The sequence below is a fragment of the Anser cygnoides genome, chromosome 2, assembly GCF_040182565.1.
Source record: "Anser cygnoides isolate HZ-2024a breed goose chromosome 2, Taihu_goose_T2T_genome, whole genome shotgun sequence".
NCBI classification, from domain to species: Eukaryota; Metazoa; Chordata; class Aves; order Anseriformes; family Anatidae; genus Anser; species Anser cygnoides.
Window position 1 is genome coordinate 39773715 of NC_089874.1, and position 68713 is coordinate 39842427.

The window sequence follows — 68713 nt, forward strand, 5'->3', positions numbered from 1 at the left end:
TTTTTTCTTATCATCTGAAAGAGTACTGATGAGATATCCAAAACCAAATTCAACTTTAAAAAAAAAGTTAATGTTTAAAAGCCATCAAATTAAATCCAGTTTTGGTATTTCTAAATTTAAATGTCCTATAATTTGATACCAATGATTTTGGGTAGCTATTTCAAAATAGATATTATTTGAAAATGTAAAAATGAAGACTTACAACTAAATAATACATTTCACAATGCTTCATTGTAGCAGAACATTTAAATTGTCCCAGCTTGAAATTTTGTTTTTTTGACATTGCAAATAATGTTTGGATCTCAGAAAATCACCCAGGATAGAAAAACTGCTTCCCATAATTTGACTACCAATGCCTCCATTCAGTCATTAAAACAATTGTATACAAAGTGTTCAGAAAAAGAGAGCAAACTCTTCCAAAAAACTGCCTAGCAAGCCCTGATAAAAGATGTCAGCTCACGCTCTTTAACCATGTGGTTACCATATGTGCTGACATTCCCAGATCATAATATTACCATTTTTTCCTGAGTCAGTTCTGAGTTGACAGAGGCACAGTTGTTGAGTATTACCTTGATTTGGTTCCCCTCCCACCCATAAACATAAATCACATCAATGATTCAAATATAAGATTAATGCAACTCCTCCAGAATTGTATGTACGTGTTCTGTTAACAGTGGCATTTTTTCTTTCTGTCTGTGATCATGTGCCTACAGAAAAAGTACAGCTAGCCATATGTTTTCTGTGTTATGTGAAATCTATTGACATAATAAAAAAGTACCAAAGAAACATCACAATCACAGCTTTAAAGAACATTTTTCTTTACTAAGATTAGTACACCCTTTGAACTTCATAATTACATGCAAAATTGCAGAAAATAGATTGAATTAATATGAAAACCATAGAAATATTGCAACAGAGTGCTTTGTCGGCTGTAAATGTGCTTACAGGGCTGACAAGGTGGCAGAACAGGTAAAGCAAATCCACTTTCAAGATCCATGCATGCTGCCTTAGTGACAAGCTGGGACACATCTAATTCCTGAGAAGTGAGTATAAAAATTAGGCTAATGGTTTAGTGGTGCCTCTGTGTCCTATTTTATTTTTTAACAGAAATTATGGACAATGATCTGATTTATGAGCATCAAGAAATAACTCAATATTTACCAATAGAATAACAGATCAAAGCTAAACGCACGAACAATTCTAGTGATTGCCTGAGTGATTCTTTACAGTTTTCATAAGAGTAAAGGCATCTCCATAACAAAGACATGTGATCCTAAAACAAACCCTTGCTTTCCAAATACCTTAGGAATTAAAAAAAAAAAAAAAAAACAGGGGAGAACAGTCTTCACAAATACAGTTTGAATTAAAGAGAAGAATGTGCAGAGTTTAGAAGATTTTTCAAGTATTTCCATAGGTACAGTCACTCAAGACATATTGAAAAGGCAGCATCAGTAAATCTGTGAGGCATTATGCGAGTAAATTAGCAGGACTTCTGACAAACATAGAAATACTGTCAATAGTACACTGACAAGCACTGTAACTGAAAGGGGATCAGATTGAATTACTGTAGCGTGGAATAAATTAAATTGTGGAGCTTGAAGGAGATCTACCCATGTGTATATACAGTACATTTAACAGAAGAATCTCTTACCAAGCTGTTATCTAGACAGTATGGTCTCGCTATAAACAAGATGGCAGCAGATGACTGGTTTTTATTTAAATTAAAAATCACAGAGAGTGAAATCCAAATGCCTGAAGTCAAGGCCATCAAGGTACCTGTGTGAGAACAGCAGCTGCTGGTAGAAAGTTTTCATGGAAAATCCTTTTTTTCCTATTGCATACCATTCTATGAACACCCTGTGCCATTTATAAGGGTTAATACTGTTAGTTCAATACAATATTCCAAATATTTAAGATTATGTGTTAGCTAAAATTGTTCAGTTAAACTCTGAAGGGAGCAGGGCTTCCCAAGTATGTCTCGACTGAAATACAGGCACCGTGGCATCAGAAAGTGGTGAATGTGTTATACTAGTTGTACCATGATGGGTGACCATCTGTCTTTGCCAAAAATCTTGCCCATCTCATACATTTCTGGGCAAAAGATAAACATAATGCCCCTTATATTCTTCTCATCTAAGACTTGAAAATGGCTCTGTAATCTGTATCTGGTGGGATAGTCAACCCTAGATATGCATGAGACACATTTTGCAACACCTCTGCTGTTTGTAAACCGTGTTTACTATCATAGATAGGTGTTGCATCATTTTGTGGAGGTGATGGTAGCACTTGAGACATCAAAGCACACTGATTTTCTTTCCTTTTTTAAAAATTATTTGTTATTATTATTATTATTTTCTGTCAGAGATTCCTGATGATAAAAACATCAGTGCCCATGAGTTCAGGAGTTCCTGTTTTAATTTTTAGCTGAAACTAAATGTCATAGGTACGTGTCATCCAGGCTGCAGTACAACTATTTTGTACTGTAACTGCATGTTGCATTAGACTCTGGATTGAAAGCCTTTGCCACTAGTCATTTTATAAGGTTGAAATAACTTAAATATGTACTTCACTGCAAACTGCTTATACCTGCTGAATAATTTTCAATATTGTGTAAAGTCTATCACCCTAGGAAAAGTTAATATGATACACATAAGCAGTGTTAAGATATATTATCTTTTAGTAAGATCATGTAATAAAAGTAAGTATCAATGTACAGGACAATTTTTCCCAAGCAAAATAAATTAGTCTATTCCCAATTTACTATGGAAATGTGCCTTTTTTCTTGATTTGACTTGTAGTTTGGCATATGAAAGAATTGAGAAGTTTCCCCAATGTTCCTCTGAGGACACTCGAAAATATCTCTGCACCTTCTCTTACATTCTTTTTACCTCCATCTAAGTTTCATGTAATATTTTATTCAAATATTTTACATTAAATCCTCAGATGTTCCTACACAAAATCTCACCTAGTTCTAAGAACAATCTCTTAACCTGATAATAAGCTTGAGTGATTAAGTGATAATGCACTATCCCTGACATGTTGGGCTTGCAACTTCAGCTGTTTTCTGTAGTGTCTGTCATTCAACTTCGCCTCTAGAAATCATTATCCAGATCTCACCTAAGATCAAACAAGATTGTTTTTCTGGACTGATATTGATACTCTGTCTTTCAGCTTTGCTTCCCTGCCCATGCACTAGAGTTCATATTTGAAGTCTGCAAATCTCTTCCAGAAGTCTATTTTCAAATGTTACATTTTTATCTGAAAAAAAATACATATATATTTTTTCAAATATGTTCTGTGCCTGAATAAATATTTCTTTAGAGCAGATTAGTTTCCTTTTCCAGTGTTCCCCATTGTTTCCCTTCCAGTGTTAGGGCCCCATTTTGTGAATCATCCTAGTTTACTTGGTCTACGGTTGCAGATACATGAGTTTTTCCAGGTTGAAAACTCAGTCATCACTTGTTGCAACAATAGTCTCTGTGGGCAGTTCGTCTGAGGTATCAATGCCAGTCCCAATGTCTTTGTCTCAATTAGGCTGCTTTCTTGTTCCAGCAAAGTGGTGTCATTTTGTTTACTTCCCCAAATTTAGATATTGTCTTGGTTGTTTGGATGTGATTTTTGGGATTGCATCTTTGAACTTAGATCTTTCTGCCTCTGTTCTATTGTGTTATTTTGAATTTGTCATACTGTGCAGTGTATCAGAGCACTATTTATCCTCTTTAAAGTCAGTATGTGCTGACATGCATATTAAAAAATGTTAATTACTTCATCAAAATCTAGCTTTTACTCACTAAGTCTTTACAGAAGGTTTGGTTTCAGATCCTGCTTAGATCAGAGATTCAATTTCTTAAATAGTAAGATGTTTTTCTTTGTTCCAGTTCTTCTACTTATTCACATCTTCCTGAAGTCTCTGATTAAAACATAGTGCTCGTGTTTCTCTTCTGTGTGTGCTTCAGTTTTCTTCCAGGGTCTGCAACAGCTGCTTTGTGTCTCTTGCTTAAGTTTAACTGAAAACAATGAAAGAACCTGCTATCATGAGAAATACATTTGTTTCATTTTCTTCTTTGCTGGAAAAATTTCTTCATCATTACAGCTAATGTTGTCTTTTCCTTAGTTTTAATTTGTGCTTCTGGAGAATTTAAGTCACAGTGGGGCTTTTAACTGTCAGCTTTGCACCAAAAATATTGTTTGCTTGATGTTTATTTAGTTCAGTAATCACTCAAAGCCCAGTCTTCTAATGAAGCTTCACTCCAGCTTTGCTTGGCATGAGCTTTGTGCAAGGTGGTTTGACCTGACTCATACTAAAGCCTTCTGAAAGGAGAAGCTCCTTCCTGGCTGGAAACTTTGGCTGCGTTGCTTGGGATGAGAGAAAGCATATAGAGTATCACCTCTGTACATATCATTACACCTCTTTACCCATATGTGTCCAGCTGTTCACAGCATTCAATGGTTAAACTTAAATCCTGGTATTGTCTCATTTCAGCCACTCACACCAAGAGGTGCTGAGCTGAGTCAAGGGATGCTGTACCAATTGCCTTGGAAGGCAATGCAATGGGAGGTTTGCACACGCACTTGATCTGCACTGAACACAGGCTATATTAACACGCATGGGGGGAAGAGCATAATCAAGAAATAGAATTTATTAGACTAGTGTTCACTTGGAAAAAAAAAATGTTTAGCAATACTTGTCATTCCTTGATTGTTTCTATTCAGCTATTCTGAAAGAAAGGAAAAAAACCTGCATAGTTTCTTGGATACTGCACATGGCAGCTTTTTGGCAAATGCTGATGTTCTACAGTGTAGCACTCTGTATATCCTGAAGACTGGTCTGATTTTCATGATCACTAAGTACATCAGGGTCTTATTTTTGAAAATCATCTCACTTAGAAATAAAATAAAGATGTAAAGAGCTTCTGTCTTTAAGTGTACAATGCTACAGATCCAGGCTCCAGCTTATCACCTATAAGTCACCTTATTACCCATAGTTCCCTATGACATCAGTGTCATTTTAAAAAGCAAAAGCTGTGAATTTCAATACCTGGAAATCACCTGCTCAGGGTAGTCAAATTATGTTTCTTTCTCCTCCTGAGATGAAAACAAAAAATAACTATGTTCCTGCTAAAGGATCATTTAAATACATATGTTCATTGCTTCACATTCAACCTAAAGCCACATACGTTTGCCAAGGAGTTGCCAGCAAGGCACTTCCTAGAAATTTTTTGAATGTTCTCAAATCCTTAGTTATAACAGTGTATTGAATGTCAAGATATGCTGTGAGAGCTTTTTCTATTTCTATAGCCATGAGGGAGCAGTGGAATATTTTAGGTATGGTTTTTCCTGCTGGGTTTCTCAGCATATATGCTGATTAGTATCAAGTAGGAGAGGCAGTTTAGAAGAATGATCTGTTTTATGGGTCTGTATAGTCAAGGAACACCAAGACAGAGAGACAGAAATGCCAATACAAAAGATAAATCCAAACATATTTATTCCACAGCTTCCTACCTCTTTTGTCATAAAGCAAGACTGAAAGTCTGTTTCTGCATATGTTTCTCGTTGAATTCAAGACCTGGTAATGCATAAACTACAGAGTAATTTTTTTTAAGTTGCTATTGCTTATCAAAAATTAATGAGAACAACTGTGTGTATTTGCCACATTTTATTTGATGTATAAACAGAGCAATGGGGTTAATTGTGAAAACTGTTTACTTTTGAGGTAGAATGAAACCCACTCAGATGCTGCCTTTTTTCAGGCTAAGTTTTTTTCCTCCATAGCACATATGCCTTGCTAAAAATAAACAATAATCATAATATCATGAGCCACGATAATATTTTTTTTCAATAGCTTGCAGTAGAAACTAAGAATTCATGTCTATTACATACAGCTTCCTCTCTCTATAAAAGTATCAAAACAACACATTAAATATTGGCCCCCATGACTGTTCTGGCATATGAACCTAAAGCTAATCATGAGTAAGGAAAGGAAGCATGCTCAGTTTGAACAGTTTTCTGAACAGACTTTACAGTCCAATAAAACAGAAATCCAGTTTAATAATATATCACTTATGTTAGAAGTAGTGTGCAGGGCCAATAGCCTAAAACATACATTTCTCAACTGAAAGCATTGTTATTAAATATAACACCTGCCAAGAACTGTCCCAGTTGTATGCACAGTGTTTCTTGCCACTGTTTTCTTTGCAATAATGGCCTCTCATTTTGATTTACACACTTTTACCTAGCTCCCCAAGGGTCTTCATACTTTTGAACATAAAATAAGATTGTGTTTTGGCAAACTTCAAGTGTTCAAGTGAGCCAACTTTTTTTTTTCTTTTTTGTATATTTCTTGGCTTAATTGGTAAAAAGGCCAAATATTAAAATACATATTTTATAGAACATTACTTACATAAATTTTTAGTTTGTCCTGCAAATATTTCCTCAGTAGTGTTTAACTGGACTGTTCTGGACTGAAATGGCAGTATAGGGCATAAAGTAGAGTTGGACCACTCCTGAGAATGATACTGTTTTCTAGGACTTCTGGTTTATGGTACTGAGAATAAGGAGACAACAAAGCTCTTCTCAGAAGTCAACTGTGGAAAATGCAATGAAAGACTAGAATTAGACAGAGCCAAAACTCCATCCTGCCCTAGTGAGGTGTTTTGCCAATGTGACTGAGGTAGCGCAGCAACAGTCTGGCCAGCTGGTCTACCTCCAGCCTCCCACCACTCATTACAAATGAATCAACCATTCTCCTGGGACAGCAGATGTACATGATAGTCCACACAGGCATGTGCGTGTGGAATCACAACAACTACATTGCTACATCCTTTGCAAAAGCAACTTATGTAGCCAGAGTTATTGGGTTCAGTGGAAATGATCATGTAAGGTTTTTTATTTATCATTTTTTTTTCCCAAAATACAGACCTGAGTGAGCATTCTCAGTAGGACTGACAGAATAATGTTAAGGACAGAAAATGACAAATGTAGAAATACTTGGAGCAAAGTATTGACTGTGATCCTGAAAGGTGATGAATATGTGCTGTGATTTCAAAAAACTTTTTTCCTCCTATTCTCCTTCTGCATCTAGGGTCTCCCTACCCAGGAGGAAGGGCAATGACAATACTTATGTGACCCATGGTGATGTTTCTACAATGCTTACTTTGTAATGCAATTTCAGGTCCCCAGAGCTACATCAGCATATAGAGAAAGGCAGTCTGTCTTCTTGCTTTTTCTGTCTTCTACATCCTTTTCTAAAAGTCACGTCCTGCTCTGTATCTGAGGTTCATAGCAAAAACCTTCAACCTACATGGAGCTCAGCATCTGAACCCTTCCTTCACTAGCAGAATTTCCTGAGGACTCACAGCTTTTTGCAGTGGCATCAAGTTGTTCATGTGCTAACAGCTTCTTGCTCTTCTTCATAGTCACATTTCTCAGTCAGTGGCTGCACATCTTCAGATTTAGATACACCATGTTACCCAGCAGGGAGAAGTCACACGCCTGACTTCATCAGGAATATTTAATGAAACTGCAACTGAAGCTTCTTCAGTTGTTGCTTTTACAGCAATTATATTATCTGCTTAGTGGTCCAGTGGATAAGGTAATGAATGGGGAGTCACAATGAAAACCTACATGTCTCAATCCTATTATTTCAAATTACCTTGTGTTTATTGTGGAGCTGTGGACACATGGTGTGGAATTCATCAGCTGTAATTAAGTCATCTAGAATTAGGTATCTAAGTCTGAATCAGACTGTAGGTTTCTTTTGCAAGTAATGGAAACATATAAGCACCTATAGAGCAATTCAATTCCAAGTAAAATGTCTACAATGGTTGGTATAAACTGTTCTTTCCATTAACCAAAGGACATCACTGTGCCTAGCCCAGATGTAGACATCTAATATTTAGATATTTCAGTTTGCTCAGGGAGACTCTAATATTTGGTAATTCAAAATGAAAGAATTTGTAAAAGTGACAGAGCTTTGTTTCTATTTCTTCACTGTCCTTCTTTGAAAATATATGTGTATTGTTCAGATTCCACGTTATCACTCTTACTACTTCTCTTTCTACAGTAACACAAAAATTTTCATTGTATTGGTTGATATACAGTGCTTTATATTTTTAAAAGAAACATTTTTAATCTGCAAAATTATTTGCATAGACATGAAGTCAAAAGCTGGTGGTGACAAACTAAACTGAGAAAACTCAGGAAGAACTGCTTCATAGAAAGGGCTCTGAACATATGGAATAAATAACTGAAGGGAGGGTTGAGCCTGAGATGTGTAAATGAGTTCAAGAGAGCCTCAGATTTCCTTCTTGAGCACGAAAGGGGTCAAGTCATAGAATGAAAAGACAGAGAAGTGGGATTAAGGTAAACCAAAAAAAGCAGACGTGCTGGGCTAGATGACTTTTCCTGTTTGTAGGTTTCATGTTTTCAACAACAACAACAACAAAGTGACTACACAGATGGTTTGTGTTATTCCCACATCCTTTGAAATTCAGTTTCCAAAAATGTCACCTTGTTCTATATTCTCTTGTGAAGCATAAAGTGCATACACTGTTTTCCAACATGTTCACATGCATTCTTGCTGTCAAGACCAGTCTACTTCATTAGCCATCACCATACAGAAATATGTGTAAGAAGGGGATTATAAACATTAATAGCATCAGATTCTCCTTATGAGATCTGCATGAGAGAAAGCTGCTGGTGGCTCACTCACACGGTGTCCACATTAGCAAGCAATTTGGCCCCTAAAAAGATGAATCAGTTCGTGCTGTAGTCTCTGTATTTGTGGTCATTGCAATTCTGGGTTTTTATTTTGGAGTAGAACAAAAAGACATCCCACCACTTGTGTCATTGAAGCTGTCTGAAGGTCCTTTAGTTTGGACATTAATTAACATGTTAAAAGTTTGTAAGCATTTGACACAGAACAAAGCATCTAGTTTGGGTTAATTTAGAAGAAACCTACCTAGTATGTACAAAAGCTGGACCGCAAAGGGAGCTAAGATGGAGGATTTGCATGCTGCTGCTCCAGATCAAAACATGAATGAAAATGTCTTTGTTACCTAAATTCACACTTGACTAGCCCTCTTGCATTTTGTGATTCATTCCATCTTACCAGACACTGCTTCACTATGGAAACTGCCTTCTGGATACTGTCTGATTTTTATAACATCATTAAATGAAAGGAATAGAAAGCATTTGGAGAGTTCAAGTAATCCTATAAAGCAGTCCCACATTTGGGTTGGGTTGTGCTGCTGATATTCTCTGACTGATTACTGGCAATGGGACCAGTCTCACTGCTGCCAGAGCTTAGAGAGAGCTGTGGTTAATTCATCCAGGATTTCTTCTGTGAGACCTGAGCAAGCAGCCACCACACATCCCTTTGTGTGTCCATTCTGATGGGATAGGTGAGAAGGAAGAATGTTCCTTTCTGGTAGCACAGAACAAAGGATGTATGGAAAATTAATAACTGGCAGGAAATAAACAAAAAACAAAAACAACGAAAACAAACACCTAAATATTAGGCTCTCAGATCAAACCATATATAATGTGATTTTTCCTTCTGATAAGACTGCTTGAAACTGCTTCTTTTTCTCACAGTCCCATCTTTTCCTTTAGCTTTTACTTCTAAATCATGGACAGAGGAACACCTTGTTTTCCACTGTTCCACAAGACATACACACGCACCACTACCAGATGCTTATATGCAGTTTATAAAAGAACTTTTACAAATTACGCACCTGGGCAAATCCAGTCCTATGTTGAGTCTCCATTTGTACCCATTGCCTCCCAGCAACTGCAAAACACCCACTCTTGCAGCCTGCAACCATCCCCTTTCCAATAGCACACTCCTTCCTTAAGTGGGGAAATCTTGACAATAGGAAAGATTTCCCGCTATCATTATGACACCAAAGAGTTTTGGTGAAGTACAGATCCCAATTTCAGCTAGCTATGGGCAAAGGATCAAAGTTCCAGCAATGCCCTGTGGAGAATGAGGGCATGGCTTTACCCGTGTTCCTTTCAGACCTAATGTGGGTGGCACATGTTCAGAGATGAAAAGAGCCTGGAGAAGTTGATCACCAAATTTCCTCCAAAACATTCCTTCTTCTGTTTCCCTTTTGTGAAGAGGAGATACCAAAACATGTTTGCTGTGCTGGATCATGATCATGTTCAAAGGCGGTGTATGAACTGAACACCAGGGAATCTCAGAACCTTTTGAAGAGTCTCATTTCCGTAACAGAACGACTTTGGAGTCAGAGGGGTTGTTCCCCAGCAGAGCTTGTATAATGTGAAAGGAGAGTCAACTCCTGGTCATATTACTCTTTTTCACAAAAATTCTAAAAAATAATAAAGTATTTGAGAGTAAAGGCAGTTACATCAGTCTATAAACACTAGCCTAGTAAAGTTTATAAAAGAGGCCAAATACTGCTTAAAAAAAAAAAAGAAAAAGAAAAGAAAAAAGAAAGAAAAAAAGGAAAAACAGATTGAAGTCCATAAAATAAGCTTTTACCTTCATTGTAATCCAGACTCTTTTTTGTATAACCACCAGAGGTATATGAATACTTTTCTTTTTTTTTTTTTTTTTTAAGTTTAGAGCAGTTCATATTCCTTATGTTGACACTATACTCATACTGCATTTGTATGTTTATTTTGGAAAGGAAAATTGCTAACAAACAAAAACTCTGTACAATAAAGAAAATCAAATATGACCGACTAAAAAAGTATATAAATCAGTGCAAAGAGGCATGATACCTTCTCCTCTTCCCCTGCAAAAATGAATGTCAATCTGAGCAGAACATTAAGCTACATCAGATTGCTCTAAGGTGACTAAATAGTTAAATTTGTTCTTTTCCTAATACAATGTCTCCACCAGGGTGACTGCTCAGTGTTTGCTGGTGCACCACATGGTGCTCCAGCAGATGCTGGTCTGTCAGACAGAGAGGGTCACGGTGGCATTATGAATATTTTCATATCTAATGTTATACTTTTCTTCTATCCAGACACCCGTACTGGCAAGAGCTGTTCTTGTAACTGTTCCCATGGCTTTTTGTTCCCTGCATGTGAGTGCAGCTGGGAATGTAAGGGGTTAAGTGACACTGCTCCACCACGTCTGTCTCAGTGGTGGGGCAGGAGGTTATGCAGCAGGGATCTCATAGGAAGGTGAATGCTTCTCCTAATGAGGTGAAGCTGATGGCTCTAATGCAGTGGAACAGCTGCAGCGGGCTCTTTCCCAGCCTCAAGTCACACTGAGATCAGATTCAGCATATAGCAGCTCTGTTTTCTTCACACACTATAATTATGATTGATTTGCAAAAGATGTAAAACTCTACCTTTTTTTAAAGAGAGCTTTTAGTTGGTGAGGCAAAGGAGTATTTTGGTACTTTTCCAGTGAGGACTAGCTCCCTTCCGCCTCCTCAATCTTCTCCGTGGCTGACAAGGTTAGATTCCCCTTCTGCTGCAGTCTTTTAAAGTGCTGGGATATCTGGGTGCTGGGAGGGACCAGGAACTCGAGCTTCAGGATTTTGCTATAGTTAAACACAGCAGCCTGCTTTCTTCCAAATGCAGATGATACACAAAACACAGATATGAGAGACTCATAACTTTTCTGCTTCACCATTAACAATTCTACCATTTCCATAAGTGGGGCTATACCATAATTACACTTCATGTCAGAGAAACATGCATGATTTGGCTGCCAGTGAAGTTCTCAAATTGCTTCCCTCAAAGCTAAAACTTGAACACAAAATGCCTAATTTCCCAAATTCATCAGCTCGCTCTGTCCTGGTGGTGTACCTCACTGCCCAGACACACAGGTAACCTCCTTCTCATGGATTCACAAAGGTCAGAAACTACCCAGGAGGCGCGATGTTGCACTGGTGTGTTCTGGAGGCTTTTGAACTGGTCGGGACAGCCAAGCAGAAGGGGGCTTAGCAGTACTCCCACACAGCTGTAGGGTTGCTGGAGGAAAGCAAGCTGGATTTTGGTCAGCCTGCAGACTCAACGGAAGTACTGAGGACTCTGTACCAGTCCACAGAGACCCACTCATTGAAAGTAGTCAGCCCCTACTATTATTAACTAGTCTTTCAGTTCAGTGGGTTATTACATCAGTTGTGGGCCTAAGAAGCACATGAAGTCTTTTTCCTAAAAAGAAAATGAATCAGTTTTGGCAAGTAACACAAAAGTTTGGAAGTAACAGATTAAAAAACTGTTATTATGAGCAAAATTCTTTCCCTGAATATTGAATTATTATTCAGTCTTTAACAATGTGATCATAAAAAGTGGCCAGGGTGCAGAGGAAGCAGAGCAGAAAGCTGCAAGAAAAGAAATGATCATTTTCTTTCAGGTGTGTAAGCATCAGACTAGACCAGGAGACAGGAACCTTCTCTGCCAAAACATTGCTTCATTTGGACAGCTTAATTCTGGCAGCTCCTAACATTTGCCGACTTGACACTGCAAATTGGACACTTTTATAATATAATTTCTATATGTATTATTGCACAAAAAGTATTCTCTGCATAACTATATATGCTTTGTTACTTAGCAAAGAGGCCAATTTTCCCTTAAAGTTGTAAGACAAAATAATGATATTGCTGTTATATTAAAACCACAGGCAACATACGTCCAACTTATTATGACACAGTTTTGTCAATTGATAGGCTCAATAATGTTTCTAAATGTAATGGCAGACTTCAAAAAATATTGTTAGGAATTTTTGAGGGAGGTAATAAATAAATTATAACTAATAATAATATTTTCAGCAAATTGCTGACACTTAAAGGAATAAAAGCTGTAGAGCCAAACTGAACCATATGCTTTTTGAGAAAGCAATTTCACAAGTGGAAACTCTATTAGTATCTCTATATGTTATTAGGACAGCAGGATTTGTTCTGTAACTAGACTTATTGCTGTATTAGATTAGATTCAGTTGGCCATTACGTACGGAAGTATGCACAGCTGTCCAATACACACCGTCGAGTCCATGGAAGCTAAAACAGTATTTTCTTCTATTTTTGTTTATATGTGGTGTTTCTTGGTACATGTTTTTCCTATACAGTACTCCTGTTGCTAAAACTGTTTCTGTAAGAGGGTTGAAATGTGCATTGGAATCATTTCCTCTGCAACTTCACAAAGAATCAAAAATACACAGTAACAGCAGAGGGAATTAAAACTCCATATGCAATCGGAGGCCTAATTCTGTGAGATTGTCACCATCTTTTAACTTTCCTTACATGTTGGCAACTAAGATGTAAATTGTCACATACATAAAGCTTTGTTCAATTTGAAATGACACTTAAAGGTGACGCTAGCTGTCAAGAGTTCTCCAGAGAACAGGAGCAGCTGAAGCTATTGTACCCCACCTGCCAAAGCCTGGGACTAGAAGAGGGCTGAGAAAATGTGTATGACATGCTCCTGCTTAATGCATCTGAAGGTTGTAATTGGGGATATCCTTGGCAACTAGATCTTCTGCTATTTTTTTTTTTTTTTCCAACAGACAAGGGTGTAACAGACAAGATAGGAGCTAGGACACAGTCCTTCAGCTGAGAATATCACAGAATCACAGAATCATCTAGGTTGGAAGAGACCTCCAAGATCATCTAGTCCAACCTCTGTCCTAACACTAACAACCTCTGTCCTCCACTAAACCATATCACTAAGTTCAACATCTAAACATCTCTTAAAGACCTCCATGGATGGTGACTCAACCACTTCCCTGGGCAGCCCATTCCAATGCCTAACAACCCTTTCAGTAAAGAAGTTCTTCCCAATATCCAACCTAAACCTCCCATGGCGCAACTTTAGCCCATTCCCCCTCATCCTGTCACCAGGCATGTGGGAGAATAGACCAACCCCCACCTCGCTACAGCCTCCTTTAAGGTACCTATAGAGAGCGATGAGGTCGCCCCTGAGTTATCCAGCCAGATTTTAACCCAATGAAGCGTACGCCAGTCCAAGCCCCGAGCAGCCAGTTTCTTGAGGAGAATGTTGTGGGAAACAGTATCAAAAGCCTTACTGAAGTCAAGGTAGACTACATCCACAGCCTTTCCGTCATCCACTAAGCGTGTCACTTTGTCATAGAAGGAGATCAGGTTCGTCAAGCAGGACCTGCCTTTCATAAACCCATGCTGACTGGGCCTGATCGCCTGATTGCCCTGTAAGTGCCACATGATGACACTCAAGACAATCTGCTCCATGAGCTTCCCTGGCACTGAGGTCAAACTAACAGGCCTATAGTTCCCCAGGTCTACCCTCCGGCCCTTCTTGTAGATGGGTGTCACGTTTGCTAGCTGCCAGTCAACTGGGACCTCCTCTGATAGCCAGGACTGCCGACAAATGATGGAAAGTGGCTTGGCCAGCTCCTCCGCCAGTTCTCTCAGTACCCTCGGGTGGATCCCATCTGGCCCCATCGACTTGCGTACATCCAAGTGCTGTAGCAGGTCACCAACCATTTCCTCGTGGATAGTGAGGGCCACATCCTGCTCCCCATCCCCTTCCACCAGCTCAGGGTACTGGGTATCCAGAGAACAACTGGTTTTGCAGCTAAAGACTGAGGCAAAGAAGACATTAAGCACCTCAGCCTTTTCCTCATCTTTTGTAACTAAGTTTCCCCCCACATCCAGTAAGGGATGAAGATTCTCTTTAGTCCTCCTTTTTGTGTTGATGTATTTGTAAAAACACTTTTTGTTATCTTTAACAGCAGTAGCCAGATTGAGCTCCAGATGAGCTTTGGCCTTTCTAATTTTGTCCCTGCACAGCCTCGCAACATCCTTATAGTCCTCCTGAGTGGCCCGCCCTCTTTTCCAAAGATTATAAACCCTCTTTTTTCTCCTAAGCTCAAGCCACAGCTCTCTGTTCAGCCAGGCTGGTCTTCTTCCGCGCCGGCTCGTCTTTGGGCACATGGGGACAGACTGCTCCTGAGCCACTAAGATTTCCTTCTTGAAGAGTGCCCAGCCTTCCTGGACTCTTCTTCCCTTCAGAACCACCTCCCAATGGACTCTGCCAACCAGTGTCCTGAACAGCTCAAAGTCAGCCCTCTGGAAGTCCAAGACAGCGGTTTTACTGGTCCCCATCCTGACTTCGCCAGGAATAGAGAACTCTACCATTTCATGGTCACTCTGTCCAGGACAGCTCCTGACCACCACATCTCCCACCAGTCCGTCACTGTTTGTGAACAGAAGGTCTAGCGGGGCACCTCCCCTGGTAGGCTCTCTAACCAGCTGCATCAGGAAGCTATCTTCTACGCTCTCCAGAAACCTCCTAGACTGCTTTCTCTGGGCTGTGTTGTGCTTCCAGGATATGTCTTGGAAGTTGAAGTCCCCCATGAGAACAAGCGCTGACGATTTTGCAACTTCTGCCACCTGCCTGTAGAAGTCCTCATCCGTCTCCTCATCCTGGTTTGGCGGTCTATAACAGACCCCCACCAGGATGCTTGCCTTGTTGGCCTTCCCGCTGATCCTAACCCATAGGGACTCAACCTTATCATTCCCAGCCTCAAGTTCCACAACATCAAAACACTCTCTAATATAGAGAGCCACACCACCACCTCTTCTGTGCTGCCTGTCCCTTCTGAAGAGCCTATAGCCAGCCATTGCAGCACTCCAGTCATGAGAGTGGTCCCACCACGTTTCCGTGATGGCAACCAAGTCATAGCCTGCCTGCTGCACGATGGCTTCCAGCTCCTCTTGTTTGTTACCTATGCTGTGTGCATTAGTGTAGATGCACTTCAGTTGGGCTATTGCCTTCTCCCCCGGCCTTGCCATTGTTCCCCCTGGCACAGCTCCAACAAGCCTTATTTCAGCCCCGTCCCCCTTCTTACCTAGTTTAAAGCCCTCTCAATGAGCCCTGCCAGCTCCTGGGCTAGGATCCGTTTTCCCCTTAGAAATAGGGACCCATCTGCGGCCATCAGGCCGGGTGCCGAGTAAAGCACCCCATGGTCAAAAAAAACAAAATTTCTCTGTTGGCACCAGCCTCTGAGCCACGTGTTAATCAGGTGGGCTTTTACTGAAAAAATATCAATTTTGTTTTTCTCCAACTGTATACTTTATCTCTCCCTCCTATGAACATGTTGATATCTAATGAAATAAAAGTTTCTCAGCATTTTACTCATATTTCAAATTGGAAGCCATGAGAGATGCATGAGTCTCATCAGTTTCAGCTCTCAAAAAACCTGACCGGCAGAGTGGACCCAAGCAGACCGAGAGTAAACCTGAAGTGCAAAATCCCAAACAATAGATAGTTTCATCTTGAGTATGTGAGAAGCCTTTCGTCAATGAATGATGTTTATTTTGCCATGTCTATTAAAAAAAAAAAAAAGATAGAGAATGAAAATATGTTTTTTTTTTTTTTTTATAGATATCTGAACAAAAGTACTACATGTGTTCAAAAGAGAAAAAGTCAATTCTGTAGCTTCTGGAATGAATAAAGAGAATGTAAAGCTATTTCTGATTGCTTTACTGAAATCCTGCTCTAGCAGATCTTCTTAAAGACCAACATAGTGATGCCAGTCTCTGCTATCTGTGAAAACTTTTGTACGGTAACTGGACGGAATTTGTGCTTTTGGAAGCTGACAGATGACTAGCCAAGTCTGAACCTATATTAGCAGTAGCTAAGTACAAAACAGTAAAAACAGTCTTTTTTTTTTTTTTTTTTTCCTATACAGCCCAGGCTATGTTGAGAATATCCTGGGTACACACACAGAAATTTCTCTTCTGCTGCAGGTTATGTAATTCAGCCAAGCCCGATGCCTCACTGATCTCTGGAGCCTGAAGAGAAAACCTGCCCAGGGCCAAAGTCCAGCCAAGCTCTGCCAGGCAGTACTGAGGGGTGGGATGGAGTCAGAAGGACAACTCCCTGCAGCTCAGACCACATCTGAAATGCTAAACTCTTCTGGTGATGTTATCACAGCCGTGAGGCCAGCAGCCTTGGTGACCATCGCTGTACTAAGATAATATAGTACAATTAAGCAATAAATGGTTTTCCAGGTTATTCTTACACTAAAGGAAAGCACCCTCTGAGTGGGAGTAGACAAGACTTCGTTATTCTTAGGATTCAGGGTTGTTTTAATACATCATAGTTACTTTTTACCTTCTTCTTTTCTGTGCTGTAATTTAGTAACATTGTAAAAGAACATCACAATTCCGCTGATGCTGAGGTCTTCCCTGTCCCTTGCTTTTGTTCTGGTTAAGCTACTGCAGAGATTCATTTCTCACTAATAACTCTGCATGCACAATTAACAGCTGATGCAAAATTCCCCTGCCTGATCTCTGCTGGCATTGAATAGCTACAGCTCGTAACTCCAGACCTGGCTCTGTTACACTGCTGGTTGTCAATCTGAACTCATATTAGCTTCAAGGTGTTCTTGTTATGTTAGGAAGACCTTTCATCTAGTTCACAGATATGACAATTCTTGGACCCTCCTTTTCCATAAATCTCTCCTTTCCCTGAGTTGCAAAATCCTGGCATCAGCTTCTGACATAAATGATAACCGACAACTGATAACTTGCTCTTTAGGCAACATTTTCTGCAAATGTTCACGAAACTTTAGTCTCTTCACTGAAGATCCCTGCAGGAAATTTTGCTGTGTGACACAAATGCAGGACAGCTGCCTATATCTTTGATGCATATTTTTAATTTAACACATTGGCAAGAAAATATTGCCAAAAGAAGTTGAGGCCACTTCAATTCATCAAGCCAGAGGTCTTCCTTCCATCTTTATCATTGCAGATTATAACAGTAAAGAGCACTTAGTGATGTGTGGATGTAAAACTAGGATGGTCAATGTGATTTAGTGGCTGTTAAAAGGGCCTAATTTCTACTTCCTTTTCAAACTACGTAGTTACTCCTCCCGTTACTGAATATTGGCAGAAAACAATGGAAATCTCATGAGAATTCGTGATTTTTCATAGAGTTGTTGTCAGTTTCCCAGATGAAATTGTATAGGTACAGACGCAAGCATGCTGGAGAAAAGAGAAGGGTAAAGTAGGGGGAGTAGGCAGACAGCAAACAGCTAATATGAAACTTTTTGGAGATTGTATGATTGTACTCATCATTAACAGTCCTACTTTCTTCCCCACCCACCCCGGAAAAAAAAAAAAAAAAAAAAAAAGGCAGGAAAGACAGGAAAGGGTCAACACATTAAGATTTTTTCATCTTCTAATCTAATTTAGGGGCTCATAGCAACACACATATCTCTTTTAATTGTGTCTAATAAGTAAAATAGCATGAGACCCAAACTCTGTTGGAGATATTCCAGGAATTTTCTTTTTTTTTCATGCTTGCCTGCTTTTTGATGGTATTTCTTTTTATCTTCATTTGTACTGGTTGTTTCCTTTACAGATTAGAGTTGTACTTTTACTGGCTACTTGTCAATTTCTTTATATTTACGGCTCAGAAAAAGTTTCCAACTCAAATCCTCCTAGGGTTTGGTTTGAGATTTTGTTGGTTGATTTGCAGTTGTGGAGGCAATGGAAGGAGGCTCGCTCTTGAAGGTGCTGGGCCTCCTGCAAAGCCCTTCTCTGCTTACAAAGCCTTTCTTCTCTCCTTAGCAAGCCTGGCAGTAAATGCTTTGTTTGTGTGAGAGTGTGTGTGTGCATGTGCATGTATGTGTGCATCCATAAAAGGAACTCTTTCTGTGTTCTACACCTACTAAACCCATATGTTACCACTCCATGGTCTCCTCCAGCTTCCTAGGAAAGCTCTGAAAGTTGGTCCCCCTATTTCTATCTGTGTTACTGACATTTTTTACCTTTCTGCCCACAGAGCTATAACATTTCTGGATCTAGTTTTAAAGAACGGTGAACACCAGGGCATATTTGTTACAACACCACTGTCGTTATTTTCAAACAGAAATTCAAATGGGACTGAAATTCTTAAGGCCTTAAATGAGCTTCCAGCATTACCTGGGCCTTTAACAATTCTCTAGGGCTAAAGAACTGAAATAATTATTGACCACTATTTTTTTATTTTTATTTTTTAATTTAGATATAAGTATTTCCTCAGCTGTCTCCACACAGCTATTCCTGTGGAGATTTAGATTTCCTGAGCTCGGTCCAGACATTATCTCTTACTATGAATAAATTTTTCTCAGAAAGCTGCTCTCTAAGGGAGTACCATCACCCCAATTTGTCCTGGCTGGCATATGTCCATAGAAAACTTCCAGAAATTTAGCCTGAAATTAATGTTAAGTTACAGATATTGCTGGGATTACATCAGAGCCAATGGAACCAAAGAAATAGGGTACAAATGATTGTATACATATTTTGAAGACGTTTCAGTAGAGAATATATCAAGGCAGTATATGCAAAGCATACAGAAATATCACAACATCTATTGTTTGAACCAACTCTTCTCTGCTAATATTTCAGTATACTGCTCTGGAGGAAAACATGTCAGGAAGAGTAAGTAATGGAAACTTAAAAAATGTATTAAGTTTATGAAATGGTAAGGACAAACATTTGATTTAGAAGATTTTGTGGCTCTGTGGCTTCTGGTTAGATCACTTTCAAAATTCTATTATTGTTTGTAAATATATTGAGTTGATGATGTAAAGGATGCAAAAAGAGGAAAGAATCTGGCACCTGAACATTTTTACAATTCATTACTATTAGTAGCATCACAGCCTCTCCTATTTAGCTATTAGTCAGTACTCTGACTTGAGAAAAGGGACTGAAAATAAGAACCTTTGTTTCTCTCTTAGTCTATTTAAAACTAGTTTATTTTAATCATACTAGCTAGCTTAAACTTTGTATTGGTTTATCTACATTTTATGGTATTCATAATAGTCATATCAGTCTAGTTCTTTTCTGAATCATCTCCCATTTCTTATTATTCCGATAGATCAAGATGACTCCAGCAAGGGTCATGTCAATATATAAATAAATAAAAATAATAATAAAAAAAAACAAACTCAAAACTTGCTAGTTCACTCTGTCTCGATATGACTTAAGTGATCATAAATCCAAAATTTATGTAGATTTATAGAAGAATCCTTATGTTACCTTTCTTACAGCCCCAAAACTTTCATCTCTCTGCAAGTTATTATGGAGTTAAGCTAAATTGATTATTCACCATTTCTGACAATTTTCTGAGTTACTAATTATTTTTATTACATTTTTATTAAAAATATAATCTTCATAAGTAATCAAGATTTTTTACCCTACATATTGGCATTCCATATTAAAAACCAGAATATTTCCCACTAAGCTTTTTCAAAAGGAGTTTTTTAAACCTCTAAAAATATTGAGGTTGGGGGTGAGGGGGGTTAGGGGCTTAGTCTGTCTAGTAGACTTTAGAAATGAAACTGTTTTTCAAGGAGAAAATAAAATGTGTCATTTTAAAAAATTTGTTTGTTGTTTTATTTTGTTTTGTTTTCTAGCAGAACGTGTTTCCAAAAATAAACATAGATTCACATATAATTTCTGTTGGATCAGCAATAGTTTTCAGTACCTGAAAAACACCTAGTAGCTAAACTGGTTCCTTTAAACAGGACATTTATAAGAAAAGAAATACAGTCTTTTTTGGATTTTTAAAATATTCCTTTTTTTTTTTTTAAATTAAAAATTACATTTTTACCAGTGGATGTGACCACTGCATGCTGTTGACACATTTTTAAACTACCTGGAGTACTGTGTTCGGCTCCAGGGCCCCCAGCACAAGAAGGACGTGGAAATATTAGAATGAGTCCAGAGGAGGGCCACAAAGATGATCAAGGGGCTGGAGCACCTCTCCTACAAAGACACACTGAGTGAATTGGGGTTGTTCAGCCTGGAGAAGAGAAGGCTTCAGGGAGAACTTATAGGGGCCTTCCAGTACCTAAAAGGGGCTTACAGAAAAGCTGGGAAGGGACTTTGTCAGGGAGTGTAGTGATAGAACAAGTGATAAGGGCTTTAAACAAAAGAGGTTAAGTTTAGATCAGATGTAAGGAGGAAATTCTTTACTCAGAAGGTGGTGAGTCACTGGAACAGCTTGCCCAGAGAAGCCGTGGACACCCCACCCCTGGAAGTATTCAAGGCCAGGTTGGATGGGTCTTTGGGCAGCCTGGTCTGGTGGGACATGTCCCCCTACCCATGGCAGGCCAATCCCTTCCAACCCAAGCTATTTTATGATTCTGATTCTATGATCCTATGATTCTTTGATTCTATGTTTCTCTGATTCTCTGATTCTATCATGCTCTATAAATTTTCAGTCATAACCCTACATCACAAAGGATATCTGAAGTCACCTATGCTCTGGGTAACAGAAAAAGAGAAAAAAGTAGTTCAGGAATGTTTCCAGAAGTTATTACGACTGTGATCTAGTGGTGGCTGGAATAACACAAAGACTGTAGACTAGTGAAATTAAACCACCACACAGATATTATAAGCAGTTGTTTACATAAGGTGCTCAATGCCCAATATCGTTTCAAAACAAATTATTTTTGTTGCTGTTGTTGTTGTTTATTTTATTTTTATTTTTTATTTTTAGCAACAACTTACCTTTGGTGATTTATAAACATTTTGAAAGGGAAATTTTTGTTAAATGAATCAACAGTTTTTCACTTCCACAGATTTATACATAAAATGGTCAAAATGGAGCATTGTGACCATGTAGTCTGACCCCTGGGTAAAATAATGTTTTCCTTATACTTGTCTCCTGGCATTGTTTAAAATTTCTAATGATAGCAACTACATCCAAGTGTGTAGGTTTGAGGATCCATTATCTTTACTGTTAGAAATGTGCATTTTATTTTTGCTGTATCTCTCTGGTTTCAGCTACCAGTCATTACATCATGTCACATGTCTACCAGCCATGTGGAAGAAGTCTGTGTTACCATATTTCCACTTCCTAGACTTCAAAACACTTAAAGGTTTGGAGAAAGACACCCCTTAACCTTCCCTTTGATATGTTAAGTCAATGGAGCACCTGAAGAGTCTCTTTCTCTAAGATATGTTTTCCTCCTCTTTAATCCTTCAGCTTTTTTTAGATCCTTCTTTATATTACCAGACCTTTTCATGTGCAGACGTTAGACTGAGGGTCTCTTCACCATGAGACAGTGGTACAATTTCTTCCTCTTTCGACTTTTCTTGGTCCAGGATTTGCATCAACTCATTGACTACATTTTGTCACATTGGGCTTTTTTGATTAGCTGGTGAGCTACTATAACCCACTGATTTCCAAATCTTTTTCATCTTGCTCATTTGAAGTATGGGTCTCTCCTGCAGGTACAGCTTATGTTTCTCTTTCTAAGTGTGACTTTCCATTTCACTGTTATGTAGCACTTGGGTTCAGCTAACCATGGCAACTATTAGTTATCACTATTTACGACTTTCACAATATCTGTGTAACCTATATACTTTATACTTTTATACTTTACATACTTATAAACCATCTTTACATTTATACATATGCTACATTTTCTTCAAGATATTGCTGATTTTAAAATTAAAAAAAAAAAAAAAAAAAAGACCCAGGACTGGGTGCTATGGTGCTCACAAAAAAATCACACTCATATCATTGGGATTCCTCACTTGCCACTACATTTTAAAAACTGACAAGCTTTCAGTCTATCATCTAGTATGTTGATTGTATATCTATCTACTTTTTAATGAAAATCTTCCCTGGTATTATACTCACAGGTTATCCCAACTGTATGGCATCAATGCCAGTACTTTTATCAGCCAAAATTATAATTTTAATTAAGCTGTTCACAGGCTTAAAAGTTATTCCTTTCACTTTGCCCACAAAACTGAAGAAAATTAGATTCATATCTGTATTTCTTCAGGTAAAAATTAAGATGAGTGGAAAAAGGCCCAATAATGCACAACAAACTTTTAGTCTTTGTTAGACTAAGAGTCCTCTCCATCCTCTTCCATGTAATAGGCCAATTCATCTCAGGCTTACTAATTGGAAGAGTTCTTTTTCATAGAGAAATATTCCCTGTTTAGATACAATAAAATTTGTTTTATGATAAACCCACATTATGATCTCTTTTTTTTTTTTCTGCTATATGTAATATAATCCACAGATATTAGAAAATTAAGATGAGGTTTAATTCTTCCTCTTAAATATATAACTGTATATCTATTCAAGCTCCTTAGTATCAGGCTTGTGATTTGGTTTTAGGTGTACCAGAAAATTACCACTTTAATCATGTGTGTTAAAAATGATTTAAAAAATCCTTTTTACATGAAAATATTTTGAGTTTAACTTAAGACTTGCATCTGATTTAAAAAGGGTTATACTCCAGCACAATACCTGTTGGACACGAGACTGTGATCTGTAAATCTACAGGCATTTTTTTTTTTTTATTACAATCTGAACATATACAACCAAAAGAAATTTCTGTAATTTTTTCCAGCAGAATATTCTGACTGGAAGAAAATCCTTATGCTTTATTTACTGATTTCAGTTCTCTGGCAACAGGAACTATAAGACTTCATGACTTCACTTATTTGAGGTGTAAATGTATGTGGGTGTGTTTGCATCTGCATATTTATACACGTGTTTGTGTGTTATAGCCTCATGATCCAAGTAACATATTATTGCCATCACCACTGACAGGCCACAAGCTTTGTATTTATGCTGCAAATTCTCAGAAGTAGGATTTGTCAGGCCTGATTTGTCTTGCTAGATCTTTGTTATAGTTTGTTTAGCTAACAGCAATTTTCTTGTTACTAGGTAACTACTACCAATTTCTTTAGATTTTGTTTAGCTTTGTGTGATTGTGTGCTGCAATGTCTATTGCTATGATAATTCTGATATATTTTTGTAAGTAATATGCAGTAAAAAACAGTAGTTACTCAGTGCACAAAGGACTATCTGTGACTTCATAATAATAATGTCGTATAGAGCATAGGCATAGGATGGTAACAGAGTCCTTGCAACTGTGGGTACGGGACAAATTAAGAGGCCCCAGCACTGTAAATAATTCATCATTACAGTGTACAAAATAAAAAGAGAGGTATGTTTTATTGAAAAATATTCAGTGAATTTTCAGTCTTAGCCTTATTTGTAAACAATATGGTAGGGTAGGAATTTACACAACACCTTAACTGGTTAACAGAGTCATCTATCCTTAAGATAAATACAACCCTGATATTTACCACAGATTCCCTCACTATCCCCACACTCCGTTATTTTGGATTTTTCTCTATGAAACCTTCTGATGCTCCATCACAGAACTCTGTTGCCAGGGCTGAGACTTTTGTGTCACATCTAGGGGTTGTCACAGTCACTTCCACGACTAGTGTTTTGAAACTCTTTATATCATGAACTGCTAACTCTGCTCCCCTACTAGCACTAGGACTGTTTAAAGGAGAGCAGTACAAGGACTAGTTTAGCAGCTGTACCCTTTAGTGACAAACTAGATTTTTTAACCTGTGCAACAGAATGAGGACCTCCGCTGTTTCCATTAAAATGTTTGCTTTTGACACTTTGTATGACCTTGGAGTGATCGTTTAAACAGGAATACTCTGACCCAGCAGAGCAGTGATGAAACAGCCTGAAGGGTAACTGTTAGGAATGATTCAAAGAGGCTTTCATTTCCCCTGCTCCAAACATGGCCAAGTATCACTCTGTCTCAGCACAGTGGAGCCTTCGTGGCACTTAGCTTTATGTCTGTTGCCAACAATTTGTGCTCCATACTGCAGCAACCAGTTATGAACAACACTTTGATATCCCTTTCTTTTCTTTGGCCTGATCCTGCTGTGCTGTAAGTGCTGCAAGCTAAGAAAACGTCAGGTTTCTTGGTGTCTTTCATCAAAGACACCCTTATGGTGGCATTTCTAGTCTTTGCATTAAGAAAGCAAACTGAAACTAGCATGAGTTAAAGACAGGTAAGCCCAAAAGAATCACCTATTGACTTCACTTCTTAATACAGATCTCTACAAACATTATCTCCCTTTGATGAATTTCTCATTGGTGATTCTGTCACATTTGCAACAGCAGAGAGACTGCTCATTTAGGTCTTAAGAAAGGCTGAAAGAGCTGGGGATATTTGGCCTGGAGAAGAGAAGACTCTGGAGAGACCTCATTGTGACCTTTAAGTATTTAAATGGGTCTTATAAAAAAGATGGAGCAGGACTCTTTACTTGGGTAGATAATGATAGGACAAGGCGGAATGGTCTTTTACTAAAAGAGGATAGATATAGACTAGATACTTAGGAAGAAATTCTGCATTGTAAGGGTCGTGAGGCATTGGAACAGGCTGCCCAGAGAAGTTATGGATGCCCTATCCCTGGAGGTGTTCAAGGCCAGGCTGGATGGGACCTTGGCCAACCTCATCTAGTGGGTGGCATCCCTGCCCATGGCAGGGGGGTTGGAGTTAGATGATCTTTAAGGTCCCTTCCAAACCAAGCTATTCTATGATGCTATGATCTGTAAGAATTACTGTGAGGACTCACTCATCACCTAGATATGCTAGCAATGCAGGCAGCTTTTTTTTCACCTTCCTCTCCCTCATTCTGCTTCTGACCTTATGTTGCTTGTGTTGAATCTACAAATTCCCTCCAGGCTCCAGGAGTCCTAATGTGGTCACTTCACTACTTGTGCATCCTGCTGTATCACTACAGCTGCCCTAAAGAGACAATGATTATCTGCTGTTCTTTCAGCCCTAATGGAAGGATGATCTGGGAGAGGCACAAAACCATAGTTTTTATAAGGCTGTTAGCTGAGGTAGTAGCTGACTTAAAAAACAAATACATTAATTAATAAATTAAAAAAAAAATAATCAGAGCAGCACAGCAGTTATGTCTGCAAAGTCATATGGCTGGTATCTCAGGTTGTGCTGGGAAAAAAAAGAGCAGAGGGCTGGGCACAGGACAGCCTGGGAATCCAGGCAGCATGCCCACTGCAAATTAACAGTCACGCATTAATTTTCTACCTTCTATTCAAAATACCATCAAAAGACTAAGTGTGATTTGATCAAAATAAACATACCTCCTGATCATCAAGCAACACACAAATCAGAACTAATGACTGTGAAAACTCATCATATAGGAAAGAAGAGGAATAGGACAGTCAGGGAAACCACAGAAACCAGAAATAAAACCTCCTGGTTTTACAAAAATTTAGTCCTACTTATGTGTTATTTCTTCCTCATAGATTCAACACTGAAACAATTTCTTCAAAGTCTACCTGCATCTATCAGTTGTAGAATAGAGACACTACCGCATTATAACACCACTTAATATCTGGTACAGGGCATTTGATAGATAGCTATATTTTAACACCACAGGTACAAGAGTTATCGTGAGAGTATGAGCAATAAATGCATTAAAAGAAATAAAAGTTGCCTATGGATGGTCTGAGAACAGAAAGGAAAGACTGTACATGCTGAGGGAATCATTTCCTGGGAGTTACACAGTGAACTCAATTAATTCATTTTTTTAAAGAGCTTTGAAGTTCTATACTGATGTTAAGCAACATTAATTCAACTGCTACCCCTCCTCTGATTTGCTCAATTATTTCACAGCCATAATCACAAACTCTTTAATAATTAAAAATAATTTCTTAATCTGACTTTCCTGCTCTACGAAATATTCTGTAATCCCACAACTCCTTATACTATGCTCAAAAGAAAACCAAACCAAACCAAACCAAACCAAACCAAACCTTTAAAATTTCATTTTGTTATCCTACTATATGTATAAATATTTTTTTTTTTTCTGTTTGGTGGTCAATGCACATATAATAAGCACAAAGTTAAAAACATGAGAAATCTTTATTGTAACATTTATATATGTATTATGTATTATGTAACATTCAATATGCTGTAGAAGAAGGAGGGAGCAGTTCTGAGGTAAGAAGTGTTCTTTAAAACTGACAAAAAAAAATTGAAGATGGCATGTGCTGGTTTAGCTACAAATAAAAAGACTAATAATATTTAGATTAATAAAAAAATCTACATAAAAAAGAAAGAAAGAAAGAGAGAGAGAGAGAGAGAGAGAGAGAAAGTAAGGATATTTTCTAATCCCTGGACTGTATAGGTATCATGTGACTGAATGTATTATAAAGTATTCACAGCAGAAAAGAAACTGTATTAAAAGCTAATAATTAGTTTTGATTTGGCCTTGAGAACCTGCCATGACCATAATTGTTCACTTGGCCGTATAGTACTCTGCAGGGGAGCTCTCTCACGTCTGTGCAAAAAGTTTTTAAGATAGCCCATGCACAAGATTACAGGAAACAGAAAAAATTCAAACTGCCATATATTAATTAAATTTGTTAATTAAATTTGGAACATCTTATGAGTCTTGAAATATCCAGAGGAAGATTCTGTTAGTTCCTGCTCAGGCAGTAAATGCTGCTAACAAGGTCATGCAACAGTGAAAGTTATTTCCCAATTCAATCTAAAATGAGCCTAAGGATGGTCATAATGAAAAGCCTAATAGTGAGTTAGGAGGGATACAGTGCTTAAAATATAGATGTACTTACTAAGAATTTTATTCATTCTTTCCTACTGAAAAAATTAAGCCTTCATTTTGAGTTTGTAAAAGAAGTAAAAGTTATAATACTGTAATTTTTAGTTGCTACTATATGTAACTGTAACTGAAATTTTATCATAAGAAAATAAGGTTTATTAAAAAAAAAAGAAAAGAAAAGAAAAGAAAAGAAAAGAAAAGAAAAGAAAAGAAAAGAAAAGAAAAGAAAAGAAAAGAAAAGAAAAGAAAAGAAAAGAAAAGAAAAGAAAAGAAAAGAAAAGAAAAGAAAAGAAAAGAAAAGAAAAGAAAAGAAAAGAAAAGAAAAGAAAAGAAAAGAAAAGAAAAGAAAAGAAAAGAAAAGAAAAGAAAAGAAAAGAAAAGAAAAGAAAAGAAAAGAAAAGAAAAGAAAAGAAAAGAAAAGAAAAGAAAAGAAAAGAAAAGAAAAGAAAAAAAAAAGAAAATTTGTTTTCCTTGAGAAACATCTACTTTGGTAATGATTTTATTTTTTTTTGAATTTTGTAATTCTTATGTGGTCCTATCTATTTATTTATGTACTGTAATTTTGTTTTGCTTCTTAGAAATTAGACTGAGAAAAAAAGAAAAACTGAAAGAAGGGAAAAGATTAACAAAATTTTCTATATGACTGTCACAAACCTCCTAAGAGTTATTGGGATACGAGGTCATGAGATAAAATTCTGTGTCATACTTGAGGAAAACAGTTGTAAATGTTTACTTTACATTCACAGGTTACCTTCTGCCTAACCTTTCTACTTTTGGTTAAAAGAAGAAATGAGTGTATCCCATACCCACCCCAAGAAATTGATGTGTATAGGCATCTCCAGACCCTTAATATTACTTTAAAAATGTTACAGACCAAGCCATTCCAACCAAGTTTGAATAAATGAAAGACTTTGAAAGTCTAGTCTCCTATAATTGCATCATATTTTTCTTAATCAAAACAAAACAAAACAAGACAAAACAAACAAAACAAAAGAAAACAAAGACTATTCAAAACATAGCAATTGTAGTTTGGCGTAGAGGATAAAATGTTGTATTTGAAAGTACATTCCTTTCACACCAGAGACATTATTGTTTCTTGCATGTTGTACGTGAAAAAGTACAATCAAATTTGAGAGCTGTATTCATTTCAGAATAAACAGATTTTTTAAAAAGGTAAAAGTGCATTTAGTGGCCTACCCAGAACTTGTGTTAGGGGGTAGCTGAAGAAACTCTTGGTCTGATTTATTTTTATAACTCAGAATCAGTTCAGAACACCTATATGGCTACATTTTTATTGCCAAAAATGCACACAAAGTAAACAAGATATACAAAAGCATAATAAACTAGTGAAATGCATATTGTGACTTAGATCTCCACAGAAGTCTACAAGCTCCAGTTATGAAAGCCTGACTATATTTAAAGTTCCTTTTAATGATACTTGACTATACTCAAGGAAAGAAAGAAAACCAGACTTCAGAAAAAGATATTTTACCACGGATGAAAACATGAAGATCTCTCTTTTTACTCTATTGTCCACTTTCTGGAACAGAAGATTAGTGGTATGTGAGAAACACTACTGAACTACAAAATCAGTATAGAGGGAATCAAGATGTTTGGAGTAGATCTGTTCATATCAAGATTAAATTCAAAAGAACAGTGTTTCTGTACTAGATATCTGGGATTCGGTTTAGGATTAAAGTTCAGCCAAGAATCATGAATGCCAAAGTTTGGGCACACATGAGCTATTCTGGTCAGATTTCTGACCCTGCTTAAAACTCACATTCAGGAATTCATGACCTCCATTCTAGTTCTGAATCTGAATCAAAAAGAAAAGCAATCTCTAAATTAATCCTTTTTTAAGAAAAGGGTGACTCAACAGACTTATATCAGTGCACTTAGTCAGACTATTTTATGTCCTCTGAGGATATGGCTTAATGAGGAATCAGCTCTTTAACTTGTAAAGATGAAGACTGAAATCACAAACAGGATGTTCACAAAAAGCAACACATTATGAATTACTTCAGAGTATTTCATAAGTCTACACACTTTTCCACTGGCTATAGTCCCAAATGGAAAACTGATGTAGAGATGATTGTTATAAAATAAAAAAATATGAAGTCTTCATTGGCAGTAGACTAGTGAAAAGACAAGAATTCATTCTTGGAGCAGCTTGGAAAAGTTTGTCTTTATTCCACACACATTTTGTTTATGTTACAAGACAGTTACAGTTGAGGGAACCTTTACTGATTTGTCTTGAAAGTGGATTTTTCTAAATGCCTGCAGGAGACAGCTCAGTATGATAAATCTGGTTCAATGTTGTTGATCTCTAAAGGTATTGCGGCTGCTATTTTCACATGAGATGTTTAAGAGGTGCTTTAGAAATGTGAAATTATCAAAATGCTCATTTCCTGGTTAGTTTTGCGCCACTGCACAGCTGTGCTCAATTAGGCAGACATCTGAAAAACAACAGGAAAAAAAAAGCAAAAAACAATGCATTCTTCTAGCCATTACATTTTTAATTTCTACAAGCAAAAAGCCTAAAATAGGTCATATCAGAAAACAGACTGCATGAAGATCCCTGTGTAGTTAGTTGTAATTTCTTGGAGAAAATTCAGAGAAGCTTTTTTCATTTCCCCTCATGTCATTGTTTTCTAAACTCAAGCAACCATGAAGAAGTTGGATAACATTTTTTCTTGTTCTAGCATCTGAAGTTCACAGTCAAATACCAGCTCTGTTATGCTTGACATAAAGTCTAAGATCCCCACCTTAAGGTCTTCACAGTCTGCAACAGATTCATAAGAGATGATGAGAGTGACAGAAACACTCAGAGATAATACTTCCACTAGCCAACCCCTCCTAAAATATTTTTGGAGATCAGTCTTAAGCTGTATTCACTCTGGTCTCAGCAATCAAATTACTCTTCAACTCCCCATTGATTTCCTCTGGTTTCTGTGTATCTAGATCCATCTATTCTGGACAAAATAAAAGGAGAGAAACAAACAAACAAACAAACAAAAGACAAAATGATCCTTTTTGATACAGAACAACAAATCTCAAAGCAGTTTTAGAGTTTAGGACTGCTCAATTGCTTTCTTCATATACTATCAAGCTGGACTGTCAGAGTTTGATTTTCCATAAAAGAGAGAAATGTAAGTACATCATTTCCTATTATCTCATTTATTTTTGAGGGACTACAAGTAAACTTTTAGGAACAATCTTCCAGTTAAATGTAATTCAATACTAAGCTATGTAATTTGGGATAGGATTTTTGTGAAAAATGTTAAAGAGATATATTTCAGTAAAGTGCAGGGACACATTTATTTATTTATTTATTTATTTTTATAACAGCTTATGAATTCTAACCAGGATTTGGCCAATGAGACTTTCTTCCCATATTTTTATTTCTCACTGTTTTAAGAGCAAATCAGCACCATGTGTTCCAAGCAACGTGCTTTACCGGCCTCTCATGGCATGATGACCATTCTGCTCTCTTCTGTCTTAGATGCTGGGTATACCAGATGGTTTTAGGACAATAGAATATAGCAAAGAAGGTCATTTAACTGCTTCTTCATCTTCATTTCTACTTATTTCCTGTATACTGTGCTCACAGATAGAATTAATTGGCAACTGCTCAATGGCAGCAAAACAGAAAGATATTACCTTACCTTGGAGAGAAAAGCAGAGCTGAGTGGGACTGGTCTACTTACTCACATGGTTGTCTTTTCGTTACTGGTCTGGCACTTTTATCATGCTGTTTCTAAGAAGTGAACAGGAAAACAACTGTCTCATGAGACAGATATACATATACAAACCCTTGGTTGCCTGAAGTTGTGTAATAATCATCCAGTCTCTGTAATACCAAATATGTGTCAGACTTTATAAAATGTTGCAGTCATTCTGCCCAAATTCCAGCATTTGCTGATGATTCATCCCAAAAGTCAACAGAGAGAGAAGAAACAGAAGTTCCTGTGAAAAAGATGTCTACCCTCCCAGTCTAATTGGTGGAGATGAGCACATTTTCCACAGAATGTTGTTTTCTGCAGAAGGAGAGAGATCCAGGCACAGATCTCTCAATTTTCCCTAGTTTGGTGAAGACATTTAGTAGTTTCATTTGATATACAAAAAGCTTCTACTGGGAAAAAAAATTAAAAAAAAAAAAAAGCCATTCTGGACAGCTATGCTCTAGACTAACAGAATGGAGGATAAAAATCTTCTTTTCACAGAGGTAATCTATGTCACCAGATAGCTAGGTATTTGATAAGACAGGAAGGAAGCTTGTATATTGATTTATTTCAGCATAGCACTTATCCACAAAACACTCTAGGTTCCTGTAGTGATCTCATTTTGAATCAGAAGTACACATATTGGACAGTTTTCAAATCCTATTAGGCTTAGATATAGTTTGTCTGCTACATTTATTTGAGGAAGAGATAGAGAAAAGTCAACCATGAAAAGTGGCAGAACATGGGAAACAGAATAGCACGGAATGCAGCTCTTCAAGATTTCTGAGAATATTAGTTCCTTGTACTAACTTATCTTATCTTAGACAAGCATCTCCTAAATTATAAATAACTCAATCATTTCAGGAAAATAAGATCTAGTCATGTCTCAATAAGTGTTCACCTATTCATATGTTTCTAGTCCCCCCCATTATAAATTAATTTTTTTCACCCATTACTTCAGAAAATCTATTGAGCATCTTCATAATTTATGCCCCTCTAATTAAGGTAAGGTCAGATGGCGAGAGGCAGGATCCACCTGACAAAGTGGTGCAAGAGCATCTCTACTAACATTTCTTAATCTAGTAATGAGGTTAAGATGGGGATGGTAACCAGAGACTGGTAAGAAGTGACGCATGGGTTGAAGTGAGGAGGTGCGTGATAGACAGCATTATGAGGGAGGTCCTCACAGTTGTCCTGTGAAAGCAGCTTCACTGAGTCCTCCTCAAGTACCTGTAAACATGTCTACAGCACGGGAAATGAACGGACAATAAAAAGTCCATGGACAGCTGCAGAGCTATGAGCTCATTAGGATTACACAGATGTGGTGGGACTGCTTGTGCACCAGAATTGTTGTAAAAAACAAAACAAACAAACAACAAAAAAAACCAACACTACTTAAAGGCATGGAAAATTGCCTGGGAACTGGTGATGTGCCAGTCAAGAACTTATGGACAAGGATCAGAGGTGACAAATGACATCTTAACAGGCTCCTGCTATAGCTACCTGGATTTGGTAGTACCTTTCAACATTGTCAAGCCAAATTGAAAAGATATGGTTTGGATAAGTGGAATATACATTAGATGGATACATGGCAATACAAGGGCTCTACAAAGCTCAGCTGGGGCCTACTTACTCATGGCGTTCATCAAGGGTCAATACTGGCACCAATAATATTTGATGTTTTCATTATTGACCTGCACGGCAGGACAGAGTGAACTCTCAGCAAACTTGTGGTCAATACCAAATGAGTGGGAAAGGTTGATCTCCTGGAGTACGGGGCCACTGAGGGACTTTAGAAGCTGGAGATACAGGCTGACAGGTATCTCAGGAAGCTCAGCAAAAACAAATGCCATGTCCTTCACCTGGGACGGAAAACCTCACTGCAGTGCTATGGACTGGGGGCTGACCAGCTGGTAAGCAGCTTTGCAGAAAATGACCTCGGTGGTTCTGATGGACACCAAGTTGAACATGGCACAGCAATGTGCCCCTGCAGCAGTGAAGGCCAATCACATCCTAGGCTGCATCAGCAAGAATGTTTCCAGCAGGTCCTGGAAAGTAATTCTTCCCCTCTATACATCACTTGTCAGACCACATCTGGGGTACTGTGTCTACTTTTCAACTCTTCAAAAAAATAAAGACATTGAAGTACTGGAAGAAGTTAGCTGCAGGTACCTGTATGATCTGGGGACTACAGCATACCACAGAATCACAGAATGTCCAAGGTTGGAAGGGACCTCTGAAGATCATCTAATCCAACCCTCCTGCCGAGCAGGATCACCTAGAGCACATTGCGCAGGATGACATCCAGATGGCTTTTGACTACCTCCAGAGAAGGAGACTTCACAGCCTCTCTGGGCAACCTGTTCCAGTGCTCTGTCACCCTCACAGTAAAGAAGTGCCTTCTCATATTCAGCCAGATATGTCATATGAGAAGAGGCTAACAGGACATACTGTCTTCAGCCTCAAGAGCAGAAGGTTACGGTGTAATCTTACTGCTCTCTCCACATAATGTGAGAGTTAGCAGTTAGACTACCTGGGACAGTCACTGTGTTGGGATAAAAGGCAACAATACAGCTGCAAAAAGGTAAATTCTGATTAGTGTAACAATTTATCTTTCCACCGCGAAGATGATAAACTATTGTAAATGTTGGCCAGAAAGCATGCAAAATTACTTTACCTGGGAATATTCAAAATCAAACTGGACAAGGCCCTGCTCCAAGCTGACATGGCTGTGAGAAGGGGATGGTCCACTCCCACATGAATTATTCTGTGATTCTGTGAATTAATACAGGCAACTGCAGGGGGTTAGTGAGAAATAAAATAGTTAAATGTTTGTCATGGCTGCAAAGCACGTTGTTTCTTTGAAGACTTTCCTATCTGGTCTTCTGGATCACAATGTGTTACTTCTGATGTCTTCACCTCTCTCAGCAAGAAAGTTGTAATTTGCTTAATCTTATTCCAAGTGCCTGATTACAAGCCTTAATCACGCAGCAGGCCTGACCATAATTAGTACCTGACGATCTTCCTTTTGGGAGTTGTGAGTAATGGTAAATTCAGGATCCAAAAAGTATCTTTGAAGCAAAATATTGCTTAATTTTAACAGTAGGAAGAAGGCAGAGCAAAAAAATAGTTTTGCTGAACTGTAACAATGTGTATGGGTGAGATTCAGTTAAAGACATATGAATGTCCACATTGTTTACATCAGAGATAATCTATCCAGGATATTTTTATTATTACAAGAAGTTTAGAACAGTTTCAGATCAAAACAGAAGTCTAGCATAGGTCATATGTATTGCATACTAAGACTGCCTTTTAACTCTTTATTGATTATATTGAAAGAAAAGCAGCCAAGTGTGACTCTTTTACCTACAGATACAGTCACTGTAAATGTCTACACTACATTAAATAAGTCCCAAAGTTACAGTTCTAGCTTATCTCTGTAGTCTGGATTCCATTCTACATCCCCAAACTTGCCCTTTAGTCTCTGTCATTGAAAGCTTCTCCTTTTATTTTAATCCAAGTTTTCTGTTCTCTACTCTGTTTTCTGTTCCTGCTTAAACCAACTGAGTCAGCTTGCAAGAATGTCACAAGTTCACTTCAAGACTGATGGAGCTGCAATATTCTGAAATGTTTCTAAGAAGCTAATATCAGGATTATAGTGTACACTGTTTTCAGAGCCAATTTCCTGACAAACATGTTCTGTATATTCATGCAGTAAACACCACAACAATCCTGTTAAGCCACAGCATTCATAAAATATTTACAGGCAGCTTCAAATTTGTCACAATAGTGTAAATATTTAAAGCAGTATCACTGGTATCTTGGAACCATTGCATTAGTTTGCACCCAGACTTACCATTTCAGACTCTTTGCAAACACTGCCAGAAATTTTCAGCAACTTTTGACGAGCTTCTGCATAACCATTACACTTAGTAAGAGTGCATTTTTTCCATTAAACAGAAATGAAAATGAAGACTTCTGAAAATAACTGAGAGTTCTGCAAGAATCAGTCCTTCAATAATTTGTGCAAAAGCATGTTGCTTATTCAGCTGATTTTACACAAAACGTAGTAATATTGCAATACTATTTTTGACAATTTTTATACATTTACTCCAGAGGAAGTGAAGGGAAGGAGAATACCAGAAAACTTTATGTGGTCTTGAGAAGGAGAAAATGGAGATATCTGTATATGAACTTGAAACATAATTTTCCAGAACAGTGAACAATGCGCAAACTAGAAGTCACATGGTGGGAGGGGGGAAGCTCAAGGCAGAACTGAGAAACACAGCTACCTGATAATCCTTTTAATTCTGATTTTGTCAGACTTAGCTTTGATATTCTGTTCATTTCCAAAATATTTCAAACCTTCACTATTTTGGATTGTTTTAAATGCATTGAACATGCTCTGCTCTTAGGTGTTGATGTCAGTTGTCTTTAATAAATTTTCAATGACATGAAACTGTGGGGCAAAAAGAAAATACATGACAGTCCCTCAAAATTATTCCTTTTTGTCAGTGTATGGTGTAAACATTCCATCTAAAGTAAACCCAGATCTCTTCAAGAAATTACTCAAGCTTCCCCTGCATATGTATTTAGAGGAAGTTTTATTTCTAATTGTATGTCTGTACAACACAATGATACTCACATTCTATGGATGGGAAGCCTCAAGTCACAACGGTAGAGAACAGCTGTGTTCTCTATGGGTTATACTCAGAGATCTTTAGAAAAGCAAAACATGACAATACAGCAAGTCCCCTTCTCTTTGTGCTTCATACCTACCATATCTCTACAAACACATCAGTCACTATCACTGTATCATCTCTTTTCCATTCTTTTCCCCTGAGAGATCTAATGAAAGTTATTTCCAGAGGTTTGGAAATCTACCTAGAAACCTGTTTATTAGTTTTAAAGTCTTTGATCAGACCCAGCAGTTTATATCTCGTCTTTTTAACAAACGTACTTGTAGTGATGACAGCTCCAAGTCAGAGCCAAGACCCATAAATCACCAAAGGATTTTGTTTTAATATGACCTTTTATTTTTCTTGGCCCAATACTTGTTTCTTATATTCAGTAAGGATAAGAATATAGAGGGTAAAACCCAACAAAAAATAAGTCCTGATGCACATTAGACTATTGGCATAGAACCCCGTCTTTTCCATAAATCAAGGAAGTTGTACAACCAAAATTAATTTGCAAAGTTTTCATTTATTATACTAATATTTCATATTGGAAAAAAAAAAAAAAAGTATAACATGGCCAAGAAATTTCAGTGGGGACCTTATAGTAAATTGAACATGAAGAGAAATGTGTAACCTTTATTCTTTTTGCTCTCTGATCTTCATTTCCAAGTGATACATCTCGTATATAGTTGGAAAGTTATTAATATACTTACAAAAAGTGTCTTGTACACTTCAGAGAAATAGGGTTTCACTTGGAAAAAAAAACAAACCACCTTTAAAGGCAAATCATGTAGCTCATGATAAAAGTACTGAGAAAGAGAGAAATAAAATCATCAGCAGCTGATGGCTGAGGTCTGCTCTGGATATTAGTACTGTGCCAATGTCAAGTGCAGAACTGCACTCAGTGACTCTGTCTTCAAATGCAGAAAAATCTATACAGGTTCGAACTTTACACTAGATTTTTAAACCAAGGTAAAGAAAGTAAGAAAGAAAACTGTGCTGTTATTACAAGACTCCTTTTGTTCATTTGTTTTTGGTTTTGTTTTGCTTAGACTAGGTTTTCAACGGAGTTGCCGGGACTCAACTTACTTTTCCCACCAGTTAAGAAGAAGAAGGGCCCTTTCAGGAAGAACAGAAAACTGCTGTTTTTGTCATTTCTGATGTCTTCTACTTACAACTAACAACAAGCGCATGTGATAAAAAAGGAGTTCCAGGTGATATTTTAGCTGCTATATTCTTTTCCTCATCAAATTCATTGCAATGACTTTGAATAGTACCGTTAAGGCAGCATTCAAGGACAAATTCTCAGGGACAAACATATATAGCTTTTAAAAATGTGTGGAAACATGTATAGAAACTACCCTAAAAATATGGCAGAGCCAAATTCCATCACAGTAACTATGAACCATGTTACTTTACTTGGATCACTTTTGCATCAGACTCTTGTCAGTTTTCAGCTGTAATATTTCTTCTATTTGTCCCTCATTTCCATAATACAACTGAAAAGGTTAAAAAATAAGACAATTATTTCTATCAGTGAAGCACCCATGCACTAAATATATAATTTTCTTATAATTATAGTAGATGACAACACCTCCATGAGACAAACTAAGTGATATATTACACATAAGAACATAGAACCATAGAATCATAGAATATCCTGAGTTGGAAGGGACCCTTAAGGATCATCAAGTCCAACTCTTGACACCGCACAGGTCTACCCAAAAGTTCAGACCATGTGACTAAGTGCACAGTCCAATCTCTTCTTCAATTCAGACAGGCTCGGTGCAGTGACCACTTCCCTGGGGAGCCTGTTCCAGTGTGCAACCACCCTCTCTGTGAAGAACCCCCTCCTGATGTCAAGCCTAAATTTCCCCTGCCTCAGCTTAACCCCGTTCCCGCGGGTCCTGTCACTGGTGTTAATGGAGAAAAGGTCTCCTGCCTCTCGACACCCCCTTACGAGGAAGTTGTAGACTGTGATGAGGTCTCCCCCTCAGCCTCCTCTTCTCCAGGCTGAACAGGCCCAGTGACCTCAGCCGTTCCTCGTACGTCTTCCCCTCCAGGCCTTTCACCATCTTCGTAGCCCTCCTCTGTACACTCTCCAACAGTTTCATGTCCTTTTTATACTGTGGTGCCCAGAACTGCACACAGTACTCGAGGTGAGGCCGCACCAGCGCAGAGTAGAGCGGGACAATCACCTCCCTTGACCTACTAGCGATGCCGTGCTTGATGCACCCCAGGACACGGTTGGCCCTCCTGGCCGCCAGGGCACACTGCTGGCTTATATTCAACTTGCTGTCTACCACGACCCCCAGATCCCTCTCTTCTAGGCTGCTCTCCAGCGTCTCATCGCCCAGTCTGTATGTGCAGCCAGGGTTTCCCCGTCCCAGGTGCAGGACCCGGCATCCCATAAAAATACACATCCCATAAAATAGTTTGGTTAGGTCCTCATAAGGATTTGCACAGGACAACAGGCAGAATGGGGTTTTGTCTTGAACACAGATTGCAAGACCACAAACTGCAATCGAGTATCAGCAACAGTGCATCAGCTGATTCTTGCAGGAAACAAACAAACAAAAAATAATCCTTGTGGAATCTTGTGTAGTAAGCCACAGAACTGACAAGGTTTCTTGTTTATTTTTCCAGTCTAACACAGGTCATTGCTGGAGGCACAGTATAATACCATAATACCAGACCAGCTGGTTTATTGTAGTGATTTGGAAAGACAAAATTTTGCTCTTGCTAAAGAGGCAAATTTTTTAGCAGACAGCCTACCTTGTGTAACACCTTGTGAAAAACACATGGTCCTTTTTTTCTATCATGGAAAATGGTAGATTAATCTTCTCTCTTTTTTTTTTTTGGTATTGAATCTGACTTAGAAATAAGATTACTGTTTTGTTGTGGTACTGTACTTACAAAGGCATTATTTACAATGCATCTGATAACTGACTTAATGACAAGAATTTTTATATCTATATCTCTATATATGTATATACATGTACTATAAGTAACACCATAAACAAAGTAGAAAAATGAGGAATATGTTATATTTTTGTAAGTGAAAACAGATTTTTTCTGCCTTGAAATTACAGAGATTAATTTTATTTAGGACTCAGAAGAGAGACAAACATATTGATATATGGCTTCCTTCTCCACTTCTTGTTGTGGTTCACTTTTACTGAAACAAACAAACAAACAAACAAACAAAAAACTGCTTGGATTGCACCAGAAATTCATTATACTATGAAGGAAAGAAAAGAAGTCTTAGGCAAAGCAGCTAAACAATTGTCAGCTCTAAAAGATGACTCAAAAATCTTGTCCTTTCAAAAAGGATGTTTTCAGCAGAGACTCAGAATTTTTCTTCTTACAAATTGCCCGTGAATATGGCTGGCTGTGAAGTGTCTGTTCACCTTCAAGAATTGAAGCAGAAATTCTTGTACACTCTCTCATACTGTGGACTGTCGGCTAATCTGAATCACAGCTGTATTACCTTTCAAGAGTCCTCATTATACCACTTGTTAACCAGAAAGTGACAGTCTGTTCTGCATGGAAAATTCTTGAATTATGTCATCTCAGCTGCCCTTGAAGTGGTATTCAGATATGAATACTATTACCTATGGATTTAGCATACAGTCACAGGTTACCCCCCTGCAAACAAAATGAGAAGGATGGTGATGAGAACAGTGATGTTCTGTGGCTGTATGAAACAATTCTTTGGTTACTTCTTTCAAAGGGCAGTTATCACAGTAATAGTAATTTTTTGAAAAAAAAATAAAAAATAGAAACACCTGCCAATTCAATCTCTGTCAATCTCACCTGTAGCACGAGGTGCTGAAGTTCACATCCCAAATAATTCACAGAAAGGGTCTTGACCTCAGTTGAATAATACCCACGTTAATAGTTCAGATTTATACTGTTCACTCTTCAGAGAGAGATGACATTTTCTCACTGAGGCTGTAACTCCTTTTCAAAAATGTCCAAACTAGATACATTTTGGAAGAAAAGTTTTAAGTGAAGAATAAAAAAGACATTTAATCCGAACATTCCTGACTGGCTCTCATGCCAGCCAAAACATCAAAAGATTTTTTTTTAAATAGCCTGTAATCAGTTCTTTTTATGATATGAGGTAGTTTTATAAATAGTTTTTTAGGTTCTTAGTGGATTATTATTTTTGACAGTTGATTTTAGTACTAATCCATTTCAGCCTCGTTAATTGAGAGTGTTTAGTTTAGAAAAGAGAAGACTCAGTGAGCAGACTTCAAATGCTTTAAAAGCTCCTGCAAGGAGCTGGTAATAATCTGTTCTTTATGGATAAAAAAGAAGTAATGGACTTAAATTGCACTGAGGAAAGTCCAGGTTAGTCATTATCAAAGACTTTCTAAATGGTAAGGGACAGTGAAATCCTAAAAGACACTGCCTTGGAGAAGTGTGGTGACTTCATTATTTTAGGACACTAAGAATGGGTTTGGTGAACATCTATCAAGTAAAGAGTAGATATAGCTGATGCTGCCTTGGAATAGAAGGATGAAATAGATGACATCTTCAGGTCCTCTCTACTGTAAAATTAATAACATCTAACCAAAACTTAGGAGCTATACAAAAAGGAAAAGTATGTTTCTTGAAAGGCTTTTCTTAGATTAGTATAAGAATTATGTTCAACATTTAAAAGGTTTTGAATACTAAAACATTCAATGCTGCACTCTGCCTTTTCTAGAAATAACATGAGGTTTCCTAGGCAGCACCAGCCCACACTGTCTTTACACGAAGCATGATTAAATCACATGTATGACTCTTTGCAACTCAGTTCCACAATTATTCAATTATTTTCTTTAACTTTTAAAAGAACTTTCTTGAATTTGGGCCTTGCTAAATTCAGTATCATAAAAGTTCTTAAACAAAAATTGAAATCCCAGATCAGTATGCCTTTTAATAGATTGCAAAATGGCAGATGTATGGGAAAAGTGATGCCTGAATGAATCTTAATTATCATTCATTTAAGAAGCGCCAGAGCTTGAAAAAAAATAATAAAAAATTAACATCAAATACCAAGATCTCACAGATTTCAGGCCAGGCAAAAGAGAAACAGCCCTATCTGAAAGCATCTACAGCCTAATTTAGACTCTTATTTAGCCTCTTATTAGTTAACTTTAAAAAACATTGGATCACTGTACAGTCCTGCATTTTTTAGAACTGGGCAAAAAGAATGAATGGGAATTCTTATTTAGCCCTGTTATGGCTTAGCTTAGCATTGTAATGAGTTGGGTTAAAAATACTCAATGAAGCTTCCACCCAGGATGGGTGGTAACTGCTAGAACCCTTGAAAATGTCAGCACACAGAGGTTCTGTATTCTTCCAGGTTTTGCTTCTGTTTCAGTCCTTCACAGAGTAGCTTTCCGTGTCCTGAGACTATTTGGACCCTAAACATGCTGAAATTCAGCATGGATCATTCTGTCCACTCTTGTGTTTCTCAAGATACACAACTTCATTTGATTTCTTCTTGAGGAAATTACCAGGAACTTTCACAATCAAATAGAAGAAAATTCTTTTGTCTTTTAAACATAGTTATGGACCTACACACAAAGAAGTGGCCCTTCCCATCATCTCTTGTAATCAGAATACAATAGGATCAAATGAACAAAAGATGGCTAAAACATTAATCCTACTGCTAATCCTGCTGTTGTGACTGCCTCTTGCCAGAGTTTGCATTTCAAAGGCAGAAGTCTTTCTAGCCTGAATGCCAATCATATCTTCCTTCTTGCCTTGTAATATTCCAACTATTAATCACAAAATCACTTTTCAGTTTTATTTAATCACAGAATTGGAACTAACTAACTTTTGAATAAAACTAAACCTGTCAAATTCAGTCATCTCCACAATACAGCTGTGCACAAATTTTATGGAAACCTAGTAAAAATGCCCTTGGCCATCACACATACAGGCAGAAAGTAGATGAATCAATTGTCTCATATTGTGCTTTGTAAGTAAAGGGTAGAGATGCAACTTTTTGCACTTGGTTTCTTAGTTTTGTGAATATTCTAGTGAACGACAAAATATTCTCACTTCATTCAACTGCAGAAACCTGTTTTATGCACTGATTATTGTTACACTAACACATTTGAGCTTTCAGTACAAAACCCCTTTATAACAAATGTTCACACACTTTACCAAAACTCAGGCATTTTAAAGGACACTATAAAGGTACTATTCCTTTATAGGATTACAATAAATTGTTGCCTTCCTTTTGTTATTATGGAGAATTACCCCCCAACATAATATTTTTAAAGCTGTAATGTAATTTCTCTTCTTCTCCTTGCACCTAAGAAATACTCAGCAGCCTAAATTGAGCCTTTAGGCTGTCCCTGGCACCCAGAAGGGGAAGAGGTCATGTCACTGCATCCATCCACAGCAATGTAAAAAGTTCTTTTCACAATGTGTGGGAATTAAAATGGATCAGCTCTCACTACTCTTGGCTGCATCAGCTCTGCAACACTAACTGGAATAAACAGCTGTTGATTTATCTCTGTCCCTTATGACTTGAAAGTACACAGGAACAGAGTTGTTCACTTGAAAGTGCCATTTAAACAGCCATTTCTCAAAGTAGACTCAACGTTAAAGGAGACAGTGTTTGTTGCTGAAGTTCAACTTGTCCAAGACATTTTCAATTGCCTTCTTAGGCGTAAAGATATGGCTGGTTTTGAAGTGGCATCTTTATTAGTTCTGGCTTACTTAAAAGAGACTAAATCAGAAAACTCAGGGCAAATAAAACTTTTTTTTCTCTTTTTTTTTTTTTTTTTCCCCCTCATGGGTTTCCTCATGCACAGTCTATTTCATAACATAACATAACTTTCCATAAGGACATTAACTTAGTTCAGAAAAGCTGCAGACAAGCTGAATGTCAGACCCATACTTAACTGTCATTGAAATATACAGAGCTCAAGTCACATTTACAATTAGACATATAATAGCTGCCGTTTTGGATGGGGCCAGTTGAGTGGACAAGTGGGTCTGTCTGGTAAGGAGTACAGTGATTCAGATGATCTGGTTAATTTGGAAGATTATAAGAAATAGTATTGAACGTCCACCTACCCTTGCTTATCCAAGGAGTCTACCCATACCTGACTTGAAATACTGTATTGTATTTTAAGGAAAGAGTTCAGCATTACCTGATTTTATGTATTCATACTAAATATGTTCACCCCAAATTTCTCTTTTATCTCAAAGAAAAGTTATGAATCAATTGTGTTTAGTAATTAAACAGTAAAGTTTGATTTACTGGAATACCAGGTCATTTCTGTTAAAAAGAGATCCACTGTGGAAATATGAGCCAAAAGAACACTAGGTTTTTCCAATGGAGAAAGGAGTTAAATTCATCCTGTCCATGAATACCTTATATACTTTTTCTGAAACTCTTCAGAAAAAACAAACCAAAACAAATCACCACAACAACAATAAAAAACAGCATGTAAAGTTTCAAGCGAATCAACTTAGTTTTGTTGAAAATAAAAGGCATAAAAGTAGATATAGGAAAAGTGGCTATTTCCAGTTGTTGGATCTGAAGCCTCCAGAAGCACTTTGTAATATTTAGTCAGCAGTTCAAAATAGAGCACCCCTGATTTGCATGAAAAAACTCTAGAAAAAAGTACCACTGGGACTTATATTACACAACAAAATAATATTAAAAAAAAAAAAAAACACAAAAAAACAGGGCAAAGTTTGGATCATGAATGGAACTAGCCCCTGTTAAAGAAATAGATGCAAAAGAGACATTTTCAGCATGGAAATTTATGTCAGATATACTCAGTGAGTTCAGACATTCTGTCCTATTTCTGCACACAGTATATAAGGAATTATTTACTATTGCTTCAGGTATCAAAGAGAAACACTGAACTAACCAGTCCCTCAGGAGTTTTCAGTATTCACAAGCTCCCTATTTCTATAGAGATAAAAAGACACCTGCAGCTGTTTTTCATTAGAAGAAAAAATGACCTTGAGTGACCAATAAGGCTAATCAAACAAAAGTTTTTCCCATAGGGCATACCACTGCCCACATTTCCCTTTACAGGCAGTCAGGATGGATTTAGGTAATAAGAATGTGATCAGCCTTCCTCAGACTTTTCTCTGTTAATTAAAGTGCATTGTGTACATTACATCTGTGCTTGTGTACAATAGGATGCAAATGAAAAGAAATTACAAGACCATTTTTAAAGGGTAAACAAAGCTGTTTGTTAGTGCAGCAGTCAGTAAATTGAAAATATAGTGCTAAGCCCGCCTGATAACGGAAAGTCTCAGAAAATAATGATGAGCTGAACAGGCAAACTGCTAGACTAGAGTAAGACAGGGTGCTTTCTGAAGGCAGATGACATGTTTTGTTGACCTTTCTGTATTAAGCATAAGAAATAGTTTTCAGCTCTGCCTTGCTTGGACCTAATCTTATTGACACCCTTGCTATGGACTGCAGCCCACAATAACTGGGGACAATCAATAGTAATTTATAGCCATGGTAGTCCATGAAGCTCAGTAATACATTTCTATCCATCTGCCCGATTAGAACAGAGAGGACTGTCATTTTCCCACATTTGGATCTATAGGCTATAGAATGCTGATCTATAAACTGTAGAATGTTAATATTTATTGTTGCAGTATCAAGACCATATATTCCTGTGTTGGGTCCATCTAATTTTTGTTTATGATAAAACACTACATTTTGATTTACCCTAAACTTGGCATATGGAAGTTATGTTTTTCAAAAATGTCTCAAAGAAAACGTTTCCATAGTGCTTGGGATTTGTATTTACTGTGATAAATGTTAAAAGCTGTTTGATATCAGAGAAGTTGTGGTGAGATAGGTTATTCAAGAAAAGCAATCAGAGCCATGTGATTAATATGCCTATCCAAAGTACTTATATAACTCCTGTTCTCAAAGTGTTGAACACAGCATGTACTTGTTTAGCCTCATAAGATCTCTGAAAAGTGGGGAAGTACTGTCATCCTTACTTTCATAAAATCCAGAAATAATTAAGATAAATCTATGTGGTCCCTGAAGTCTCTAATAAAACAGAGAACAGAATGCAAGTCCATAAGCTTGACTCTTTCTGGAATTCTCTCTTTTTTTACTTCTATGAAGTGTATCTATCTAGTGAATATTATTCTGTGCTGTGTATCTCTCTATGTACTGTAAGAGCTGTCAAAGAAAGAAGAAATTTAGTCAATTCTGAAAATCTGAAGATGAATGGAAATAAAGTTACGCAACAGAGCTGCCAGGAGCAAATGAAGAGACAGAAGTAACTCAGTTCATAGAATGCACAATTTCATATATTTTTTTAGCCTGCTTCATCTTTGCCAAAAGTGGTGAACATGTGAGCATCCCAAACTGATGTCAAAGAGCAAATGTGTATTTTATAAATCACAAAAAATGGTAGCAGCAAAGAACCTCTTTCCACCAGAATGAATTGAAAATGTGAAGTATGTCAGACTATTCACTCTCCCAGTCCAGATTGCTCGATATCTTTTTCTCTCTCTTTCTTTTGTCTTGTTTCACAAAAGATATCCAACAAAGAAGGTGGCTTAGCTTTCCTTATTGCTCCATTTTTTGTTCTTCTGTTAAGAATTGCTCTCCTTCTACTCCCAAAGCCCCCCTTATAGGTAGTTCAAGGAAAGGTCCAGAAGCAGACTAAAGAGTTTGTGTTGCTTCAGTGATTGATTGCACAGAAGCCAGAAAGCTCCAAAACATGCTGCTAACAAAAACATAGAAAGGCTTTACTGACTTCTTTAATATGGATTGTTCTTGCTTTAGAATAGAATAGAATAGAATAGAATAGAATAGAATAGAATAGAATAGAATAGAATAGAATAGAATAGAATAGAATAGAATAGAATAGAATAGAATAGAATAGAATAGAATAGAATAGAATAGAATAGAATAGAATAGAATAGAATAGAATAGAATAGAATAGAATAGAATCTGAGCCTACCCATAGCCTGTGAATAGAATACCAGCCTCTCAGTGCAGGGTGATAGAAAGAAGACAGTCGTACGAACACAGAAACTTCTTTCCTTATAGGCAATTTAAATTCACTGTCAGTCTTTATCTTGAAATCTAAATCACACACAGCCAAGATTTTGGATCCTACATCTATAACAATGGTGCTAAAAATATCTGACTCCAGGAATGATTCTGTCTCAGATCCCCAGGGTTAGCGACATAACTTGAGGTGATCTCCAGCTGAAACTGTACATAGTGACCTTCCATATCATCTACTCACAACACTGCAGTCAGAATCCAATATCTCACATACTTTAAATGTACAGCTCTAGTGGGTGAGAGCTGTGGTAAAAGAGGAGGAAGACAAAATTATGCTCAAGGTTTTCCACGGTCTAGACCTGTTGTACCCAGCCTCCTTAGACTAAGCACTGAGAAAACTAGAACATTACATGCTAGTATTTTTAGGACTATTAGTATTTTCATCTTCCCTCATGAAGCCAGAACAAATACAGAGAGTTAATCAGCCTAGGTACATGATGTCCTGTATGCAATGAATTTGTTCTTCACCACTTCTTAACTGTTGAAGAACTACAGAAATATAAAGGCTTCCATTTTGTCATTTCTTACCATAGGTGATCACTGGCTGACTATGGCATATAAAGATTTATAATACAAAGTTCCATATGACTAATTATTTATTTTAGTTGTTTTTTGTTTGTCCTGTGAGAAGACTTTTTGGGTCTTTAATGGTGTCCTGCTGGGCTGCTCCTGGTTGTTTCTGACTTCTTGGACTGCATCACGTATTTTGTGAGAGAATTAAATAGAAACTAAAAGCATATAAGGCCTATGACAGAGCTATGTACACAGGAAGAGGCCATCCTCTCTTTCTCACCCATCTGTATTAATTAACAATTTAAAATACATAGTGTTGAATCCACACACTAAAAGTAACAGAAACCAAAAAAGACAATTTAACTATCAGCCTCTTTGGAACCTAAATACTTCTGCCTGGTAAAAGATATATTTTTCCTTGAGTGACTATTAGAACTTAAAATAATTGAATTCTCTTTATTTACATCTTTAAAGGCTTCTGACAGTAACCGTGCGTTAAAATTTTTACACCTGTAACATCTTGTTCTGTTTCTAATTGAGCCTCAATTTTAAAGCATGACTCCCTGACCATGTTTAAGTCACTTTACCAAATACATAATTTTGGATTTACAGTCACCTTTAGTAATAGGTAATTAGTTAAAGATCAATACTTCAGTGAAAGGAAAAAACGCCAAAAAGTAATTAATTGAATAATTCCCATGCAACCAGTGTGGGTATTTTGAGATAAACTAGCCACTTTGGAATACCCACACTGGCTGCATTGCACTAGAGGGAGATGGCCTTTGACATTCATTTGTCCCAAATACTTCTTTGTGCCTCTTCTGGAGTTTTCTAATAGACATGTTCTCTCTCTCCACTTATGATAAGGCACCAAAATTGGGCTGCTGTCCCCAAGGCACTTAACAGTACAAATATAGTCAACATTCAGACTATGGACTATCAGGATGTAGGCACAGTTACAAACCCTTACCTGTGCCATAAAACTCATAGTGTGTGCCAAGGCAGACAGTACTTGCGGACTTTCCACAGTCCTAACTCCACATGGAACAGCATCTCAGGGGAACACTTTGCAGCCTGAATAGGCCAGTGTAAAGGCAGATGACGTGTTCTGGAGAGAGCCATACCACTGTATGTAGGTTCTTGGGAAGCTAGGCCTGTAACTTTATCACTTACGCTAGTCATTTCCTTCATCTCATTTTGCACCTAAGACTGTAAGCAATGAAAGAATGAATATATACTTTTTGCTGAAATCCATAGCTATTAAACTAGGTGTAGCATGATGAGATGCAGAATTCTGCCCATGCAGGTCATCACAATATCATCCTTCAACCTTAGGGCTTCCAAGCACCAGATGAATTGATGGCCTCTTTGCACTGTACACACCATGCACTGCACAAACAGTGCACTTTATTTGGACTTCAAATAAGCACAGCAGCCAAAAAGTAGAAAAAAAAATAAAAGAAAAAAGAAAAAAAAAAAGCAGAAGAGCCTTGTTAAAGATAGGAGAAGAGCTTGGGTCACCTAGTTCCTAGGCCATTGAACACTGCTGTCAGCATAATTTTAGCCCCCAAGAAATGAAAAAGTTTTAGATTTATTTATTTATTTATTTATTTATTTATTTATTTTTGAGCTGCTGTTTTTCACTGGTACCCTCCAAAACCCTGAAGGGAAACTTTGCTATAGCATGCCTGGAGAGAAATTGTATTTTTACAAAGTCATCTTTCCAGAGAAGTGACAGAAGGAATGAACCACCAAAATCAGATCCTGTGAGCAGCAGGAGGAGCAGGCAAAAGGAACATCTGCAGAGTAATGATGTGGGCAGCCTCACTCCATTACTCTCAGTGCAATTGATTCTGGTATATCCATTATATCACCCTCACTAAGAAAGAGTGAGGTGGTTTCCTTTTCATCCTCTCCCATACTGACTAAGAATATAAACTTAATTTCAACATGGATGCACTCCCTGAACCAGATATGTGATGTTTAGCTTGTCAGCAACTGTGATGTGATGTCTCACACCAAATCATATCATTTCAAAAGACTTTTTCCCTTTCTTTCTTGTCATACATGTGAAAACCAAAATGATTTGTAAGAAAGGGTATGTTCGCAGGTGGGGCTTACCAGAAAAACACAGAAAATATGCAATAGGGATTATAAATTAATATTACTTTCGTTTATCAGAAAGCTATGTGTTCTACTAGAATTTTAAATGTATGCTTTTGCTTCCACTGAAGTCAAATGCAAAACTAAGAATCAAACTGGCCTGGAGTGAAGTTTCATGTTGTCTTGGCCATTGGCTGAAAATTAGGATAGCTATTACTGTAGTTAGGCAGCTGGAAGTATTTAAAGAAAACAGCAGGCAACACAAAAGATTATCCAGAAGAAGCAATTCCAGATTAACCCTTTTGATGCATAAAAACTCACTACACTGCCCTTGCTCTTACTTGGAAGAAGGTCAGACTGAAAAAAAAAAAAAAAGTAAATAAAAATGTGTTTCTCATTAGTAGAATGTGTTTGTGCAATGCCTTGTCAGTGAACTAGATAGCAAGTTTGAACAGTCACAACAATCACATGAAAATCTCAGTATCCTTTTCTCATACCTCTGTCTTCTTTGAAAATTGTATGCTGCCTTAAGCCATGTTCCACATGCAAATACTTGCTGAGAACATAGTACAACCTACTGCAGACAGAAAGTACTGAAAAAGCAATAACATGAAAATTACTGCAACGCAGGGTCCCTGCACCATGGAAGTCCCACTTGAGCATTGAAAATCGTGTTTTAATTGTAACTTAAGTGTTTCTGCTCTGCAGAGAGAGAAATTTCACCCAAAGAGAGCTGCAGGTCTACACAATTACGATCAAAATGAAGCAAGTGAAAGGAAACATTTGTATTAAACTATGCTTCACCTTTTCTGATTTTGCAGTACACTTGTGACACACTGAGAAAAAAAAATGATAACTGGTTCCTGGAACAACTCTCTGTTGTGTAAAAACGACTCGTTTTTTCAAGGTCTGGAAAATGGGTTTGAGTGAATTTACCACCGGACTCTATAGAGAGTCCTCTGTTTTATTACATACATTTAAAAATAATATATATAATATGTAAGTTGTAATGTAGAATAATTGCATGAGCTCCTTTTAGCACTGCTTTTGAGTGATGCTAAGTGTAAGACTTTCATGTGGTCTCCCTTCCATGTTTTAATGTCTTTATATTTCTATTAAACTGAAACAAGGGGCTTCAAAATTGAACTCTGTCCCTCTACAAAGAGACTGAATCCAGTCATTTTAAACTTAGTGAGACTGAATGGATCCCAACTTTTTTGCCCCAACCTTGAGTGTTTCACAAGGAAAACTTCAAATGATATTCACAATTTATTTACGTATATATATATTAACATCTGGACTACAAGGCCCAAGGTCTTTTTTTCAAATTGTCTATTAACGTTTCACAAGGCAGCAATATATATTTATTTTTATAGCCTCAAGTTCCCTGCTGGAACAATTTCCTCTGACACAATTTCAACACTTCCTCATTGAATTTTTACTGCTGTAGTGAACAGTGCCAAAGGCTTTACCCAATATAACCTCATAAGCATCTTCCTACTAATAGTTTCAGAGCACTGAGATAAAGAGTAGGTTTTTCAAAGCACTTAAATTATTTAGAAGTTTACATTCATTTTCTTAAAAAAAAATAAAAATAAAGTGGACATATCATAAATTCCATGAAAGGCTGTGTCTACCTTGCTCTCACAGTAGTAAGGCAGCTTTCCATTAGCCAGCTCAGGCATTAATAGCTATCTAGCTACAGCAATATAGAGTGCAGGTTTTGCAAAGAAGCCCAGAAATGTTTTGTGCCATAACTACGTAATTATTAGTACAGGAGACTAGAGCGATCCCTTATGCTCTTCTGAAAATTATAGGCAATCTGTTACAAGCATCAGACCTTGGAATGGGAGTCCCTTCTGCTGATAATAACCTGCATTGTGCTTTTCAAATTCCTATCTTCTGCTATTGGAAAATCAGTGTGAAAATCATTTTTATCCATACCACAACACATGGGCAATTTTGTTTTCCATTCTTTAGCCTTTGTCTCCTTTCTCTACCAAGTACTTCAGCCTCTCAGCCTCTCTCACTCTCAGTAGTCTCCTTTCTCTAAGATCTCTATTTCCTCATCCTCTTTCCTAACAAGGATTTTTTTTTCCAGATCTTTCTATCAGCAGTCTCACTTCTCATTTTGTCCCTCACAGCATATTCTCCTTACCTTCTCAGATTTGCCCTCTTTTCTTATCTTGATGATCCTTTTCTCATCTCTCCTTAACACAGCTTGCCAACACAAATACTAAATATTTTTGCTGAGAGTAATTCCAGTACCAAGCAGGCCAGTGGAAAGGGTGGTTCATTTATAGAATATGCACGCCAGCAGGAAATCCTGGGATATTTTGTTTTGTTTTCTTCTAAAAGAGGAGAGAAAAAAAAAAAAGAAGCTATAATTGAAAAACAGCAAGTGGCTTAGATGCACAACTGCGTTACCATGCTGGAAGAGGCTTGAAGCTAAAACGTTTTGCCTAGCTGCCCATCCCTGGTAGACAAGGACACACACACATACAGCCACCACAACACAAAATATCTGGCAAAGTCACAGGATCTCAGAATGTGAGACCCATCCAACTCCAGGTCTCTTTTGCACCTTTCTCTTCTCCTAGATGTACTCTGACAGGCGTATACTTAACTCTTGATTCTGTCATTAGAGGGATGAGAAAAGCACATCAAACATATGCCTTAGTCCCAAATCCCATGACTTCTTAACCAAAACCCAGCAAAAAATAATAACATAACATATGCTGAGTATAGTAGAGCTTCAAAGTCCCAGCCAAGTCCACGCACTTTGTGCCAAACTCCCTAGAAACAAGAGAGGATCACCTGTGCCCTGGGGTATTTTCAGAAGAGGCTGATGTGCAGCTAGAAGAAGTGCAGGCTAGTGAAGTGCCCAAAGCCAAGCTCTACGTTTACAGCACAGTCAGAGGTACATCCCAGCTCCCCAGTATCCTGGCTCAGGACTACTTACAGACAGAGCTTATGTGAAGAAGATGCTCGTAATTAATAGGTGTGTGTTACAGCACAGAGGCCAGCATCATTTCCTAGGCAGGAAATCATGTCAGGGAAACAGAGGATTCATTGTCCTTCTCAGGCATAAACAGTTTAGCACCTGCTTTGGTAATACACTAGAATAGTCATGAGCACTACACTCATATTCTTTGTCAGGCACGTAATTTGATTGGACTCCTCACATTACTTCATCTTTCTGCAACAGGCTGATCTCCAGCAATGTTACAGCAATCACCTGCAATGCCGATATTTTGGAAGGGGTACCCATTATGCACAATACCTTCCTTTGCATCAAGAGTTCACTTTATCACTCCATGCTGTCATCTTCTTGTCACCAGCCTCTATGCTTCCTCTCTAATGAAAACTATTTTCTCTGCCTGAGGCAATTTAAATGATCAACCTATTTTTTTAACCACCAAAAAAAAATAATAAAATAAATTGCTCTTCAGCTCAAATGCATGCCTGCTTCAGGCACATTTCTCCTGTCACCATCTCTTGCCAGCCCCAGGATCTTTCCTTTATCTGATTCCAACCACGTAGAGCCAGGAACATTGTTCCTTGCAGGAACAGTCATCCTCTTTGAGACAGGCACACAAAGGAGCAGTAGCAGTCTGCTGTGAAGCTACTTGGAGTGAAATGAGGATGTAACAATAGAGATAAATGGAGACAGAGAAAAAAGTCCCTACCCAAAAGGTAGACTAACACTGGGCAGGCAGTACCTCTAGCTAGAAGTAGAGTGTCTGAGGATCTGTTTCTTTCTTTCTTTTTTTTTAATTATTATTTATTTATTTATTTATTTATTTAAGTTTGGCACTGCTTTATGTAGCTTATCATGCCAATAAAGCATTTGATTTGAATTTTATCAGGCACCACATGCTGACACAATTAAATCTAATTAGCAAATCCCTCTGCTTCTAAGCATCCAGTCCAGAAAGATTTTACCTTCTACTCTTAAACTAACTCAAATTATTTCAGCCAATGTAGCTTTGATCGTGCCCTGGTAATATTTATGGAAATTCAATTTGCACAGTTTCAAGCACATTTTCAATAAGCACCTGCCCAGCACCTCATGAAGATTTTGTGAGACCCACATTAACCATAGACCATCAAGTCAACTAAATAGCTCTGTCAGAAACTGCCAGACAAATTCTGTAAAAAAAAAATAAGATAAAATAAGATAAAATAAAATAAAATAAAATAAAATAAAATAAAATAAAATAAAATAAAATAAAATAAAATGAAGTTATGTTCTCCCTGGGCACTCTGTTCTTCCCAGAGGGCTGATTGCAACTGCTAAGGACATGTAGGGCTTCACAGAGCAAACATCAAACCTTAGACTTCCTCGGCAAGTAGTACAGCTAGCAGTGCATGCCACAGAACTGGGGCACATTGCAAGAGGACAGGAAATGCCTCTGCAGACCCTGGCTTTCATGTTTTGTTCCCTACAGAGTGCTCAAGTACTACTGCCTGAAAATGACAGAAGTGCAAGTCACAAAGGTCATGGAGTCAATAGCTAGAAGCAAAGCAAGTTGCAAGAGAGAGATGTATACTAAATATTTATAAAAATAGCCTTGTGTGATATTACAAATGTTCACATGTATTTATTTAAAACCAGGCAAAGATTCAGATTTGGCTCTATTTTGTGAACAGTGGTGAACACAAGGTAACACATCAGGTACATACCACTGTTTATTATGGTTTCTTCTTCACACACAAAAAATAATATATATAAATATATATATAAATATATATATATAGTTTTTTTTTGGAAGAAGAAACCATAATATGTTTTATCTGAACTGGCTTTTAGCTATGTAATTTTCATCCACCATAGCCAGATATGAAGTAAGTAACTCAACTTCACTCCTTAGGTTTGATAAAAGGAGAAGACATAATTATAGGAGATCAGTTGTATAGCATATTCAATACTTTTACTAGTACAAACATATCTACTTACTAATCAGTTGACTTAGCAGGTTTTTAAATTAAATATTAAAATGAAATTTATGGCTCTGGAATATGAGAACAAAAAGCACCATAACAAAAGGCACAAATCAGAGCAAGACTACATCTTCGTAAGTGGCACTGGGCAGAGGAAACTGTTAAAAATTTGATAAATACAGGATTAAAAATGTAGAAACACATTTCCTCTTAATCATCAGAGTGAATAATCTCCTGACTTGGCCATATTAGAGAACTGAATTAAACATATTTGAAGTCACAAACAAAGACTTTTAAAATTGTATTTATAATACTGACCATGAACTCAGGCCTAAATGTAACATGAAAGAAGTAAGTTCCTGCAATGAATATTTTAGTAGATAAAATCTTTACCTTTGTAACTGTTTGCACATGCCTTGAGTTTATTTCCAGAACTGAATCCTAACTAAAATTCTGAGTGTTAACACAAAATTTATTTTTTATTTCACCATGAAAATCATGGCATTCTATTATTGACATACTTGTTTGATGTGTAGAAAGCTCAAAATGGTTTTTAAGAGAGTGTCAGAGGAGAGGTAAAATAATATAAAAACTATATCCACAAAAAAAAAATCCTAATATTTACTACATAAAGGAAAAATCAGCATAATCCTTTTTCTCATTCTTGATATAGCTTTTGTCCTAAGACTGCAGCATCAGTTTGTAATGCCTGTAACAGTATGCAGATTATTGTTTTATATGTTGGAAAGTTTTAACCTTGAAGTATTATGGTACCTTACTGTCTAGCAACAAATTATTCTCTTCTTGTATGTTGCTCAAGTTGTAAAGCAAGAAAAATTAAAAGCTAACAAACACAAACTGACATTTACTTGTTTTTCACTAGAGAGATGAAATTTTCAACATTTTTTACTTTTAATTTTTATTTTTATTTCTTTAATGAACAGACTCAAAATAATTCTAGGAGGGGTAGAATTTATATAGTATATAGAAAATTACTATAATTCTAAGAATTGTTCTGTTGTACTTCATTTAACTTTCACAGCACACTCAGAAGTAGTCAATGGACACTCCAGGTTTATGAGCTGCAGTTTGAAAACCACTATTGAATACAGAGCATAAGAAATTAAAATAATTAATTTCATTACAGTAGTGAGAAGAAGAAAAAAAAATCTACATAAATGTACCCTTAACTCCACAAGTATTAAGGGAAATAAAAGCTTTTTTCAAGTAATAAAGTTTTCATTCCTACTCACAAACAACATTCCATCAATTCCAACTGCCCTTTTGCCCCTTGAATTGAATCTATTTGGACAATACCTTTGTTAGAAAAGACTCAACAACATTTCTCATTTAAAAAAGAGATCCTGAGATCTCCTCATTGATGACATTTTATGACATTTATGTCATAATCATTTATCTCCATTTTATGACAAGGGAACAATCCTAACCTCTGCACTTGCCTTGAACCCGTGTCTCCAATATTCAAGAACAAGGCCATGATCCCTGAGGTTTTCCAGCTGGAAGGATTCCCATTGGACTCAGAAGTTCTCACAGTCTGTGTGCGCATCTGTGCCCTAAACATTCACTACACATCTAGTAGGATCTAGACACATGCTGTCTCCCCCACATCTAGCTCTGTGGCAGTGCAGGACTACGGGTCACATTGCAGGGCATTCCACCTTGTTTTCCAATCATAACTTTCACTTTCAGATTATTTGAAGAGTTCTGGTTCCTCTAATAGACATTGACCTTAAAAAGGTCTTAAGGCATAGGGAAACCACTGACTATCTCATCAGACATTTCACAACCTGTAAAAAATTTTGTTTCTTTTTGTTGTTGTTGTTGTTGTTTCTACCTGGCACAGCAGTTTTAGTAGGTCTTTTCCTGTTCTTCTTAACCCAGTAAAATAACTCTTGATACTGTGACACCAGAAGAGAGGAAACGAAGAGAGGGACTGAAAGTCATTACCATAAATTATAATATGCTTCCTTCCCTTGAGGTCTTAATTAAAAGCAGTAAAAGGTACCAAGGAAAAAAAAAAAAGAAGAAAAAAAAAATGATGACTGAAAATAAATCAGTGGAAATATTTAAAGCTGAACTTTATATTTGGTCTTGCTTTCCTATTCCCAGGGTTTCCACAGACTTCAAAGAAGTCCTGCCATCTAGTATTGCTGAAGAGTGTTTTATAAACATTTATATTTACCTAATCGCCTGCCTATTCTTACCTCCTCCCGCACAACTGGAATAGTATGTTCCTTTGTTCATAATTTCTTGCTTCCTATGCTACAAAATATACTTTAAACATGTCTGAAAAAAAAATACAATGGGACAGATAGATAAAATATTTCCAAATCCAAATAATGCACATCATGAACAGTGTCTTGTTCAGAGGCCAACCATACTGAAATTAGGAGGGCAAAGTAACAGAAAACAGAAACATTTATTGCTTAGAGCTTGCTAGGAAGTGTTGAAGCCCTGGCCGGGTTCTAGAGAGAGTTCTCCAAAGCCTGGTCCTTGTGGGACAATGAGTTGTCAAGTTTTCATGAGATCTTTCTTTATAAACTTTTTCTCACCAGCTATATACTCAGTTTTTCTTTTTCTGTCTCTTCTCTTCCACCCCCCCCCCCCCCCCCCCTTATTATTAATTTTTTTTCCCCAACTGTTTGGTGCCAATGACTTCACCTTCCTCCTCATTCCTTCAGGCTTACAGCCTGAATATCATCTTCAATTCAGATCTTTTCCAATGTCTTTACATCCAGAAAGGTATCTTTCTTCCATACATCTCCAAGACACTGGGTCTTTTGATCTCTCTTTCTATATCTAGGATCTTATCTCATATTAGAAACATGTTTCTCTTAAATCTCACTCTGCCCATACCTGTTCAAAACAGTGTGTCAAAGATCATTTTCCTTCTCTCACAGGCCTTCAGACTGGCCCTCTGTCCTTCTTATCACAGAGGATATTTTTACTTGGAAGAATCTCACTAGCTATGCTAGTACTGTAGGATCCATGACATCCAAAGTCTAAATGCATGCTCCACATATATTTCGGATGAATGACATGAGGTAATTTTGGATGTGCACAAACTCTGAGATTTTATTATGACTTACTCCCTTTGAGTTTTTCTTCAAGCCTCTCCTCCATTCCACCAGTCCTCATGCTTATTGTATCCCATAGAATCATTAAGGTTGGAAAAGATCTTCAAGATCATCTGGTCCAACAGTCCCCCTACCACCAATATAATCCACTAAACCATATCGCTAAGTACAACCAACCTTTCCTTAAACACCATCAGGGACAGTGACTCCACCATCTCCCTGGGCAACCAATTACAATGCCTGACTACTCTTTCTGAGAAGAAATTTCTCCTAATTTCCAACCTGAACCTTTCACTATCAAAGATCAACCTGTGCTTCTATTCCCCCACAGGTCTGCCTTGTTTGCTTACCAAGTTTCCACACTAACAGCTTTGAGCTACTCCTAGGCTTCTCCTAAACTGCAGGAGGAACTACCTGTACACACTTCAGAAAATTTCACCTTTCAGTCCTTAAAAATGTCTCTCCTTACAACATTTACACAAGTATTGGTGAATGCTAAACCTAGCAATTAATAGTCTGAGAACACCACCTATTACAGCAAGAAAACACTGATTCTCTGGTTCCTTTTTACTGTTTGTACCTACAGGTTTCTCCAGCTGGTCCTTAGACAATATATTTATAGCAGCAGTGACTTTGTTTTAAGTATGTTTATGAAGATTTTACTAAAGAAGATTTCTTTTTCCCTTGGTTTGGGGCTAAATTTGTTCAAGTCTCATAGCTTTTAAAAATACCTTTTTATGCTAGACTTTAAAGATGATATCCGGAGACAAAATATCCCTAAATAATTGATATTTTAGGAATAGAGGTGGATTATGGGGCTCACTGATGAAGGTTAGAATTAAGGAACAACAGTAAAATCTATCCTTAAATAACATGAAACCTTTTCTACAATATCTAGTTTGGGGGAGAGGGCCCAAGCCCATGAAGCATATGGCCAGCATTCAGACAGAAGGCAGGTCCAAACCTAACTCAATCTGAGGTGGTAATAGCTTTTTTTGTCCTTACAGATTCTGAGTTCTGATTGCGCGAATGATCTCTTTTCATGTCTAAAATTCGCTGAAAGTATGAATGGGGTCACTTTGGACTCAAGCCTATATTATTTCTCATCAGTTCAAGGTGAGTGTTCCTTGCCTAAGGTCTGCAGAAAAACACTTTTTTATTTTTATTTTTATTTTTTTTTTATATTTATATTATACAGCCACTTTCACATAAAGAGAGGAAGATTTTTTCTCCTCGGCATTTACTACCCACTAATAATAGATATCTGTAATAATCATTATTTGCTTTTGGTAACAAGCTGGCTATTCACAACATCAGTATTATTATATTGCCTTCAAAATGCTAGAGAATCTAATGTGTCATTTAAAATTCTAATTCAATATAGATTAAGGTATAAAAATTTATCAACCACATATCTAAATTGAATCTCTGTCCCCTAAATCTACTGTGACTAGATCTTAATCATGAAGAAAGCTCGTGATCTCTGCAGAACTCTATCTTTTGTAGTTTACAGAAATCCTCAAAAGGCCAATATAAACTTGGTAAACTGTTATCAAAAAAAGATTTTTTCAAGCTGAATGAAAGAGCAACATTAGAAGTAAGAAGAATTCTATTAGTTCTCACCTCTGTAGCAGGTGAATCAATCATCTGAGTATGAATACAAAATACCCAGCATATCAACAAATTTGAAGGTGCTATTTCTACTACCCCTGTCTAAAATCAACATTGGGATGCATTGCAAATCTTTTCCCTGGGTTTCAGTCTTCCAAACACTGAAAAAAAACGCTGCTTTTACTTGTGAGAACATCTGTTTCATCATCCGGCCATTATGCCAGCACTGCTTTTAATCTGTTTTTCTCTTCTCTGTGCTCTGTGGGTGGGTCAAAAGATTTGCTGATATCGCTGTTACTGCTTCCTTCACTTCCATTTTTAACATCTTCACTAAATGCAATTAATAAAATCCACCAACTGTCAGTGTAATTTTCTTAATTTTTCTTAATGACTTTCTGGTTTGCCTAAGTTTCCCTACTAATATACCTGCAGTTCCCAAATTCCAGTCACCAGTGACAGTCTACTTTATCACATGATTCCTCCCTGAGAAAGCTATTAATATTCTGTCAGCTTTTACTGAAATAATCCACTGGCTTTTTCCATCCAGCCAGCTTTGCTTTGTAATGATTTGTGAGATGAGACATTAACAAAGATTCCTTCAGGGATACTACCTCTTTCATCCTTTTGTCGGTGAGCATCTGTGAGAATAAAGTCCATGTGAAAATAGCTCGTGTACCACAAGCTGTCACATGTCCCATGTAATCTGTCTGCTGCATAGTAGGGCACAACTTTGTGTTCCCCCCTCTCGCCCCCCCCCCCCCAAAAAAAAAAAGCCAAATGATGTAAATTTATTTATTTATTTATTTATTTAATACACAATAATTTCTTCTGGACTTCATCCCCAGGACACGCTCTCTTTGTAATCACTGTTTTTGCCCCTTTTCACCATGGACCTATTCTGAAGAGTCAGCTTTTTTGCTCTCCAGACTTCTACACCATGTATTTCCTCTCTTCCAAATCTTATGGTGACACATAGAACTTCCTGACATCAAAGGAGCATATTTTTCCTATATTTTAGTTAGCACTATAAGGTTCTTCAGGTCCTTCTTAAAACACCATTAATCCAGTTATGTATATCTGGGAGCAGGGAGATTAACCGACAGTTGCAATGCCCTTGTTTAAGCTTCACAGAACTGAAGTTCTATACAAGATAAGTAAAACTAACAGGCCTCTTAACAAAATATTCAAAAACACTGCTCTCATCAGCTCAGCTCAATATGAGAAGAACAGCATGAACTCAGATTTCCCATTATATAAATTCAAATATATAATTCAGATTAATTTCTGTGAACATGATTCAGTGTGTGCATATGACACGTGCACACCAAAGTCAATTTCCATGAAAAAGATTCCACAAGAATCCATCAGAAAAACAAACAAACAAACAAACAACATGGATTAGACTATCAATTATGTTTTGCTCTACAATGCTCCCCAAGGTCCTTCCCATGACATGCTCAAAGGGATGGATGATTTTCCATTATCGCTCACTCAGATGACAGATTTCACTACAACTCTTCATAATTCAATCTTCAGGGATTCTCAAACATCTGATCAGATGAACAATTTTTCACCAGCTTTCCTTGAATTCTTCTCTCAAATGCAACCAATATGAGTAGTGTTTGACATTTGTTATTAATGGAGTTCAGTGAAATGCAAAAGGAAAGTGAAGCAGGATAACTTTTCCCCTATTATCAACTTAAGAGATCTGTTTATCTGAGAGGAGATACCAAATGCTTGCAAAGAAATGAAATTTTGGAAAGGAATGAATTTTCAATTACTCTGGTACTTATCTGGAGTTAAAAGTAAACCAAGTAATGCATGAGACAATACCATAGAGCTCAGGGGTTCTTAACATGCCCCCCCCCCCCTTTTTTTTTTTTAAATATATATACATGTATATGGTAAAAGATGCTCAGAGCTGCAGGATGCAGCTGGAGTTTTGTTTTGTTGGGTTGTGGCTTTACAGTCATTGCAGTTTTATTTAGCACAAGTTTCCGTTAAATTCTACAAACATTTTCTTCCCTTTTAATACAGTATTGCAGTTTCAGAGAAAGGTGCAATCTGATTTCATTTGCAGTTTAGATGGAGGAGAAATGGAAGGAGAAATAAGCACCCTATTATTCACCTTTATATATGCTCTAAAGAGCCAAAAAACTCCCTTCTGGATGCCAGAGTCCTGGGAAGTACAGCTTTTCCCAGTGGGGAAGCAGAAAACTTGGCAAGTCCCTGCCCTATGTTCTCCTCAGTTTCTGGCTCCAGTTTGCGCTCACTGCTCAGCTCCCTACCTTTTCTACAATTGTTCTAATAGGTAACTACACACCAACTGATCCCAGAAATAAGCAAGCAAGCAACCACCACCACCAAAAAAACCTTAGATTTCAAACATCCAAACATCTGGCATTATACAAAAAGAAAACACCATGGAGCATTATTTTTAAAATGTTTATGCTTAATTTCCACTTACGAAACAGCAGGAAATGTAAAAGGAAAAAAATATTAGAGGAACATCTGTAGGGTCAGGCCTGTTATATCTTTGGCCAAGTATTTTTTTAATGACTTTTTTTTTTTTGAATGAACAGAGAAATGACTGAGTTTTAGCTTGCTTGAAAAGTTCACCAGAAAACAAATAGATGATAAACTGTATTTTAGACCAAAATATTCAAAGGCCAGCAGCTCCTATTAATATGCCTAAAGAACACTTGATGAGCACAGTTAGAGGATGTGCAGGCTTGCTAGGATTTATTATTATTATTATTTTATTTTTTACACAAGTCTTGAAGCCATTTGCTTGTAGCTTAAGTGTATCAATACAGCAATTGATATGTAAAGCCCAGAACAAAGCCCTTGGGCAGGACTCTGTAGAAAGCACGTGCAAACAGGTAGAGTGTATTCAGAAAGAAGGAAAAGGCATGTGTGATATGACTAGTTTAGTCCCTGATGTGTGTTTACCACTGTTGGTGTATAAGTTAGGTTGTTTTCAGGACATCTCACCTTGTGTTTAATGTTTTTGGAAGTAAGGCACCACAGCCTGCCCTGGATTATCACAGTTCATCACTTTAATGCATATATAATATGTGAAAGGCCTTCCTGTTGTACAAAACTTATTCAAGCCACACTGGGAACTACTTGGAACATATGAGATAAATAAATAAATCCCTTTCTCCTCCCCTTGTTGTTTTACTTACTTCTGTAACTTTCTAGGAGAGATCAACTGTTAAGCTTTTTAGTTTAGGGGAGAATCCTGAGGAAAGGATTCCTGTGATAGTGGCATTATTGAGGGAGTGATCTGCAGATGAAAAAGAAGATTTGTATACACTCCTTTGGCAGCTCCTGTGTTATTCAGAATCACTCAGACCATCTGACAGAGGTCTGCTTCAGTGTCTGGGTTTTATCTGACTTCTAACTTTGAATAAAGCACAGACTGGGACTAACTGATACAAACCAGAGCTTCTGAAACATATACTTCTCTAACACTCCAAGTTAGACAATCAGTCTAATTCCTCCAGTATACTGCATAGCAACGCCCAAGCATCATAATCAACACTACTCAGGGCCACATTTAGATCCTCAGAGCATCCCTCTCCCAATTAAGTGATTGTCATACTTTATTCAGTAATCAAGATTTGTTTCAAACCCCATAAAAAGTCTTTCTTGCTTCATACTGAACACTTTCAACCTAAGCTGTAGCTTAAAGAGCTTTTTCTCTTTTGGGGCACAGTACTTCCATGTGACTGATTTAAGCAGAATTCTCCTGTCCTTTTTCTGTAATGAAAGTATGTAAGCTGTTATACCTCATCGGTCAGATTTCTCTTTTAATCACCTTTTATCCCTGCTGTGGGAATGACACCTGCTTCTCTTCCAGCAGCTGTTTTTTTTCTCCAAACCCACTCACCAGGATACAGTACATCAGAGTGCAGTGTATGTGCTGTAGGGATGGTCCAAATTACATGTCATAAGTCTCACAAGAGAATCATTTGTCAGGAACCCCCTTGTCAGGACAGATTCAAAACTAAACCTACATTCTCCTGCTGGTTGTCAAGAAGACAGCAAATCTCTACAACTCTGAGTAGTCTATTACGACAAAGACGGATCAAATTATTCTGATCAAAGGCAGCTTGGCTCATTTGTCTATGTTTTAATGATACACAGGATTTTTTTTTTTTTTTGAAGTATCAAATTTGCATTTGAGATATCAGGTTTACTGATACTGAGTGACTTCAGCTAATAATATCAGATTCCATTGTGGTCACTGATTAAATTTATACAGCTCTTACTCATGAAAAGTCTGAAAACCAAATGAGGCACCTCTGCATGTTATTAATTTAATGAGAAACACGTGCATCTCATTGCACTGAGCCCAACGAGACCCAAAAGGTGGCCATGAAGGACCTTGCCACTGAGGCTGCCTCCTCCCCATCCACAAACACCTGCTGGCTGCTCCACAGCATGGCTGAGCCATGCTCGCACCACACTGGGGACCGGCAGAGCTCATGGCGTCCATGCAGCTGCCAGTGCTCCTGCATAACCGTGTGTGTGGCCATCTAGTCCTCCACAGGCCTTTTAAGAGCTCTGAGGTTGGCTGTTCCTGGTCTAACCCGTCCTGAACTGTCCTAATTAGTAGTTTGTTGAATTCTAAGCCACAATTATTTGCTATATAATTTTCCAGCCATGTAATCTGTGTGCAGTCAGACTGGCTAAGATTTCGTTTCTTTCTGAAGCATCAGTTGTACTCAGCAGCAGAAAAGGGGGCATATTTTTCACTCTACATGCCACACACACACATAAGGACATACACATGCACACATACACAGACACCAAGTTATGCTTATCAGTTGCAAAGCTGTGTCTGGCCATGCTGTAGTGGAAGGATGAGCAGGACACCCTCATGCCCCCATACCCCCATGTCCCCAGGCTTCAGCTGCCTGGGCTTGGGGCCATCATCCAAACTGCACAGCCAGAGGCCTTATAGGAAGCTGTAACAAGGAATGCTAGAGGCAACCCCAGCAAAGGATGTCCCCTCACATACCTTTTTTGGGGGACACTTTAAGTGGAGGTTCTTACTCTCAGTCCCTGTCTAAGCAGTGTTGCAAACATCTTACATGGGTTTCTTCCCAGCCACGCGACCCAGTGGTCTGGGTTCTCTGCTGTTAGAGGCACTGTGTGAATGACCAGGAGCTGCCTGCCTGGTCATAACTGATTATGGCCAAGAAGGTCATAATTCAGTTCACATGCCTTGATCCATTATAAAGCTACTCAATTATGTACATCAGTTATTCAGCTGTGCTGAAGCTGAGTTTGGCTAACATACTTACATGTACAGTGTAACGTGTGTTGTGATCCCTAAGCAGTCCTGATTCAGATGTGTTTTTTCTGCAGAGGCATCTCGACCTGGCTCCAGAAGGTCTCCAGAGCCACAGCTCAATTTCTGGCTATGGGAGGCATTTCTCTCCAAACAGCTTGTAGCTGTTCACCCCCACAGGCTTAATCACGATCCAGAACCTGGATGTTCTCCTGCTTAGTGCCCAGGGGCTTGGTCCAGCAAACATTTGCAGATGACACATAATGCATGCTGGCATAACCAAACATAATCCCAGTAATGACACTGTTATCTATAACCTGGTAAAACACATCTGGGTTATGATTTCTTACCACTCAGCTCTTTATAATAGCTTACCCTTGGAGCACTAGCCAGGAGAGGGAAGGCAGATCCTGCAGGCTAATGAGGTGCAAACCTGTCACTTAAATACTTAAGTCAACAGGCCAGAGGCCTTCCTTGCTCCCCTGGTGAAAGATTAACTTGGACAGAGAAAGGCATCACTGTGGGCAGAGCAGCAGGCTGTAGGGATGACCTGGGGTTTTACTCTTGCTGCCAGAACTGCAGTAGCAACTTGAGGTCTCAGTACTGGACTAGTGCTGTACTATATTGGAAGCTCCTCATTAAATGCTATTTTGAACACTTTTATCCTTTCTGCTGCAGGTCCTTTTGGGAGGATTTTGTTCAGTTCTCAGTCATATTGACAGGGTCAAAGTGCCTTCTATTCTCTATAAATTTCAGTATGTACTGGGTGACTTCCTCTGCTTTTCATATTTTAATTACTTTGTCAAAAAGAGTAATTCAGGGTCTTTTAGAAAAACTCTCAGGGTGGTTTGACCAAAGTCCCAAACATGACCTCTTCTCTTCAGAAAATTGCAAGACTGACTTTTATCCTTACATCACTGAAACACTTGTATGCTTCACCCTTTTTTCATGTCTCTGGGTGATTGCACGGACATTGCTTATGTTCTATTTCACCTAAGGAAGAAAAGGAAAGGTCAGTGTCTCAGTCTGTATATCTCAACCTTTTACAAGCATTGAAATTCAAACCAAAGTATATTTTTAACTGAATATATTTTTTTCAAGGGTGAATGAGAGCCAACTTGTGCACTGATCCTTTTCCTTCTCTTTCAGGGATTTGATTTCAAATTATTCATTCTGCCACTGCTGTATCTAGACCTTGTCTAGATTAATGAAGCTGAATATAGAAAACTCAGAGAGATTATTAATTTTGTACTGTGTGTGGATCAAGTGCTTGGTCCCATACCGAAGTTCACCTTCTGCATTAAAAACTGTGATTTATCTCTAGTTTTTCATCATTTAAGAATAGTTTGCCACGCAAATGCATGCCAATGAATTTGGCTGGAAGTCTTGATTCTATAAGACAGCAATGTAAAACTAACAGTGTTTAAAAGAAATAAAGGATAATTTAATGACAGGGTAATATTTCATAAGGGATTTTGTTCTAGTCATTTGTATTTGCTGCAGTTGATGCTTGACTGGATTGCTATTGAAATACAAGTTTTTAATTCTGCAAGTGTTTGTTGTTGGATATGAATAGCAGGATATGTGGAATGACTATTAAAGTTTGGTTGCATCTAGCTGAAAAGGAGGTCAGCATAGCTTCTTCTTCTAAGGGCTAAAGCCGCAGAGCCAGTTCGTATGACTGCATGGGTTAGTGACTGCAGAGCAGAACATCAGGAAAACAGCTCTGACTCTTAGGTACACCATATCTGTAGCAAATTACAGTGTAACAGCTGCCTCAGTGCACGTGTTTCATGCAGAGTCATGGAGTAGACTATCCTCCCCTACTTTGCCTAAATAAATAGCCTTAGCACTTGCATTCTGGTATACCAAGCATTTTTCCAAGTCTCTGCACTTGGACATTCAGAGCAAAAATAGCAGCTATAGGCAACAATGTTGTACCTACAGTAGTAGAAGGAGGGCTTTATTTCCTTGGTTTAGAGGGCCTTTGCTCTTGCCCATCCCAGAAAGATGGGAAGCCATGTGCAGGATGGTGTTGCTTCAGGAGTCCGGAGTAGTTCACCTGAGGCTCTGTTGACACAGAGTTGTCTCTCTGAGGCCACCAGGGACTTTTCAATTCAGCGTAGCTGCAATTTTTAAAGGATTAACTCTAAGTGTCTAATGTCATATTTATTCATTTTTTCTGAAAGTTTATATTTTCCGTGAGTCTTGAGAAGCAGTTTCCTCAGCTTCAAGGATGAGAAGCAAACTGACTTTGCTGCCTTTTCTTCCTAATCTTTTAGCATCTCTGATTGTATCATTTTCTACCACCATAGCCACCAACTGCTAAAAACCCTTCAGTCCTACCCCTAGACTAGGTTTCTAATTTTAGTATCTCTTTTGATCCTATGCTCCAGACTGGCATGAGTGAACATTAATAACACGGTCTTCCATTGGTAGCTAGCCTGCCAGTCCCTAGCTTCCCTGCTATTTCTCACAGGCTCCTGCCAGCCTGCGATACCACCTTATCTTCACCATTGTGTTATTCCCCATGGCTTTCACACCTGTGATTCAATTTCAAGTAGCCTGGACAGAATAATATCAAACAGAAAATAAAGGGACCCCTTGATGCTCATTACGAAAACATGAATATTTCATTTATTCTCCTCAGCATGCCCTTATCACTTTTCTGGAAGTACAGTAGAAACTCATGTGGAGCAGATCGCCAGTTCTACTCCATGTACTGTCCAATCCAGCTAACGTAATGCAATGTCTTAATGATTACCATTCCCATCCTCCTTGCATACTGAAGAGTCTCATGCCTCTGATCACAATTTCCATTTTCATTTAGTTGCCCCTGTATTTTTTTTCCTCCCTAATTGACTGGTGTGTGGTTTTGACAGAGAGAATAGTTCATATCTACCAGGCTGTACCCCTCACCTCCTTGACCCTTAAGGCACTTCTGTGAAGCAGCTGCCACAAAAGCAATTTGTTGTTGATCCGAGTCCAATAAATAAACACTCAGTTCCATATATGCATATTCTGAGCTATACTTTAAATGTCACATAATTTAACTTTGTATATAACCGGAATGTTTCTCCCTGCAGCTTATACTTTTGCATTATGCATTTATGTAAAATGCATTTAGCCAGGAGAAATCCTTTGAAATTCTCATCTTTATTCCACAGGGGAAAATTATGGACTGGCTTCTACTTATACAAACCCAGAAATAGTTGCCTGAGTTACTATATAATTGAACTCTTTAATTTGAATCTAAACTTAATGCTACGCTCTTCCTTTGTCTGAAGTTTGACTGACTGGCTTAAAGTCATCCTGTAACTATTGTCTTTGCTTAATACTTTTAGAGAATGTATTTCCATTTTGTCTTTTCATATGTATTCTGAATATACTATGATGATTTTTATCTTTTTTTTTAAACAAAATCCTACAGAATGATTTTTTGTTTGCAGTCTCATCTACTTTAACTTCATCTCTAATTCTTTTAAACACCCAACAATTGTATTTGTTGCAACAACTTTTCTTTGATGATGATGTATTTTCCTCAGCAGATAACACTTTTCTGATTTTCACATTTATGCAATGTTTGTGAATTGTACTGCCACATTTCTGTTTCACATCCCTAGGCTCCTGCCCAGTGTGCCTACCAATAAGCACACACAGTCAGAATCCACACAAAGGCCTTTTAATTAATTCTATGCAGAATCAGGTGCTTGGTGATCTTTTGCAAAGCAAGCACACCTCTGACTTGGAGTACCATTATTTACACATGGCCAAATTGTGAAACTATCTCTCTAGCTACTTCTAATTGGTTGTTCTGGCTCGCCTAACTTATCTTCTGTTGAGCATGTGTTACAGCAGAACAGTGAGGGGTGGTGAGGACACCAAATCCTGCATTTCCATGCATTTCCATTTTGATGGGTATTTTTTTTTTAATATGCTAATCACTTTTAATGAGAAAAAGGTTACTATGGGTCAGTCTTGAATCTTTCTTCAGCTGCTTTCCTCATTATTCCTTTCATCCCTTATCTCCTTTGGTTTTGCTAACTCAAGGTTACCTGTCTCGTTCTTTTCTTCAGGTCAGGACTACATTACTAGTCCATCTGTACACTATATTAACTAATACACCACACTAATCTATGTGGTTGTAATCTACTTTCCAAACTTGTGAAATATTTAATGAACAATTCCAGCACATATTTAAATTTTCAACCTTCACAAACATGGTAAAGTGAAATAAAGGTTTCATGGTTGTATACACCAGTAAAGTATTTATTTTTGTATTGGATACCCACTTGAAAAAGGGATTTTCTATTTTTTCTCTGCAGCCAATTTTCAGCATGTTTACAACTCCTGAGGGAAGTATGTTAGAACCAGTACCCATGAAGCTTTCTCCTCTGCTATTTCCCATGCAGCTTTGAGGACTGGTGCAAAACACGTGTTCATGACAAACCTGCAGAAGAGGACTCTAGACAGGATAACTTAAAGAATTATTTGAATCACATGACTTGGCCAGGTAGAACTGAAGGTCAGAAAATCATGAAAGAATTGCATCAGTACAGTTTTCTGCATGCCATTCTCACCTTTTCCTTTCCACCTATCTGTTCTTATCTGCTTTAGTCACAGCTTATCCAGGTATCCACTGATAGTTATGCACATTGCCACACTCATTCTAGCACGAGACTTGCTGTATCATAGCAGATTCTCATATACTCATGTGTATATATATAATTCACCCCACACATTCATGTTCCAAAGGTAACATTTCAGTGTTACTCTGTTTCAATTACTACTTTGGTTTACTGAGCTACATTTTTTGATTATTTGTCTGGGCACACGACCATGGGATGCACTTGTGTATGTATTTGTTATTGTGCTGCTTGCAGTATGATCACCAGGAGTTAATTTAAGCAGACAGCCAGAAAGATAGGGGAAAAAAAAAATAACTGAAAGCAGTAGTCTGAATTACTATGGTGTATTTCTATCAGCAATTATTACACTAAAAACTTGCAATAGTTGCTGACAAGAACTGGATAACTCATCGCTTCCACCAACAGTTTATACAGCTTGTTGATCTAGTTTTGCCACAGGCAGTTATTGGACTTCATTATAAAACTGCTCAACCCATTCCCCAACCCTGATGCCAAAAAATTTTTTGGAGAAATGCTGTCCAAAAATAGAAAGAAGCTAAAAAAGGCTTACAGCAGATCCCCTCACATCTTCAGAGATTCTAAAGCGAAAGGGGATCTTAAACCATTTTGCCTGGCCTGCACT

General features: G+C 37.6%; 2 long non-coding RNA genes across 3 annotated transcripts; one reads left to right on the forward strand and one right to left on the reverse strand.

Moving 5' to 3' along the window:
- Nucleotides 1-27897: 27897 nt before the first annotated feature.
- Nucleotides 27898-31307, reverse strand: LOC106030355 (uncharacterized). 2 transcript variants are annotated; one of them, XR_001203698.3, is made up of 3 exons: nt 31055-31307; nt 30155-30356; nt 27898-29845 (listed from the first exon to the last, which is right to left on the reverse strand). It is a non-coding gene; the product is annotated as an uncharacterized lncRNA (long non-coding RNA). The 2 variants fall into 2 exon arrangements; XR_010829217.1 differs by having other exon boundaries at nt 30155-30361.
- Nucleotides 30401-58767, forward strand: LOC136790046 (uncharacterized). The gene is made up of 3 exons (XR_010829218.1): nt 30401-30538; nt 36843-37004; nt 57537-58767. It is a non-coding gene; the product is annotated as an uncharacterized lncRNA (long non-coding RNA).
- The last annotated feature ends 9946 nt before the right edge of the window (nt 58768-68713 follow it).